Raw genomic sequence first — 72,089 nt, forward strand, 5'->3', positions numbered from 1 at the left:
CCCTGAGCCTCAGATGAGATCACAACCCTGGCCAACACTTTGATTTCAGCCAGCCTAGCGATTCCAGCCAGCCAGCCCTGTACAGAGAGGATCCAACTAACTTGTGCCTCAACTACTGATTCACAGAAGTTATGAGATAATAAATTTGTGTCAGTTTAAGTCACTAAGTTTGTAGCAATTTCTCACACAATAGAAAATTAACACAGCATCTTAAAAATATTGAACATTCCAATGCATGGCCATACTGTATCTCTCTATTTATCTTAACAATGTTTTATACCTTTAGGTGCACAGTTATTGCACTTATTTTATTTAATTGACTCATCATGTTTAATGTTTTTATATGCTTCTGTAAATGACATTTTTAAATTTCAATTTCCAATTGTTTGTTGTTTAGTATATTGAAATACAATTGATTTTTTTATATTTACACTCTATCCTCTCACCTTACTAGTTCAAATAGCTTTTTATATAGATTCTTTAAGATCTTATGCATAGATGATCATGTCATTTGTGAGTAAAGGATTTCATTTCTACCTTTGAAATCAGTATACCTATTATTTCTTTTTCTTCCCATACCTGCCAACTAAGATTTCCAGTACTGTGTCAAATAAAAATTGTGACGTTGGCAATATTGACTGGTTCATGATCCCAGGAGAAAGTACTCATTTTTTTATTTTTGGGCATTATGCATGTTGCAATATTTTTGTAGATATCTTTTACAAAGCTGAGCTGCAGGGAAACTTTTTTTCCTTTGGCTCCTTGACCCCGAGTTGCTGCTGCCTCTTCCCCATGTACCTCCTAGAGACCATCAAGGGCCCAGGCCCAGCCACCCTTTACACCCTCACATATGCTGCTAAATGTTTGCACTGTAATCCTCAATGTTTTTAAACACATCCACAAGACCAGATATTTGGTGACTTGGGTGCCTATATCTTAGTTATAAAAGTTTGAGTCCCTTCTCTCCCCTCAAGTTCCCCAGTATACTTTTTTTTAAAGCACTTGAGATTGGGATACAAGAAGAGAGAGTGATCGGTGGTGTAGAATGAAAAAGAAGTTTCACAACAAAACTTTACGTTTACTTTGTTTTCAAGTGGATACCTGCTCAGGCTCAACAAGTGAACTTCCGATGTTTTGATCCAAAGTTCTATATTCTCATTGCTGACACAGTATCCTTATTGCAGGCCTTTTGACTCAGCAGTCAGCATACATTGTATTTTGGTTGAAGTCCCAGGGCTTGCTGCCCCATTGTCATGATAATATCCCTACAAACTCCCAGAGGAGATTGAGCAATAATCAAAGCATCATTGCAGTGGCTTTTTGTAATTCTTGGTCTCATTAACAGCTAGAACAGTGGAGGAACCCTATTCCCACACTGGCCTTCTCACCACTAGGGAGAAAGGATTCTTTCTCTATTACATCCTGGAGAATCTTCTCATATCCTCTAACACAGCACACAGTCATCCTCATTGCCAAAACTGTCAAGAACCACGAGGGGTTTAGGATTTTACTCTGCTTACAAGCTAATTGAGATTATTACTGTTTACTGTTATTACTGTTACTATTACTATTACTATTAATTACTATTACTATTAATTACTATTACTATTACTGGTTCATGAATGCTGCAAGATAGATGCTTATAGATTCTGTGGATTGCATTATGAGAAAGAAACACTGAGATTAGGGTATTTGCCATTTTTATAGTGAACCACTGCTCTTTGTCTAAGGGACAGACATTACCTCATCCCTCTAGGCTGCTCACTGAAAACACAACACTGAGAAATGACTGAGGTAAAGAGAGCTCAGAGCCTTGTATTCTTGGCATACCCAGCAAGAACTTGCAGGGATACTCAGGTTCCATTGTAGATTGCCTCTCTCAATTGAAAAAAAGTCTCATTCAAGAAGTAATAGATCACTTGAGGAGTCATGGCTTTGGAAGTTATTCCTGTGATCTCTTTATTTGCTGCCAATAAAGTTTCCTTTGTGTGACAACTCCACCTAGTGTAGTCTCTATCTGTAACTCACCAAGGAGCAAACTCAAGTTTTTTTAGTTACAGATTTGGGGCCCAGATGGGACCCTTGTCCTTCTGAGGTTCTGCCCTCCAGTTACCTGAGTTAAGCTACCAGGGCGTGGAGCCAACTCCTTGGAGGACTCTCCTTGGTGCTTGTGATAAGTGCCCCAGTATTCTGATCTCACCTGAAATCCAGTGGCCACTTTGCTTTTGTTTGAAAGGATCTCTGTTGGGATAGGTTATCCTGGATTCTAGCACAACTTTTAGAGGAAAACTAGAGTTGTCTCACAAAGTCTAGGCAAAATGTGTGTCACAAAAACAACTGAATTTCCTTGTCAACTACACTATAGGGAATTCTCATCAAACTTTTAACCATGTCCATTTTTGAGTCTTTTGTCATTAACAGTCATTGTTCTGATGTTTTGCGTTATTCTGATGCAAATATGTTTCACCTTCAAGGAGATTTGTGGAAAGAAATTTTTAACAAATACAGGTTTCTGATACCCTTAGAATTATAAAACTAAACTGAATAAGTATTTCCAGAACTAATGGGAAAATTTCATTCAAACAGATTAAGGGTTAGTAACATGAACTAAATAGAGAAAGATGATTACAGTTTTTATGACTTTTGTATAATGCATTGATGGTTCTTGGGGGCACCTGGGTGGCTCAGTTGGTTGGGTATCCAACTTCAGCTCAAGTCATGATCTCACGGTTTGTGAGTTCAAGCCCCATGCTGAGCTCTGTGCTGACAGCTCAGAGCCTAGAGCCTGCTTCAGATTCTGTGTCTCCCTCTCTCTGCTCTACCCCTGCTTGTGCTCTGTCTCCATCTCTCTCAAAAATAAATAAACATTACAAAATTTAAAAAAACACTGCTGATTCTCCAATGTTTGCTCTTCCAGATTAAAAAAACAAACAATAACCTTTTTCTCTTAAGCTACCTATGGCTTACAGAAATTTGGTAAATATTCCTTTGTGAACAAATTGGAACATTTATCTTTTCTTCCTACCCAAACCCTCCGGAATTCATAAACTCTCAGTAAGCATTCTTTCTTTCATGGCATTTGTAGTTATTTGTATAAGCTCAGTAAGAATATGTTCTCCTTGAGCAGGACACCATTGGAAACATTGGCTATATTACCAAGATTTTGACTGGAATGCCATATTTGAGAGAGACATGCATAGACTCAGATATGACCAGATAGCTTTAGGGAACTAAGGTTGAATTTATGGAGCCAATGAAACCCCTTAGAAATATTAGCCTGATACCTTACTTACTGAGTTCCCAGCAGCCTTACCACATGAGTAAAGAATGTCACTTCCTGGCAGGTGCAGGGACTTCAGGATGGTTTTGGGGACCTTGGGGAAAAAAGAAAGTAACCTAAATCTATAAGTATTGCAGGAGAGTCTGATGGTAAGTATTTGGCTTGGTTTCTTAGCCTTCAGAGGCTGTTGAGAGTTCAATCTACAATTCCTTACAAAAAGCTCCAGAAACCACAAGAGACTCTTAAATACAGAGAATAAACTGAGGGTTGCTGGAGGGGAGGTGGGTAGAGGAATGGGTTAAATGGGTAATGGGCATTAAGGAGGGCACTTGGGATGAGCACTGGGTATTTATTACATGTAAGTGATGAATCACTGGATTCTACTCCTGAAACCAATACTACACTGTGTGTTAACTAACTTGAATTTAAATAAATAAAATTTTTTAAAAAGTTTCAGCAAAGCAGATTTAAAAAAAAGTTTATGGACAATCACTATTCTTTCTACACGTATGTAAATAGGCCAAATCTGTTAAAACTGGATTTGTTTTACAACAAATTAACCTTATTTGGCTATTTTTGACAGAAATGAGGGTGATTTTAGAGAAAAATTGTTTCAATAACACACCTGTGTAGATGTTAGATTCTAGCTCTGATTAATTTATCTTTGACTGTTGGCTGTTTTCTTATAAAACTGGGCTAGATCCTGAATTCTTCCGGCTTCCTTGAATATCTGACTATGACTCTCCAAACTAAAGTTTCCAATTTTCTTTCATTCTCTTGACTTAGAATCACTGAGAACTAAAAGTGCTCCCTTTCCTGAAGCTGTGCAAACTGAAGCTAGACAACTTCAGGTACATTTCAGAGAAATAGCCACAATGGCCCATGTATACTCACTCTTGTATGCCCTTTGGTGTTTAGTCCACTCAGAAAGGTCACTAGTGGCATTTGAACTATAAACAAGAAAAAATCCATCAGATTGCCACCACCTGCTCCCATTCCCTCTGAGACTACTTCAAACCCAACATCTAGAAATCTTTTCACTGGCAACACTCAGGACTCAGACACTGGGTTTATAATTTGCTTCAACCATTAATCTGTGTTTTTCTTTTGTTTCCATATAACTGGCTCTTATTAATTACCTGATTGCTTGCACAATATAGGCCTAATTTTGAGAGCCCACTTGCAGGACTGCCTCCTGAAATGAGACAACTGTTAAACTAATCTATTTTCAAGACTAAGACTGGTTCATAAGATATGGAGCAAACTTCTTACCTTTGGTCCAGAACAGAACAAATTCCAGCTAAGAGAAAACAATGTTGATCTATGATGTTTCCCTAAGAAAAATCTTGTCAAAGGAGAGAATGTTATCTGTAACCATACCACAATAACTTTTGATAGAAATTTATTCCAGATATGAGACGGATTCTTACAGATAACTCCCAGTTATGAGAAATTAAGTCAGAGGGCTCCATTATACTTGGAACAAGCTAATCATACTAAATACCAGACTCTTTTTTCTGGAATCCACAAAGTGTTAGGTCAATGTTACAGAGACTACTAAAATTTGGGTTATATGTATTAATGAAATGTGCTTTCCAAACATTTTGGCCATGCAAAATGTACAAGTTTAGCCAAGTACCAAGGTATATTTCCAACAAAGTGCAGAGTTGTTTCATTCCTCAAACTCCAAAACTGTACTCCATTTCAACAAGAAATATAGTGGTCATTGCCTCAATTCCTTCAAAATTGGGGAATGATCATTATTCTTGGGTGGATTGAAACCATGCCCCATGGGGTTAATGAGGTTAAAGCTGTCACCATAAAGACCTCCATTGACCCCTCGTCCTTTCACAGGAATGTTAACCTTATCTTTTAGAGGCAAACAGGAAGAGCTCCAGCCAGCCTAGACCAGTTTGAGCTCAACTACTCACTCACACCTTTGCAGATGGACCATGGAATGTCCAACAGTTACCTCTACCTCACAATAATGTTAAAATCACCACACAAGGAAGAATATAAACCTCATTAACATAACATACAATACATGTATAGCCATGTTTCCTAAGTATGCATCAGTGATCTTATAGCTACCTCTACATGCGATAACAAAACTCCCTTTTCTGAATATGCATCCTATCCTTAAAAGAAACCCACTCACCCTCCCTTTTGGGGAGTCACAGCTCTGCAAGCTATTCTCCCATGATCTCCTTATTTGCTGCAAATAAAGTTTCTTTTGTATGATGAAAAAAAGAATAGATCAATTGAATATCCTTATGTATATTAAAGAAACAATTTATAATGAAAAGCCCTCCATACATACATATACCAGGCCAATATTGTTTCACTGGTGAATTATGCCATTTTGGAAAGAAATAAGTTTTCTCCACACAAGCTCTTAACAAAAATTGAAGAGAAAGTTATACTTACCAGCCTATTCTATGAAGTTAGTGTTACTCTGATACCAAAGACATTGCAAAAAATTACAAGAAACAACAGACCAATATCTCTTGGGAACATAGATGCAAAACTCAATACAAAATATTAGGAAGTTGAATTCAGTGATATGTAAACACAATCTACAAAAAACATATAAAAATAATAAGTGAGTTTAGCAAGATCAAAGGATATAAGGTCAATAATAAGAAAAAGAGATAATTTTTCTATATACTATTAGTGTACAATTGGAAATGAAAAAATCTAAAAATAATACTATTTATAATAACCCCCCAAAAGTGAAATACTTAAGTGTAAATCCAACAAAACATATATAGGATCTGTAGGCTGAAAACTATAAAATGTCCATGAAAGAATTAAAAGACCTAAATAAGCCTTAAATATGCCAAGTTCATGGATTCAAATAAATATATAAATTCTACTTAAAATTATTTATAAATTTAATGCAATAATTATCAAAATCTCAGCAAGATTTTTCTGTAGACACAGGCAAGCTAATGCTAAAAGGGAAACAAAATAGAATAGCTAAAGCAATTTTGAAAAAGAATAATCAAGTTGGAGCAATCACACTACTTTATTTTAAGAATTACTGTAAAGCTAGGGCACCCAGGTGGCTCAGACTGTTAAGCATCTGACTTTGGCTCAGGTCACGATCTCACAACAGTTCATGAGTTCAAGGCCAACATTAGTCTCCCTTCTGTCAGCCCAGACCCCACTTCAGATTCTCTATCCCCCTCTCTCTGTCCCTCCCCCACTCACACTCTCTGTCTCTCTCTCTCAAAAATAAACATTAAAAAAAGAATTACTTTAAAGCTACAGTCATCAAAACAATATGACATTAACAAAGGGATAGACATATAGATCAATGGAGCAAAATAATGTGCCCAGAAATATGCCTGGAGAGAGGGGAAGATGACAGCAGAGTAGGAGAACCTTAGGTTTGCCTTGCTTGTCCCATGAACACAACTAGGTAATTATCAATCATCCTAAAAATCCCAGAAGTCAACTCGAAGACTGGCAGAACAAAATCCACAACTAAAGGTAGAGAGAGGTCAAATCAAGAAGGTAAGAAGTGGGGAGACACAATTTGGGAGAAAAACAGATCATGGCCACTGTGGTGAGGAGAGACAGCTGGTTGTAGAGAGGGGCAAGAGACAGACTAGCACACAGGGGAATGCACAGGGAAAATTAATCTCCATAACAGTTGTCTTGGCAAGTGAGAGGGCCCAAATTTCATGAGTTCTTGCAACCTGTCTGGAGTATTAAGGATCAGCGGGATTGGCTGGGGTAAAGCCCCAAGGGCATTGGGGTTGCTCTTGGAAAGAAGATAGGCAAGCAGACCAGGAACATACAGCATGGAAACAATGATCTGAAAGGTGCCTGGGGCACACAGTGGGGAGGTTATTTGCTCATTTATCATGTCCCAGAGAGGCAGCATTCATGGAGAGATCCTTTTTCAGAGGAACTGGCCAGTTCCATTTCCCACCCCCACCCCTCAGCATAAGCACAGGGACACCTGTGGGAACCAACACAGACACAGACACTGGTTACTTAACTTGTTTACATCAAGACCCACCCCCCCCCATGCTCCTGTGGAACCACCCCTCCCAGTCACACTTGCCCCAGTCCCAGCACAGTGGGACCCCTCCCCAAGAAGACTGGCCCAAATTCCTGCCAACACTGTGTCTCCCAACCTAGGGTTTTTGTGAAGCCTCGGTTCTGGTGGCAATAGGTCTTATTTCACAAGCAGACCAGAGCACACCTAGGTAAAACTTGCTACATTCAGACCAGGGATCACTGTCCACAACAAGCAAATAGAGCCTATGTAGATAACTGGCCTAAAGTTGCCAGGACCCAATAGCAGAGCACATGCAGCATACATTGGAGACACTCCCAGAAGGGCCAAGCTGTGGGGAATAGGGGACACTACACTGCAAGGCACTACAAAACCTCTTCTTCATAAGGTTATTACCCTAACGAACAGGAGAATCAGCTGACTTTCCTAACACACAGAAAGAAGCACAGAGACTTAGACAAAATGAGAATGCAGAGAAATCTATCCCAAGTGAAAGAACAGAACAAGGCCATGACCAGAGATTAAGTGAAACAGATATAAGCAACATGCCTGATGGAAAATTTAAACAATGATCATAAAGATACCCATTGGACTTGAGAAAACAGTGGTGGACATCAGTGAGATCATTAACACAGAGACATAGCAGAGATAAAGGCTCAATAAATGAAATGAGAAACACACTTGATGGAATGAACAGCATGGAAGAAGCACAGGAACAAATTACTGATCTAGAAGAGAGAGTAATGGAAAATAATCAAGCTGAACAAAAGAGAGAAAAAAAGAATTATGCAAAATGAGATTAGATTTAGGGATCTCAGTGACTCCATCAAATGTAATAACATTTGTATTATAGAAGTCCCAGAAGAATTAAAAGAAAGAAAAGGGACAGAACATTTATTTGAAGAAATAATAGCTGAAAACTTCCTTATCTGGGGAAGGAAACAAATATCCAGATGCAGGAGACACAAAGAAGCCCCAACAAAATCAACAAAAGCCCACAATAAGACCCACAATAAGACATGTAATTAAACTGGCAAAATATAGTGGTAAAGAAAAAAATATTCAAAGCAGCAAAAGAAGACAGATACATATAAAGGAAACTCCACAAGGCTATCAGTGTATTTTTCAGTGGACACTTTGCAAGCCAGAAAAGAGTGGCATGATATATTCAAAATGCTGAATAGAAAAAACCTACAGCCAAGAATACTCTATCCAGCAAGGCTATCAGTCAGAATAGAAGGAGAGATAAAGAGTTTCCCAGACAAGCAAATATTAAAGGAGTTCATGATCACTCAACTAGGACTACAAAAAATACTAAAGGAGACTCTTTGAGTGGAAAGGAGAAACCAAAAGTGACAGTATGAAGTTAGGAAACACAAAAGCGGTAAAAATGAATATTTCTATAAAAATCAATCAAGGAATTCCTATTATACGGATATTGTTCCATTTGATTGCATCACTTAGTTCTCTAATTCTCCCCTCATACTCCTGGATTTTTTTTTTTTGTCTCTCCTTTTCTCAGCTTCCTCTTTTTCCATAAGTTTACCTTTTAATTCACCTATTCTCTCCTCTGCCTCTTCAATCTGAGCTGTGGTCATCTCCATTTTATTTTGCACCTCATTTATAGCATTTTTTAGCTCCTCATGACTGGACAGCATCATGCAGAAGAATGAAACTAGATCACTTTCTTACACCATTCACAAAAATAAACTCAAAATGGATAAAGGACCTGAATGTGAGATAGGAAACCATCAAAACCCTAGAGGAGAAAGCAGGAAAAAACCTCTCTGACCTCAGCCACAGCAATTTTTTACTTGACACATCCCCAAAGGCAAGGGAATTAAAAGCAAAAATGAACTATTGGGACCTCATGAAGATAAAAAGCTTCTGCACTGCCAAGGAAACAATCAACAAAACTAAAAGGCAACCAACGGAATGGGAAAAGATATTTGCTAATGACATATCACACAAAGGGCTAGTATCCAAAATCTATAAAGAATTCACCAAACTCCACACCCGAAAAACAATCCAGTGAAGAAATGGGCAGAAAACATGAATAGACACTTCTCTAAAGAAGACATCTGGATGGCCATCAGGCACATGAAAAGATGCTCAACATCACTCCTCATCAGGGAAATACAAATCAAAACCACACTCAGATACCACCTCATGCCAGTCAGAGTGGCTAAAATGAACAGATCAGGAGACTATAGATGCTGGCAAGGATGTGGAAAAACAGGAACCCTCTTGCACTGTTGGTGGGAATGCAAACTGGTGCAGCCACCCTGGAAAACAGTGTGGAGGGTCCTCAAAAAATTAAAAATAGATCTACCCTATGACCCAGCAATAGCACTGCTAGGAATTTACCCAAGGGATAAAGGAGTGCTGATGCATAGGGACACTTGTACCCCAATGTTTATAGTAGCACTTTCAACAATAGCCAAATTATGGAAAGACCCTAAATGTCCATCAACTGATGAATGGATAAAGAAATTGTGGTTTATATACACAATGGAATACTACGTAGCAATGAGAAAGGATGAAATCTGGCCTTTTGTAGCAATGTGGATGAAACTGGAGAGTGTTATGCTAAGTGAAATAAGTCATACAGAGAAAGACAGATACCATATGTTTTCACACCTATGTGGATCCTGAGAAAATTAACAGAAGACCATGAGGGAGGAGAAGGAAAAAAAAAGTTAGAGAGGGAGGGAGCCAAAACATAAGTGACTGTTAAAAACTGAGAACAAAGTGAGGGTTGATGGGGGGTAAGAGTGAGGGGAGGGTGGGTGATGGGTATTGAGGAGGGTACCTGTTGGGATGAGCACTGGGTGTTGTATGGAACCCAATTTGACAATAAATTTCATATTAAAAAATCAATCAAAGAACTCACAAAGTAAAAGGATGTAAAATATAATACCATATACCTAAAACATGGGGAGGAGAGAAGAAAATGAGTTCAAACTTGAACAACCACCACTTAATATAGACTGCTGTATGCAGATGTTATGTGAAAACCTAATAGTAACCATATATCAAAACCCACTAATAAATATGCAAAGAATAAGGAGAAGTAAATGAAAATATATCAATAAAGAAAATCAGCAAAACATGAAAGGGTGAAAGAGAAGAAAAAATTCGAGAAGATCTTCAGAAACAATCACAAAACAAATAATAAAATGACAATAAATACATACCTATAAATAATTACTTTGAATGTAAATACACTAAACACTACAATCAAAAGACATACGGTTATATAATGGATAAGAAAAAAACAAGGCCTATCTATATGCTGCGTATAAGAGACCCATTTTATACTTAAAGACACCTTCATATTGAAAGTAAGGGGATGGAGAAACATTTATCATGCAAATAGATGTCAAAAGAAAGCCAGAGTAGCAATATTTATATTGTACAAAACAGACTGTAAAGCAAAGACTATAGAATCAGAGGAGGAAGATGGCAGTGGGGTAGAAGGACCCTAGACTCAACTTATCCCATGAACACAAGTAAATAATTATCAAATCATCTTAAATATCCCAGAAATCAACCTGAAGGCTGACAGAACAAACTCTATAACTAAAGGGAGAGAAGAAGCCACATTGAAGAAGATAGGAAGTAGGGGTATGTGGTTTAGGAGAGAAATGGATCATGGCTGATATGGATGGGAGGGAACCATGTTTGTGGAGAAAGGTGAGACAGAGAGGAACACACAGAGGAACACACAAGAGGAACGTTTCCCCAAAGCCATTGGCTTGGAAATCAAGAGGGGCTGAATTTCGTGAGTTCTTGCAACCAGCAGGGCCTAAATCCTGGAGTTTTAAAGGTCAGCGGATTTGGCTGGGAAAGGGCCTAGAGGGCACTGCACTACTCTTGGAGAGAAGGCAGGCAAACAACCTGGGAGGCAGACAGCATGGAAACAGTGATCTGAAGAGCACCCTGGGTGCACAGTGGGGAGATTATCAGCTCTTCTCAGGTGTCCCTGAGAGTCAAGGTTCACAGAGACACCTCTTCAGGAACAAAGGAGCTGGCTGGTGCCTTTTCCCATCCCCACCCCTCAGCATAAACACAGAGCCACCTGCAGGAAGCAGCACAGCACTGACACTGGCTATCTAACTTGCTTACAACAAGCCCTACGCCCCTGTGCTCTGGCTGGACTGCCCTTCTTAGTCAAGCTTCCATCAGTCCTAGCACAGCTGGCCCCTCACCAAGAAGACCAATACAAACCCCTACCCACACTAGTAACTATAAGTAGCAATACTTACATCACACAAAGTAGACTTTAAAACAGTCTATAATAAGTGGCAAATAAGGGCACTATATCATAATAAAGGGGACAATCCAACAAGAAGATATAACAATTGTAAATATTTACGCACCCAATATGAAAGCACCCAAATACATAAAACAATTAATAACAAACATAAAAAACCTCATGGATAATAATACAATAATAGTAGGGGACTTTAATGCCCACTTACATTAATGGACAGATCATCTAAACAGAAAATTAACAAAGAAACAATGGCTTTGAATGACATACTGGAAAGATGGATTTAAAAGATATATTTAGAGCATTCCTTTGTTTTATTTTTCTTTTTCTTTCTTTTTTGATTCTTATTTCATTTATTTTTTTCAAGTTTTTATTTAAATTTTTGTTAGATAACATATATGGTAAAACTGGTTTCATCTGTAGAATTTAGTGATTGATCACTTACATATAACACAGTGCCCATTATAACACTCCATCTTAAAACAACAGAATACACATTCTTTCAGGTGCACACAGAATATTCTCCAGAATAGATTACATATTAGATCACAAAATAGTCCTCAACAAATAAAGAATAAAATCATACCACGCAACTTTTCTCACCATAACGCTATCAAACTAAAAGTCAATCAAAGAAAAAATCTGGAAAGACCACAAACACATGGAGGTTAAACAACATACTACTAAATAATGAATGGGTCAACCAGGTACTCAGAGAAAAAAATTTAAAAATACCTGGAAACAAATGGAAATGTAAACACAATGGTCAAGAACATTTGGGATGCAGCAAAAGTGATCCTAGCAGGGAAGTATATAGCAATACAGGCTTACATCATGAAGCAAGGAAAATCTCAAATAAACAACGTAACATTACACCAAAAGGAGCTAGAAAAAGAACAACAAAGACTAAAACCAGTAGAAGAAAGAACTAATAAAGTTTAGAACAGAAATAAGTGAGATAGAAACTAAAACAAACAAAACAAAAACAATAGAACATATCAATGAAACCAGGAACTGGTTCTTTGAAAAAATTTATAAACCTCTAGCCACACTTATCAAAAAGAAAAGGGAAAAGACCCAAATAAATAAAATCTCAGATGAGAGAGGATAAATAACAACACCACGGAAATACAAACAATTTTAAGAGAATATTATGAAAAACTATATGCCAAAAAATTAGACAGGCTAGAAGAAATGGATAAATTCTTAGAAACATATAACCTCCCAAACTGAATTCAGAAAGAAATAGAAAACTTGAACAGACCAATACACAGCAAAGAAATTGAATCAGTAATCTAAAAAACCCCAATAAACAAAACCTCAAGACCTGATGGCTTCACAGGCATATTCTACCAAACATTTAAAGAAGAGTTAATACCTATTCTTCTCAAACTATTCCAAAAAAATAGAAGAGGAAAGATAGCTTCCAAATTCATTCTATGATGCCACCATTACCCTGATACCAAAACCAGATAAGGATACCACTAAAAAGAGAACTACAAGCCAATAATCTTGATGAACATAGGTGCAAAACTCTCAATAAAATACTAGCAAACTGTATCCCACAATACATTAAAAAATCATTCGCCACGATCACCTGGAGCTTATTCCTGAGCTGCAAGGGTGGGTCAATATTCACAAATCAATCAACATGCTACATGACATCAGTAAAAGAAAAGAACAATATGGTCCTTTTAATTGATGCATAAAAAGCTTTTGACAAAGTACAACATCCATTCTTCTTTTAAAATTTAGATTCAAGTTAATTAACATTCAGTGTAGTATTGATTTCAGGAGAATTTAGTGATTCATCACTTACACATAACACCCAGTGCTCATCCACAAGTACCCTCCTTAATGCCCATCACCCATTTAGCCTATCCTCCCATCCCCTCCCCTCTAACAACCCTCTTTTTGTTTTCTGTATTTAAGAGTCTCTTATGGTTTGCCTCCCTCTCTCTTTTTATCTTATTTTATTTTTCCTTCCCTTCCCCTATTTTTACCTGTTTTGTTTCATAAATTCCACATATGAGTGAAGTCATGATATTTGTCCTTCTCTGACTGACTTATTTCACTTAGCATATTACACTCTAGTTCCATCCACATAGTTGCAAATGGAAAGATTTCATTCTTTTTGATGGTTAAGTAATACTCCATTGTATGGAGTATACATATGTATACACATCTTCTTTATCCATTCATCAGTTGATGGGAATTGGGCTCTTTCCATAATTTGGCTATCATTGATAGTGCTACTATAAATATTGGGGTGAACATGCCCCTTCAAATCAGCACTCCTATATCCTTTGGGTAAACACCTAGTAGTGCAATTGCTGGGTTGTAGGATAATTCTATTTTTAACTTTTTGAGAAACCTCCACACTCTTTTCCAGGGTGGCTGCACCAGTTTGCATTCCCACCAACAGTGCCAGAAGGTTCCCATTTCTGTACATGTTCGCCAAAATCTGTTGCTTCCTGAGTTGTTAATTTTAGCCATTCTGACAGGTGTGAGGTGATATCTGAGTGTGGTTTTGATTTGTATTTCCCTGATGATGAGTGGTGTTGAACATCTTTCCTTATGCCTGATAGTGATCTGGATGTCTTCTTTGGAAAAGTGTTTATTCATGTCTTCTGCCCATTTCTTCACTGGATTATTTATTTTGAGGGGGGAGTTTGATAAGTTCTTTATAGATTTTGGAGACCAACCCTTTATCCAATATGTCATTTGCAAATATCTTCTCTCATTCTGTCGGTTGCCCTTTAGTTTTGTTGATTGTTTCTTTCACTGTGAAGAAGCTTTTTATCTTGATGAGGCCTCAATAGTTCATTTTTGCTTTTGTTTTCCTTGCCTCCAGAGACATGTCTAGTAAGAAGTTGCTGTGGCTGAGGCCAAAGAGGTTGTTGCCTGTTTTATTCTCTAGGATTTTGATGGTTTCCTGTCTCACATTGAGGTCTTTCATCCATTTTGAATTTATTTTTGTGTATGGTATAAGAAATTAGTCCAGGTTCATTCTTCTGCATGGCACTGTCCAGCTTTTCCAACACCATGTACTGAAGAGACTGTCTTTTTTCCATTGGATATTATTTCCTGTTTTGTTGAAGTTTAGTTGGCCATACATTTGTGGGCCCATTTATGGGTTCTCTATTCTGTTCTACTGATTATGTGACTGTTTTTGTGCCAGTACCATACTGTCTTGATGATTACAGCTTTGTAATACAGCTTGAAGTCTGGAAATGTGATGCTTCCAGCTTTGGTTTTCTTTTCCAACATTACTTTGGCTATTTGGTGTCTTTTCTGGTTCCATACAAATTTTAGAACTGTCTGTTCTAGGTCTGTGAAGAATGCTGGTGTTATTTTGATAGGGATTGTATTGAATGGGTAAATTGCTTTGGATAGTGTAGACATTTTAACAATTTTTGTTCTTCCAATCCATAAGCACAGAATGTTTTTCCATTTCTTTGTGTTTTCTTCAATTTCTTTCATAAACATTCTATAGTTTTCAGAGTATGGATCTTTTACATCTTTGGTTAGGTTTATTCATAGGGGTCTTATGGCTTTTTGTGCAATTATAAATGGGATCATTTCCTTCATTTCTCTTCCTGCTGCCTTATTATTGGTGTATAGAAATGCAACATATTTCTGTACATTGATTTTATATCCTGAGACTTTTCTGAATTCATGTATCAGCTCTAGCAGTTATTGGTGGAATTTTTCAGGTTTTCTATGTAGAATATCATGCCGTCTGCGAAGAGGGAAAGTTTGGCTTCCTCCTTGCCAATTTGGATACCTTTTATTTCTTTTTGTTTTCTGATTGCTGAGGCTGGGACTTCCAGTACTATGTTGAACAACAGTGGTGAAAGTGGATATCTCTGTCGTGGTCTTGACCTTAGGGGGAAAGCTTTCAGATTTTCTCCATTGAGGAGGATATTAGCTTTGGGTCTTTCATATAGGGCCTTCATGATACCACATCCATTCTTGATAAAAACCCTCAGAAAAGTAGGTTTAGAGGGAGCATACCTCAATGTAATAAAGGTCATAAATGAAAATCTACAGCTAATATCATCCTCAATGGGGAAAATCTGAGAGCTTTTCCTCTATGGTCAGGAGCAAGATAGGGATGTCCATTCTTACCACTGTTATTTTACATGATATTGGAAGTCCTAGCCTCAGCATTAAGAAAACAAAAAAAAATTTTTTTAAAAACATCCAAATCAGCAAGGAATAAGTCAAACTTTCACTATTTGCAGATGACATGATACCCTATATAGAGAACCCAAAAGATTCCACAAAAAATGATAGAACTGATACACAAATTCATTGAAATCATAAGATACAAAATCAAATGTACAGAAATGTGTGGCATTTCTATACTCCAATAATGAAGCAACAGGAAAAAGAATTCAAGGAATCAATACCATTTACAATTACACCAAAAATAATAAGATACCTAGGAAGGAACCTAACCAAAGAGGTGAAAGACCTGTACTCAGAAACTATAAAGGACTGAGGAAAGAAACTGAAGACATCACAAAGAATTGGAAATGCCTTCCATGCTCATGGATTGGATGAACAAATATTGTTAAAATATCTATATTACTCAAAGCAATCTACATAATTAATGCAATCTGTATCAAAATACCAATAGCATTTTTCACAGAGCTAGAACAAACAACCCTAAAATTGGTATGGAACCACCAAAGACCCTGAATAGCCAAAGCAACCTTAAAAAAAGAAAGGCAAAGCTGGAGGCATTCTAATTCTGGACTTCAAGTTGTACTACAAAGCTGTAGTGATCAAAACGGTATAGTATTAACACAAAAATAGACACATAGATCCATGAAACAGAATAGAAAAATCCAGAAATAAACCCACAATTATATGGTCAATTAATATTTGATAAAACAGGAAAGAATATTCAATGGAAAAAAGACAGTCTGTTCAACCAATGGTGTTGGGAAAACTGGACAGCAACATGCAAAATGACCACTTTCTTACACCATACACAAAAATAATGCATTAAAGACCTAACTGTGAAACTTGAAACCATAAAATCCTAGAAGAGAACAGAGGCTGTAACTTCTGTGATATGACTATAGCAACTTCTTTTTAGATAAGTCTCCTGAGGCAAGGGAAACAAAATAAAAAATAAACTATTGAGACCACATCAAAATAAAAGGTCCTGCAGAAGGAAGGAAACAATCAACAAAACTAAAAGGCAACTTACAGAATGGAAGGAGATATTTGCAAATAACACATCTGATAAAAGACTAGTATCCAAAATATATAAAGAACTTATAGAACTCAACACCCATAAATGAATAATACAATTGAAAATGGACAGAAGACATGAATAGATATATTTCTGACAAAGACATACAGATGACCAACAGACACATGAAAAGATGTCCATCATCACTTATCATCAGGGAAATGCAAATCAAAACTACAATGAAATATCACCTCACACCTGTCAGAATAGCTAACAACAACACAAGCAAAAACAAGTGATTGTGAGGATGTGGAAAAAGGAGAACCCTCATAGGAATGGGGAACCCTCATTCCAATTGTTGGTGGGAATGCAAAATGGTGCAGCCACTGTAGAAAACAATATGGAAATTCCTCAAAAAATTGAAAATAGGACTACCTTATAATCCAGCAATCACACTATTGGGTGTTTACACAAAAATACAAGAACACCAATTCAAAGGGATATGTGCATCCCTACTTTTACAACAGCATTGTTTAATAAGCAAGATAAGGAAGCAGCTCAAGTGTCCATCAATAGATGAATTGATAAAGAAGACATGATATATATGCATATACATACATATACATACACATACACAATGGAAAATTATTCATCCATAAAAAAGAATGAAATCTTGCATTTGCAACAACGCTAATGTATAACGCTAAGTGAAATACATCAGTCAGGGAAAGACAAATACCACATTATTTCATTCATATGTGGAATTTAAGAAACAAACAAAGGATCGAAGGGGAAAAAAACAGAGAGAAAAAGAAGAAACAGATTCTTATTTATAGAGAACAAACTGATGTTTACCACAGGGGATGTGGGTAGGGGGGTGGGTGAAATAGGTGATGGGGATTAAGGAGTGCACTTGTAATGTTGAACACAGAGTGGTGTATGGAACTGTGGAATTACTATTTTATACACCTGAAATTAATATAATACTGTATGTTAACTAATTGGAATCAAAACAAAAAGTTAAATAAAAAATAAAGTGTAAAATTAAAAAAAGAAATATGCCCACACAAATATGGTCGTATGATTTTTCGCCAAGGTACAAAAACAATTCAATTTAGTAAAGATAGTTTTTTCAACAAATGGTGTTTCAAAACTTGTACATCAATACACAAAATAAAACAAAAACACCCTCAATCTTAACCTCCCACCTTATACAGAAATTATCTCATAATGGAACATAGATGTTAATGTACAATATACTTTTACTTACAAACCATATTCTCTTATAATATCATTTGAATTTTAAAAAGCAGCACAAGGATGGTTGTATATGTCCATATATACTTATGAATAAGTCAAATACTTCTGAAGAAATACATTTGAGACCATTAACAGGTTTCTCATGGGTAAGAGGAGAGACATTAGAGAACTTTATTTTATTTTATATTTTTTGCCTTTCTTGTATATTTCCTTAAAAATTAACAATACATCCTTTACTTTTATAACAAAAAAGAAATTTTTAATAAATATTGACAATACCAAGCACTGACAAGTATATGGGCAAATGAGACTCTCATACATTACTAGAAGGAACAATGTGACAGTCACTCTGGAAAATGGTTTGGCAATTTTCTGTAAAGTCAAACATAGACTTACCATATGACCCAACAATCTCATCTCTGAGTTTCTGCCCCAGAGAAATGAAAACTTATGTCTAAGCAGCAATGTTTATATCAGCAGTATTTATAATAGCCCCAAACTGGAAAGAATCCAAATGTCATTCCATGAGTGAATACATGCACAAACTTTAGTATACTCATACAACAGAATACTACTCAGAATAAGGAGAACAAACTATTGATCTACAGAACAATTTGGATGACTCTCAAAGACATGATTCTGCATGAAAGAAGCCAGTCTCAAAGGGCTACATATTGCATTATTTCATTTATATTGCATTATGAAAAAGGCAATACTATAAAGGATGGAGAACAGATTATCAGGGTTTATGGGTGGAGGGAGAGATGACTATAAAGTGGTATAATGAGGTAGTTATTTTTGGCTATTGAAATTGTCCTGTGCCCAGATTGTGATGGTGATTTACATGTACCAATACAAATGTTAAAATTCATAGAACTGTACATCAAAATAGAAAAAAGTACATTTTTGCATGATTATTTACAAATAATATTTAAAATATGTTGACAGGTTAATATGTGTTTTAAATGTTAAATGCCAGGACTTATAAATATAGAGAACAAACAGAGGGTTACTGGAGAGGGTGTGGGAGGGGGGATGGGCTAAATGGGTAAGCGGCACTAAGAAATCTACTCCTGAAATCATTGTTGCACTATATGCTAACTAATTTGGATGTAAATTAAAAAAATAAAATTTTAAGTAACTAAATAAATAAATATAAAAATTAAAAAAAATGTGAATGTTAAATGCTAGGAAGTCTGTCTTTTTTTTTTTCTATATCAGAAATGAAAACTCAAATGTTCCCAGAGACCAAATAGGTAAAATGCATTTATGAAATTGAAGCCATTCAGTTATAAGAAAAACAGGGAATGATGTGGACTATGTTTGAAGTATATAGTGTGTGCCCCAACTGAAGACATTCAAATCCAATTAAAAACAAGACTGCACATGCACACATACACATACGCACATTTTTAAAAATTTTTAATTATTTTTTCGAGAGAGAGACAGAGTGTGAGCCGGGGAGGGGCAGAGAGAGAGGGAGACACAGAATCTGAAGCGGGCTCCAGGCTCTAAACTGTCAGCACAGAGCCTGAAGCAGGGCTTGAACTCACGAACGATGAGATCATGACCTGAGCTGAAGTCTGACGCTTAACCAACTGAGTCACCCAGGTGCCCCACACATACACGCATTTGCACACACACACTTGTCTGGGGCCCCCTGCCCTATATGTTGTTGTTAGATGACTTCATGTAATCTTAGAACTTCAATAACCATCTGAATAAATTTTCTTTTAATATCTGCCACCCAGATCTACTCTGAGTTCCAAATCTATTATCTTCACTGACTTCTGAATATCTTCAACTGTATCAGTTCTGGGAAACTATCAGTTTCCCACTGATAGTTCAAAACTTAACATGTTCAAAAAATGAGGTCATAATTTTGTTTTTCCTCAAAAACTTGTTTTCAAGGTTTTCACCATTTGTGAAATCCTTTTCACTATTTGTCTCTCTGGCATGGTTTGAGATAGCAGTCTGTATTTTCTTTCTTAACACTTATCACGGTTGTGGACTACATTTTTTGTTTTATTTTGTTTATATCCTGTTTCTCCCACTAGATTGTAACATACACGTGGACAAGAACTATATCTGTTTAGTTTACCACCCTATTTTCAGAACCTGGTACATACTAGACATCAATAAATTTTTGTTGAATGAACAAATGGTACCATCATCTATCCAATCACTCAAGCCAAAAACTCGAGTCACCTTTTCTCACTTGTCATGTTTTTGTCATCAATGAGTCATCTACTCATAGATTTTAACTTATCACCGACTCATCTCTGTCTCCAGTGCTTCTGCCTTAATCTGACATAATTTCTTAAAATATACAAGCGTAGTTTTCTTTTGAAGGTCTATTTTCATTATATAAAATTTATTTTTTATTTCTTTTTATTTTTTTAAGTTTTATGTTTTTACTTAACATACACTGTTACATTAGTTTCAGGTGTACCATTTAGTGATTCAACACTTCCATACATCACTCTATGCTCATCACAAGTGCACTCCTTAATCCCCATCACCTATTTCACCCGTCCCCCTGCACCTCCCTTCTAGTGACCATCAGTTTATTCTCTATAGTTAAGAGTATGTTTCTTGGTTTGTCTCTTTCTTTTTTCACCCTTTGCTCATTTTGTTTCTAAAATTCCACCTATGAGTGAAATCATATGGTATTTGTCTTTCTCTGACTTATTTTGCTTAAAGTAATACTTTCCAGCTCCATCCATGTTGTTGCAAATGGCAAGATTTTGTTCCTCTTTATGGCTGAGTAATTTCCCAGTGTGTGTGTGTGTGTGTGTGTGTGTGTGTGTGTGTGTACGTACCACATCTTCTTTATCCATTCATCAATCAATGGACACTTGGGCACTTGGGCCACTTCCATATTTTGGCTATTGTAAATAAAGCTGCTGTAACCATAGGGGTACATGTATCCCTAGATATGCCTTCTGGGGCAAGGGAAACAAAACCAAAATAAACTATTGGGACTTCATTAAAATAAAAAGCTTCTGCACAGTAAAGAAAATAACAAAACTAAAAGGCAACCTACAGAAAAGTAGAAAATATTTGCAAATGACATATCTGATAAAGGGCTAGTATCCAAAACATATAAAGAACTTGCAAAACTCAACACACTGAAAATGAGTAAACCAATATAGAAATGAGCAGAAGACATAAACAGAGATTTTTCCAAAGAAGATATTCAGATGGTCAACAGACACACACAAAAAATGCTCATCACTCACCATCAAGGAAATATAAATCAAAACTACAATGAGACATCACCTCACACTTTTCAGTAAAATTAACAACGTAAGAAACAACAGGTGTTGGTGAGGATGCAGAGAAAGAGGAACCCTCTTGCACTGTTGGTGGGAATACAAACTGGTGCAGCCACTGTAAAAACAGTATGGCTATTCCTCAAAAAGTTAAAAATAGAACTATTTTTTTTTTGATCCAGCAATCACACCACAGGGTATTTACCCAAAGAACACAAAATCATTATATAAAATTTCTGAAAAGGGGTACCCTAAGTTATTTCTGCTATCATGGTAGCTTTGCTCACAGTGTATTTTGACATGGAATTTAAAATTCCCATTGCCTTTACAGCTTACCTTACAGTTTCCTACCTAACTGTATTTATTTTGATGAGTCATAAAGGCTGTCATTAACAAATACCTGCTATGTGACAGGCAACAATATTTTGAGGTAAGTTCTTATTGTTATCATACCCTAATTTTACAAATGGGGAACTGAGGCTTATAGAGGTTAAGTGACTCCCTCAAAGCCACACAGCTAGTAAATGACAAGCACAGGATTCGAACACAAATTTGTCTATCAGAGTTCTGTTTTGTGGGGTTTTTTTACTTCACTATTATTACCTCTAGTCATTAGCAAGTATATTGTCATTGACCACATGTGACTAGCTCTTCATAATTTCTGAAGTACTTCACATATTATCTCATTGAATCCTATTTCAATGGTCTGGGAATCTGAAACTTGGAGAGAAGTCCCTTATCAAAATCACAGATTAAGCTGGTGGAATCCAAGGCTTCTGACTCTCAGTCCATAAGTCTTTCCATTATATCATGCTGTCTTTGTAAGTACTCTCAAGCATGAATCTCCTTTCTTTCTCATGTTCTTCATAGCACTTAGCACAGGGTTGAGCATAAAGTAGCTGCTTGCTGCGTTTCTTGGTATTATAACTTGATTTAACAAAGTGCTCAGGTTTTTATAAATATAGCTTCCTGACAACATGGATGATAATATCTATTCCTTTAGTTTCTCTGAAAACAGAAGTTTTCCTGAATTAATTTCTCAGTAGGTACATGGGCAACCTTTAATTCTCATTTTCAATCTTGAAAACCTTAACACTCTCTACAGTCTTCTAAGCAGGATCAAATTATCTTATTTTATGATCCCTTTTTCTAGTCCTCCACTTAAATACCAGTTCAGAGAAATAGCAAAGAACTTTTCTACATACCTAAGAATTATCACTATTGTCCTCCTTTACAATATTCTTATGTTCAAGTACACAGTAAATTAAAGATGGTTCTTGTCTCAACTATTAAGATTTAATGTAAGGACTTTCTTTTAGTCTGTGGATACCAACACAGTCATTGTTGCTACCAGTCAAGCAACACTATGCAGTTTTTTATGGGGAAGGATTCAGTCTTGGGTGAAAGGATATAGTGACAATGAGTCAGGAGCTTAAAAATGGCCCATTCTGCTGCCAGAGTTGCTACAGAATCTCTTGGTGGAAAGCCCAGATCTCTTCCAGTAAACTGCTCAAAATGTTTGATTCCATTTTTTATTTGGTTGCCAATTTATTAAGTGGTTAACCTTGGAATGCATCTATCTAGCATTTAATTAATTAAAGCCAGTTTGAAATACCTTTAGAAACCTTACTAATTTCAATACACCAAACTGGCACATTTATAAGCATCCATCAATTGCTGAAATACTAAATCATCTTCACTAAGATGCTGTTGTTGCCAGCAGAGCATTAATCAACTGAAGAGCTAATTGTTAAGCCGAGAGAGTAAAAGCAATCCAACACATCTTCTCCCTCTCCTCACAGTTTGGGAGAAGGAGAGAAGTGGTGAGAATTATAGCTTCATGGAATTTCAGAGTTTGAAGTGTCCTCAGAGATTATTTAATTTATCCTTCTTGTTGTAAAATGGGGAAAGTGAAACAGAACGGTGAGTTAGTAGTAAAATCAGGATTAGATCCCATGGCTCTAATGCATAGGTATTCTTCATTTCCAGAATACTTTCTATTATGTAAAATGATTCTTACTTACTAATCACCCACTCTATACTTCCATACTGGGAGAAGAGTGCAATGATACCAAATAGTAATTGTGCATCTCATAGAAAATTTCTGACCCACATTGTTGTTTTATTCTGTATCCTATTGGTGCAGAAACTCAGAACATAAATTTTGAAGGTCTAATTCTAAAGTCATTACTTTCTATTAAAATGAAAATAATCATTTTCCTCATCACCTTTATTCCCCATTACCTATTATAGGTGAATCCCTGACATCTGGGGTATCAGACCACAGTGGTACCTATAGCCACTGAACTACAAACAGTGGTTTAGAGAAAGAAAGAAAGAAAGAAAGAAAGAAAGAAAGAAAGAAGAAAGAAAGAAAAGAAAGAAAGAAAGAAAAAGAAAGAAAATCATTTCTATTTGACATTGAACTTCAGGACATGCATTTGTGGAAGCACTACCTCATTAATATTATGCTAAGCCAAACATAATGACAATTTCCATTCTATGAATCCACACCAGTTGAATGCATGGCTCTGCCTGTGGTAACATAAGCAGAAAAATAAGTCAACTATCTGTGGATGCTGGGAAACCAACTCCCCCACAACATATAAACAATCTATGAGAGAAAAAGAGAGAAAGAGGATTGGATTCAAAGTAACCCTGGACCAAGCACAATAATAAATATATCAGTGGTGCTCAAACTGGAGTGTTTATAAAAACCACCTAAGAAAATTGCTAAAAATAGTGTGAATGTAGAGAGGTAGCAGTGGTTCCCAAACCTGGCTATGTGTGTGGTAGTTACATAACTGTATACAATTATCAAAATTAATCTGATGGTACATTTAAAATGGATGAATTTTATTATATATAAATAATAACTTTATGAAAATTATAAACTATTAGGTCATTTTGTGGAGGGGAAATGGTCTTGTCCTCAAATCTATACAGCCATAAAAGTAAACCCATTGAAATTTTATTACAATAAGAAAATGGTAGAGATGTTAATATTGACCTGAGGAAATACTAGGCACGAATATATTTGAAAGGGAAGAACCAATGAGTTTCTCTCAAAATGAGATCATTTTGTTTTTTAAGAAACCAATTGGAACCACAATTGGTTATTACCTTATTCCTATAGCTATGAGAAATGGGCTGAGACTTAATACATTGGTCAATGACTATACAGACCACATCAGGAAGGATTGGTAACAGAAACCTAGACACACTCGTTAACATAAGGCAAGTACTAAATAGCAGATTCAGTGCACATGACAAGAAATTTCAGTCAAGTAGTTGAACAGAGCGTGATATCGGGAAAGCATTAACAAGCTGTAGAAATCAGCCTAAGCATACGGTCAATTTCTTGGGGGAGTTTGGCAACAGGAGAGTGACAACCATAGGATTGAAGTTAAAGTTATGACTCTATTACTGTAGATGAGAGGTGTGTGAATACCAGAAAGATTTCAGTATAAAAGTACAAGCACAGGTTTGGAACAAGACAGGGACTGTCAAGGGATCTGTAATTCAAGTTGATAGCTTGGCCATGTAAGAAGCTGCCATGGGGAGCTGTTAAGAGGATCTATTGAGATTATATTTTGAAAGGAAATCCTGGGAATATATGAATCCTGACTTATCCCAACTCTCCCTTATTTCTATGAGGTCCCTGACATAGGTATAGCCACAAAGAATACAAAGAAAACAAACAAAAATGCTTTATTGTTAGCTGAGAACTTGGAACCTAATATTAAATAAAAACTCTAGTAGCCTGGCTGAGTCATATAGAAAGATCTCTGTCTCTGTCTTTCTCCCTCCTCTCTCTCCCCACCTCCCCCTCTCTCTTTTAGCCTAAAGACTTAAGTGGCTTCCTTCCAAGCCCAAACCTGAACCTCTGACATAACCTTCCAGTAACATGAAAGGCCACATCTTCCAATGCCAGAGAAATGGATCAAGGAAGAAAAACATTGCTCTAAGCAAACTGAGTGAGCTATAGCTAAGCTAACCTAGACTGCTTTCCCTAGACCCAGATATTATGTTTGAAAAAAGAAAGAGGACAGGCAGTAAAAAGCAAGTGAGGCTTTCTCCTATGAGGTACAGGCTGCCAGTCATCTTATCATTAAAAACACTTATATACCTGTCTCCTACTCTTTAACCATCTGTAATCTAACAGAATCCCCACTAAAGACTTCTTTATAGCTAAATTCAACAAACACTGTTCAGTTCTCATCTCATTTGACCACTCCATGCAGCATTTTATTTAGTGAAACACACTCTTCTTCCACCTTCCATAACACCACACTCTTCTGGCTTTCTTCCTACCTCTCTGAATTCCCCCTTTCATTATTATTTGGAAATTTCTCCCCTTCTACTCATTCTAAATGTTGAAAGCTCCTCAGAGCTTGGGCTTGAATTCTCTTATCTTCCTATGCTACATTTCAACTCCAGCTGATTTTGTTTGGTCCTATATCTTCAATTAGCAAATATGCTGAGGACTTCCAATTTTATATCTTCAGATCAGACTTTTTCTCTGAGCTTCATATTCACACACACAATCTTTGTGAGACATCACTTAGATATGTACTCATAGGCATTTCCTAGTTTGGGCCATCATCATTACTTGCCTTGGAGTTGTTATTGGAGGGAAAGTGAGCAGTGGGTTTCCCTGTTTCCTTTCTTATCCCCTTGTAATCTAACCTTCATATAACAGCTAGCTTTAACATATAAAATATATCATGCCTGTCCCCCACCTAAAATATCCCAGTGGCTTCCCAATTATCCTAGAATAAAATTGAAATTCTTACCATGGTCCATAGAGGCCCTGCATAATCTTGTCCTTCCAGACTTTCCAACTTAACCCCATACAATTCTGCTCCCCTTGTTCATGTGCCTTTAGCTGTGCCAATTTCATTTCCATTATGAATAAAAACACCAGCCTTTTTCTGCCTCAAGGTTTTCACTCATACTATTTCTTTTGTTTGAAATACAACCTATATAAACTCTTCCCCCCAATTATCTGTACCTAGAACAGTGTATGGAAAAAAGTAGCTGCTACACAAAATATTTCCTGAGTGAATATATCCCAGGCCTTTCTTTATATTAATAACAATATTTTAATCCATCTTTTTTATTCTTTTCAGTTTCCTAATTATTAATTCTACAGTAGTATTGCTTTGATCTTTGATTTGATGCCTGAGTTCTATACTCTGCCTTTTCATCTCATTCTGTTGTTTTATCATTTGTCTTTTAGTCTTTGTTTTATCAGATTCATACAGTCTATTAATTAGGGTATATTCTAAACTGCTATAACAAAGAGATTCCAAAATACAGTAGCTCAAACGAGATAGAATTTTATTCTATTTCACATAACAGTCCAGAGGTAAGGTGGTATGGGGTTGGTTGGACAAATTGTGTAGCTTCAATGTCTTTGTCTAAATAGACTCCTCCAGTTACCATTTTCATATCTATAGCCAGTAAGAAGGGAGAAAGGGTAAGGGGAGCATACTCATTCTTTTCAAGAGAAGGTATCTGAAAGTGAAGCATATTACTTTTTCTCATATCCTATTAGCCATAACTTAATTATATGGCCACATCTACCTGCAACAAAGGCTTAACAATGTAACTTTCTAACTGTGCAACTATATGCCCAGGTGAAACATGGGAGTTTTATTATTCAAGGAAGATGAGGAGGTGACTTTCAGTATTTGTTATATATTTTCTTCCAGATTTAGTTCTTTTGACTTCTTTTCCCCTACAGTGCGTTCAACTTTTTGCCATGCTACTTCTTTTCACCTTGCTTATGTGTTAACCTGGGTGATCCTACCTATTCTAGACCTTTTTTGCACTAATAAGATGTTGGGAACTTAAAGTTCTTTCCACCTATGTATTATGATCTAAATTTGCATTTATCAAACTTTAACTTACATAAGAGTCACCTGGAGGGCTTGTTTAAATCCAAATTCCTAGGCCTTATTCCAAAATTCTAATTCAATAGTTCTGAGGAGGGGTCCATGAATTTTCACTTCTAAGTTTGGAGTATGAATACAAATGGGAAGCTCAGTTGAGATTTGTACACAGCCTTGGAGCATCTGGGTTCTTTCTTGTGAGATTTGTTGAATTGTTGGTAAAAGAGTTTACCTGGTTAGGAGTATAACTTATTCCTGAGTAGATATCTCTAAGCTATAAATTGTTTTTACAATTTGACATGAAGTTCTGAAAAAGAGCAAGTCCTGTTTGTTTTTCCTACCTTTGTGTAGTGGTAGATAAGGATCTCTACTATAAAGAGCTTTCCCTTGATTTTACCCCAGGCTTCTTACACACACCTTCAGTTTCTTCTCCAAGGTATTATTGACTCACATTCTTATCCCAGTACTCCCTATCATCATCCTACAGTTTCCTTATATCATTTATGGCTATATAAAATTAACTTGTGATTATTTCTCCACAATAGAATGTAGGCTTCATAAGGGTAGGGGCCATACGTCTTATTCAATTAGAACAGTGTTTGGCACAGAATAGGTACTCAATATTTTTGAATGAATGAACAGATAAATGAACAAAGAAAGAGATATAACTAAGCTTCTTCTAAGAAGAGTATGCCTCAAACCACACTATTTTTTCAAGGTCTTGGGAGGAAGAGTCTACAAAAGAAGTAGCAGGAGAGACAGCCAAAGTTTCTGAGCACATCTAGCTGAAAGTACACCTACTATTACAAACAAAAATAAGGAAAAAATAGGGAAAAAGAAGAAAAATATATTATCCCTGCACACTTTTAGAAGAAAACATTGCTTTTCCAAGTGAACTGCCACTTAAAACCCACCTTCCAGAAAGATGGATATATGAATAAAACTCACTTTCCCTCTACTAACTCCAAATTATCTGCCTGGCATTATCTGGCCTATAGCTTAACAGCACCACTCTGACTTTTCTGAAGAGATAGAATGTAGAGAGTAGTAACAGAAGCAAGAAGACCTGTTAGGCAGCTATTAAGGTAATATGGGTGAGAGATGATGTGAGCTTCAATAGAATAGTAGCAGTGGAGGTCATAAAAGGGGGCTGTATTCCTTATATAATTTGAGTGGCATAGCCTGAAGTACTTCTTGATATATTACATGTGAGGTGTTAGAGAAAGAAAAGACTCAAGGATGGACATAAAAACTAGAATAATGGAGTTGTCACTTACTTAAGTGGAGAACAGTGGTGTAGAAGGTTTGAAAGGAAAGGATAAAGGAATGAAGACTTTTTTTCATTCCTGAAGGTTTTTTTTTTTTTTTTTTTTTTTTTTTTTTTTTTTTTTGCACCAAACACATAGGGAAAATGAAAAAGACTCAGTTTAGCAGCTTTACTTTTTTAAACCTAAACTTTCCTTCCACCATGGTCTTCTGTTAAGTTTCTCAAGTGCCACATATGAGTGAAAACATGATATCTCTCTTTCTTTGACTGACTTATTTCACTTAGCATAACACCCTCCAGTTCCAACCACGTTGTTGCAAATGGCACAATTTCATTCTGTCTCATTGCCAAGTAGTATTCTATTGTATATATAAACCACATCTGCCTTATCCATTCATCAGTTGCTGGACATTTACGCTCTTTCCCTACTTTGGCTATTGTCAATAGTACTGCTATAAACATTGGGGTGCATGTGTCCCTTCAAAACATGTACCCCCATATTTATAGCAGCACTTTCAACAATAGCCAAAGTGGGGAAACAGCGTAAATGTCCATCAACTGATGAATGAATCAAGAAGATGTGGTTTATATATACAATGGAATACTACTTGGCAATGAGAAAGAATGAAATTGTGCCATTTGCAGCAACGTGGATGGAACTGGAGGGTGTTATGCTGAGTGAAATAAGTCAGTCAAAGAAAGACAGATATCATATGTTTTCACTCATATGTGGCACTTGGGGGACCATGGGGGAAGGGAGGGGGAGAAATATTTTCCAACAGAGAGGGAGGCAAACCATGAGACTCTTAAATACAGAGAACAAACTGAGGGTTGATGGAGGGGCAGGGGAGAGGGGAAAATGGGTGATGGGCATTGAGGAGGGCACTTGTTGGGATGAGCACCGGGTGTTGTATGTAAGTGATGAATCACAAGAATTTACCCCCAAAACCAAGAGAACACTGTGTATATTGTATGTTAGCCAACTTGACAATAAATTATATTTTAAAAAATTAATTAATTAATTAAAATAATATAAAATTAAAAAGGAATAAAACCCTCCTTCAGAAGATGGAAATCCACTGAAGGCAGATAAAAATAACTCTGTATCTCAGCTCTTGCTTCCACTGGGGCCTCTTTGACTCTCAAAAACATCCTCAAATGGATCTTTGAAGAAGTCAAATGAAAACAGGTCCCTTCCACCAAAAAATTCCTTGGAGATGTCATATGGGTTATGGAATGGGAGGCAAAACTCAAACAAATTATAAAAATGAACCCCACCTCTACCATTTAATCTCTTTGCCATATTTTTCATACATATCTTATTTCCTGGCATCTGATAACACCTCATACACCTCAGCTATGTGTTTGAATTTTCTCTATGGTTCTTCTTTATTCTCAGGGTTTTTATCTGGATGCCACCTCAGTGCCAGTTTCCAGTAGTCCTGTTTAATATCCTTGGCTGAGGCATGTCTTTGCATGCCCAGAACTTCACAGAAATCCACCATGATTGAACTTCATAGAAATCCACTGTTGGAGTGAATTCAAGGACACAGAGCCAGGGGTGCTAGTGGCAGTGGCAGCTCCTCACGTTTTCTCTCTTCAAGACTTTAGTTTTAAATATGTGAAGCTTCAGATGTCCCTTAAACATTTGAGTGAATATGGCAGTTGACTATATACATCTGGATTTGGGAAGTGAAGTCCAAGCAGGAGAAATAAATTTTGGAAATGTATCAAGATATAAATATTTTTTTTTCAACTTTTTTTTATTTATTTTTGGGACAGAGAGAGACAGAGCATGAACCGGGGAGGGGCAGAGAGAGAGGGAGACACAGAATCGGAAACAGGCTCCAGGCTCCGAGCCATCAGCCCAGAGCCTGACGCGGGGCTCGAACTCACGGACCGCGAGATCGTGACCTGGCTGAAGTCGGACGCTTAACCGACTGCGCCACCCAGCGCCCCAAGATATAAATATTATATAAAGCAATACTATTGGATAAGATAACCTAAGGTATGGGTATAGAAAAAAAAAAATGTCTGAAATTCAAACTCAAACCTTAGCATTTGAAATGATCTTCCCCCCATAAAAAATTTAAAAGGTAGACACAAATATGCAGTGACCATTTCCAGACATTGGAAAACCAGAGCAAAGGATTGTGGCCTCCAAAGCAAGGAAAACAATTGAAGGGGGTCCTGGAATTATTTTGTGCTTGGAGACACCTTCTGGATAGTAGTGCTAGGAGAATACCAAGCATAGCACATCAGTCTAAGTTGAGAAGACAGAAACTGGAGTTTGAGGATGCTTGGGATGCTACAGCTTTGTGGGTGGAGAGCTGAAGAGGGAGAATTACTCAGGAAAAACCTCTCCAGAAATCTGCATATGAGTTGTCTTAGGTCTTTGGTTGAATATTAATCCACACATGTATGGGATGAAACTCCACAAGGCAAATCTAATAAAAATGCCCAGAGTTCACAGAGCTGAGAGTTATTTGAGTTCTGACAAGCCAAAGTAAAAATACCTCTGATAAATGTTGGACATTCAGTGGAAACCACAAAAAGAGTCACACCTTAGAAAAATAGTCATAAAGAAAAGATATCTAGACTTAGAAAATTAGCCATAAGGAAAGGATATCTAGACTTTCCCTGGCAGAGCTTAAAAAAAGAAATATCCAGGGGCGCCTGGGTGGTTCAGTCAGTTAAGTGTCTGACTCTTGACTTAGGCTCAGGTCATGAACCCACTGGCATGATATCAGGCCCCATACTGAGCCCTGAGTCAGGCTCAACATTGGGCATGGGGCTTGCCTAAGATTCTCCCTCTACCCCCCCTCCATGTGCTCTCTCTCTCTCTCTCTCTCTCTCTCTCAAAAAAAAAGAAATTTCCAAGAAATCACCTTGATACAAAAGTTTATCAAACTTTAACACTCTTTTAAAAAAGACAACAAAGTCCATTGTCCAAAAATATTAATTCTCATAGTCTAACAACCAATGAAAAATTCATGCAAATGTTACTCATACCAGGAGGAAAATTCTATATAGAATAGAAACAGACACAGAAATGTTAGAGATAATGCAATCAGAAAACAAATACCTTAAACAAGTATGATATATATTATAGAATGCTCAATAATTTAAAGAAAAACATGCATACAATGAAAACCAGAATGAGACACCACTAACACATCTATTAGAGTGGCTAATAAAAAGTTTTAAGTAACAGTATCAAGTGCTGAGGGGGATTTGGAACAATTGGAACTCTGACACATTCCTGGTGAGCAAGGGTACAGCCACTTTGGAAAACAGTTTTAAATTTTCTTATAAAGTTAAGCATACACTTATTATATGACCCATTAATAGGTATTTGCTTACTAGAAATAAAAACTTATATTTACATAAATACCTACATCATAGGTATTTTCTCACTAGAAATAAAAACTTATATTTACAGGGGTGCCTGGGTGGCTCAGTCGGTTAAGCGTCCGACTTCGGCTCAGGTCATGATCTCGCGGTCTGTGGGTTCGAGCCCCGCGCCGGGCTCTGTGCTGACAGCTCAGAGCCTGGAGCCTGCTTCCGATTCTGTGTCTCCCTCTCTCTCTGACCCTCCCCCATTCATGCTCTGTCTCTCTCTGTCTCAAAAATAAATAAAAATTTTAAAAAAATTTAAAAAAAACCTTATATTTACATAAATACCTGTGTATGAATATGTAGAACAACTTTATTCTTAATTGCCCAAAATTGGAAACAATTCAAATGTCCTTCAAATTGCAAGTGAATACAATAGAAAGAAACAAACTACTGAAACATACAACATAAATGAATCTCAAATATGTCAAGTTTAAGAAGCCAGATTCAAAAGGCTACATACTGTATGATTCAGTTTATATGACATTTATGAAACTCCTAACTATAGAGACAGAAGTCAGATCAGTGGTTGCCAGGGGCTGCAGACAAGAGTTATCTACAAAGAATTTGTATGAAGGAATTTTAAGGGTGATAGAACAGTTCAGTATCCTGATTATGTGGTAGTTATACAGTTTGATGCATTTGTCAAAACTCAAAGAATTGTACACCAAATGATGTAAATTGTACCTTTATAGATTAAAAATAAATGTTACTCATTTAGAAACACAGATAATGTATTTTGGAATTATAGTCTATGACAACAATAACACTAACAATGAGAGGAAGGAAATGCCAATTTAGGGTGGCCATGGAAGGTCTTCTTTAGGAAGTGACATTTGAGTGGACTCCTGATTTAAGTGAGGGAGTGGGTCATGTAGATATCAGGAAAAGAGCAGGTATGTAGAGTCTTATAACCATGATGAAAATTATTAATCTGATTCTAAGGGAATTGAAAGATCATTGGAGGATTTTATACAGGATAATGACAAGATCCAGTCTTCAATTTTAGAACAATCACTCTGGTTTCTCTATTGGGATTGGACTTTGGAGGAGGCATCAAGAGTAGAATCAAGGAGCTGCTGCAGTTATCAAGGGAGGAGATAAGGGTGGATAAGACAAGAGAGTAGTAGTGATAATAGAGAGAAGTGGTCAAATTCTAGATTTATTTTTAGGGCAGAGCTAACAGCATTTGTTGACCTATTGATATGAGAAAAAGGTAGGAGTCAAGGATACCTCAAAATGCTTGGCTTGAGTCATTGGAAGAATGGAGTCATCATTTACTGAGGTGGGGGGAAACTGAGAGAGCAGCAGTTTTCAGGAGTTTTATCTCCTAAATATGTTAAGTTGTATATCATTATTAAACTTTTTTTTTAATTCTTTTTAACGTTTATTTATTGTTGAGACAGAGAGAGACAGAGCATGAATGGGGGAGGGTCAGAGAGAAGGAGACACAGAATCCGAAACAGGCTCCAGGCTCCGAGCTGTCAGCACAGAGCCTGATGCGGGGCTCGAACTCACAGACCGTGAGATCATGACCCGAGCCGAAGTCGGCCGCTTAACCGACTGAGCCACCCAGGCACCCCTCATTATTAAACTTTTAAGTGGAGATTTTAAGAAAGCAGTTTGGAATTCAGGGGAGATTTGGGGATAGAGGTATAAATTTAGGAGTTGTGTGTATATAAAAATGTTACATAAACACAAGAGTAGATGAGATCACCAAAAAAGTGAGTAGAGATAAGATGAGATGAGATGAAGAGAAAAAAAGAGAGAAAGAGAGGAAGAGAAGAGAAGAGAAGGGAAGAGAAGAGAAGACTAAGAACTGAAATTTTTGGCATTCTAATATCAGAGAGTTCAGAGAGATGAAGAAGAACCATTAAAGGACTTAGAAAAGGAGAGATGATTGAGGCAGGAAGAGAACTAGGAGAGTGTGGTGTGCTGGATGACAAGTAAAGAATGTGTTTCAAGAAGGAGGGTGTGTTGAACATCCTTTATGCCACACTTCACATACTCCTGGACCATCTTTTTGTTCAGGACATTACTGTGCAGCTGTATGCAGGAGTAATTTGATGCTTCCTCATTCAGCTGTTTCTTATAGTATTTCTTCCTGCCATGGGGCTTGTCTGCTATCGCCAGGTAGAACACCTGCAAGAGACTGCTTAGTGATTTTAGTTCATGGACAAACCTGCAAGTGCCAGTGAGTTAATACTCTCTCAGATCACCTTTGGTCAACGGGAGATAAAATATGATGGATAAATACACCTCCCTTTTATGTCCGGTGGAAAATTGTGAAGCGCATCTACATAGTTCCAAAGAGAGTCCCTCAGTGGGAATAGTCCACAGTTGCCTACAGTGGTAAACAGATTAATAATATACCCTCGAATTGATGGTCACTCCTTTCCTGATTCATTCTTCTCAGTCCCCTTTCCTGTTTCCCGAGTCATCTTGCCAAGTAAACTAACTGCATGTAAATCCTTGTCTCAGGCTCTGCTAGGCTTTTGAGGGAATGTAAGTTAGGATAGAGGGCCTGATCAGCTAGGACATATTACGACTCTACTGATACAACCATTTTTATACTGAATATAAGTTGATTGTAGTAGTTAAGGGCGAAACATATTTAGAGTCGTGGTTTCTGGGTTCAAAACCAGGCACAGAAAGCCTAAGTAACCTACCAAAGGCAAGTAGCACATGATGGCACAACCTATAATTCTTTGGATGAAATTCATCAAGGCTGGCTTCTACCATCTCATATTGTCCTATGTGTTATTGCATTTATCTTCTGATTCTAAATTCAGTGTTGCTTATGTACTGCAGCTTATGCTGTAGCCTTTTATGGAGTAATTACCCTTTATTCTCCTCAGGCCCAATCTCCATTCTGTTTATTTGAAGTTCTCTTGAAAGAGATTTCAATGTCCCTACTATTAATGCCTATGGCTGATACCACAACCAACATTGATCATTCCTTTAGAACTAGAGACAATCTGATTTCTCATTCTGTCCACATGCTATAATATGCAGCTCATCCTTGTTTTTTGTATTAATTGTTGTCAGGCAAAAGTACAAGCACTTCATTGGCAGTGTAGCTATTAGCAAGTAGCTTTTTGGCTTATATTTTCTAGGGAATCAGAGACCCCTGAAACATGGCTTCTAACAACCCATTTTTTCCTAAGTGCAGGTCATCACCACTTAGTTACCTGAAAGGTAACCCCTGCCTGAGGCAGGTCTGGATTATAAATGCCCATCACTATGCTTTTAGGCCTCTTGACTCCTTCAAATTCCTTGTCTCTCTGCCTCCACCTTAAAAAGCAGGCATTTCAAGATGAAATGACGATATATATACTAAATAGATTTTTAAAACTAGTTTGTAATTTGACATATAGAAATACCTAGTTTAATCATGGCTTGTTTTTAATTTATTAGCATGGCTGAAATAAAAGGATAAAGGAGTGCTTTGTTAAATACATGCATTTTGTATTTAAAAATAACTTTCAAATAAATTCTTAAAAATCATTGGAAAAAATAAATGATGAATGAGGAATGTGCATTATACTTTCAAAATAAGGAAGACACAAGAGTTCCATTTTATAAATGGTACAGAATTCCATTTTTACCAAATAAACAAGTAGCCAGATGTATGACTCCTAGGGGAATAGAAGTGGCCCTTCTGGAAATTCCTAATATCTGGGATGGATAACACAGGAATGGGTCTAGATATTCTGTTCTCGGGCCCTGAAATTCAGGAAATGTGTTCCTTGTGGTTACAGATTATTCTGGAGATACTATAGCCCCAAATAATCTACTTCCTCAGATCAGGCAAATAGGAAAACCTCATCCCTCCTTTCTTGCTTCTATAACAGTAGCTCCTCCTAATGGGCAGCTCTCCCCCTGCTTTTTCATATATCCTGGCTTTCAGAAAAGGCACCCGTTTTTTATTCCTTCTCTCCAGCCCTTAACTGTCCTCAGGAATGGAATCTTCAAGTCTAATAGAAACCCTGGGCTAGTTCAGTCCCAGGGCCATGTTGTAGTTGACTGACTACAAGTAGCCCAGATATTCCACTGCTTTTATAAATTTTTTTAAATCTCTATTCCAGTGAGGAAAAGAGAAAGAAAAGAATGACCTCTGTCATCGACTCCTAATTTCTTGTCACTGACACCAAGTTCAGTTTAAAGATACACAACCCACACAAGTGTTCCATCTTGATATATGTTATTAGGTATACACAATATCCAAATAATTGACTGATTAAAATAGAAAACAACTGGGGCGCTTGGTGGCTCAGTTGGTTGAGCATCAGACTTCAGCTCAGGTCATGATCTCATGTTTCGTTAGTTTGTGAGTTCAAACCCTGCACTGGGCTCTCTGCTGTCCGCACAGAGCCAGCTTCAGATCATCTGTCCCCCTCTCTCTCTGCCTCTCCCCAACTAATGCTCTCTCTCACAAAAATAAAACATTAAAAAATAGAAAACAACTTTCATTATGTTTTTTATGGACTCAGCTTCACATATGTGTTGTATATTAATTCACTCATGTATAACAGTCCTTCATATTTGTGCAGAAACTTAGACATTAAAAAATGTGTCTGTCTTAATGACTCTCACAAAATCTCTAGGATTTGTTATCTTCATTTTACAAACGAGAAAAGCAAAAGTCCACAAAGCACAGGATAGAAAGAGAAGCAGCGAAGTATGAAGAGAAGACCTCTGGCCTAGAAGTCAGCCGACCTGTGTTCTCATACTCCTAACTTTGTTTATAACTCACTGTGTGGTTATGATTAAGTCACTTCCCCCCTCTGAGCTTCAGTATCTGCATTTATAGAGTGAAGTGATTAGGCTTTCTCAACCCTGTTTGCATATTATAATCACCTGGGAGCTTTAAAAAAGTCTATTCCTCAGCCCCAATTCCAAAGATTCTGATTTAATTGGTCTCAGGGTACTATAATTTCCACAACACATTGACTGAGAAGAAGCCAATCCAGGGAAAGCCACGAATCCAGTCTGGTATTTCTTTCTGAAGGAGAGAAACCTTGTCATTTAGCGTAAGATCTAGGTACTAGGGGGCATGTTCTAGAATGGAGTTTGAAAAGCTGAGAGTGTTAATGGGCATACTCTTAACTCTGAACCTCTAAGGGAAAGCTCAAGTGTCCATCCATCCATCTCTCTCTCTCTCTTTCTCTCTCTCTCTTTCTCTCTCTCTCTCTCTCACACACACACAGACACGCACACACACACACTCACAGAATCATTCCAGTGGGTGTGGTACAGGAGCTTGAAAAAGAAAGAAGTGTGCTGACAAAAGTCAAGGACAAAAAGGAGTTCAAGGATACAACTGTGCCAAGAGGCTGGTGAAATGGAGTTTTAGGTGAGAGAAACAAAGTGATTACAGAGCCTTTTTCTTTCATGTGACTTATTTTCTTAACCTTTTAAAAAAATTTTCTCAACCTGCCGTTAGTATTACTCCTCACTACTTTTCCTCTCTTTCCTTTAATATAGCTTATGTATCAATATAGGTGTAGAGACTTCTCCTACTTGAGAGGTCTTCACTCCCATAGGAAAGGGACCCTTTCACAGAGTAAAATTGTTACCCAACTAATCTCTGGCATTATAAAAAGTAGTGTTCTTTTCCTTGGGTTTCCTTTTTAGTTTAGTGTTTGTTTATTTTGTTTTGTTTTTGTCATCTGAGTGGTGGGACTTTGAAGGTTAAGATTACAATGTGGACATAAGAGAAAAGGGCCAATTGAGTCATTCAGTCTCCCTTTAGTTTAAGCCTTAGAACATAGGTTCAAAATGAGCCTTCAGAATGCTTGTATAGTTCACTCATCTTGTCACAGTACAAAAACATACAGGCGAATTGAGGTCAAAGCCCTATATTAATAAAACTAGGGTGTTTGCCTGAGTGATTGTCTCTGCTTTCTTTCCTTAGTAATCTGCATCAACAGTGTTTGTTAGTTCTTAGATGACTTGGGGATTTCCAGATCCTTGTCATCTGTGGCTTTTACCATCAGACACATGCCCATTATATGGTATAGTCAAAAGCATTGCCTGAGTAGTTGGAGAATCACAGCTTGTGGGTCAAGATTACCCTCTACTTTTCCAGGAGATTGGCCAGCAAATACATTTGGGAGCAACATATATAACATTGATTGTAATAACAGCAAGATTAAACAATGAGCAGTGTCATTCTCAAGATGTCTTTCCTTGAGGGCTATGTGTCTTGTCATTCTGGCCTTTTATTTTTTTATTTTTTTTTCAACGTTTTTTATTTATTTTTGGGACAGAGAGAGAGAGCATGAACAGGGGAGGGGCAGAGAGAGAGGGAGACACAGAATCGGAAACAGGCTCCAGGCTCCGAGCCATCAGCCCAGAGCCTGACGCGGGGCTCGAACTCACGGACCGCGAGATCGTGACCTGGCTGAAGTCGGACGCTTAACCGACTGCGCCACCCAGGCGCCCCCATTCTGGCCTTTTAAAGCAGCAATACCGGTAGTGTGCTAATCAATTTAATGGTCAAGATAAGGATGTGGGCCTAGATTAGGATAAAGGGACCAAGGATTTCAATCTTATCAAACTTTAGGCCAGAGGTTCAAAAGGGGCACTAATGACCACATGATAAATCATCAGAATAAAAGACTAATTGAGGATTTGGAGGTTGAGAATTTTAGCTACATTTATAACTAATAAAACGCCTAGTGGGTAAGTATAAAATTTTTTGACCTGAGCAACTAGAAGTTTGGAATTGGCATTAAAAGAGATAAGAAATGCTGCCAAGTTCAGGTTTGAGGAGAGAAAAAATAAGTTTGAACATGTTATGTTTGAAATTCCTACTAGCTATCAGAGTAGAGATGTGAAATAGGCAGTTGGATATAAGAGTGAGAAGTTCAAGGGAGCAGTCCAGGCTGGAGATACAATTTTGAAAGTCATCATGTAAATGGTACCCAAAGAGCATATTTCAAAGACCAATTGCTGAGATACTTGAATATGAAGAGGTGAGGAAAATGAGGGTATCCAGTAAAGAATAGAGAGGAGCAGACAGTGAAGTAGGAGGAAAACCAGAAGAATATGGTGTCCTGGAAGCCAAGTGGTAAAAGTGTTTTTATGAGGACAGAATGAACAGCTATGTCAAATAGTGCTAGTAAGCCAGGTACATGAGAACAGAGAAGTAACCACTGGACTCAGTAAAGTAGATGTCACTGAAGGAGAGTTTTCTGTATTGTTTGGAGTGATGACATGGTTTCATTATTCACCATGAAAAACTTTCAGAATTCTCCTATGCTCATCTTTTCTTACATAAAAAAAGCAAGAATTAAATGAGTGGAATGCATTCCAATGCTTTAATGACACTGTCCATAGATATAAAACTATATCAATGGGATGTTTTTATTAACTAGATGCTTTGACTTCATCTGAGCATAGTCTATTGGGCACGGGGAATTATTGAGTATGAGAATAAGAGATAGTATAGCTCTTAGAATGTGTCTATATATCATAATTAGTGGCTGAAATAGAGAAAATTCAGTTGACCAACAGAATGTTTTATTTTTATGTTGCAAAATAACTTGTTTAGCCATTTTTTCCTGAATTTAATAACTTGACCAGTTTTCCTGCTATTATGCTGATGAAGCTTATGTGAACATAAGTGCATGTACATGCATTGGTTTAGACATACTTTTTGAAGAGTTCACTAGGATAAAGTTTCTTTTTATGTTAAGAAGAAGGATATTTTGAGACTTTGTTTCTCCACTAGTTGAACCAGGGACTTCATTTCCATATAGAAGGAAGCCCTTCAAAGCAAGTCAAGAATACATAGGTTCTCAAGTTCATTTGTCTCCCTATAGTACACACATAGCCACACACTTGCTACCCCTTGCTCCTGACGTATGAGATGCCAAGGTACCTGCTTGGGCATCCACACATGCACTACACAGAAGTGTAGGGGAGTTAATATCTTACAGGGAAGGTATTTGACTATTGAGATAGGAGGCAGGAGATAAATTCTTCTCCTTTAGTCCCCCAGATGGGCTGTATGGAGATGTAATATGGCCAGTCATAACAAATTGAGAAATTAGCTTGTCATCAAACTGATTATGGACAACACAATGATACACTCCTTTTTGTTTGCTCTCCTTCCTTCCTTCCTCACTACTCTTTTTCCTTACTCCTACTTCCCTGGAATTGCACATAAGTTTTTGCTTCAAGTTCTATTTTCTAAGAAACTTAGATTTCTGAAAATAAATAAATCATAGTTCCACCCAAATTCAGAATTGTGTAACTTTGGACAGGTTTTATTCCCTCTCTATGCATTTTTTCCTCCAACTATACAATGTTGACATTGGGGTAGATGTTCTTTAAGAGTCTTTATGGCTCTGAAATAATACCAGGGTAAAGGATTGTCAGTATGAAGGCAGTGATGGGAAAAGTAAGGTATTACACTGAACAGTGGTCATCAGTGGATTGCTTACATTTGAATCAGAAAAATGCTCTCAGTATAATCAATGAACTTAAATGTTAACAATTCCAACTAATCTCAAGTTCCAAAAATAGTTTTAGTTCTACTTTCTGCAGAAAGAAATCAAATTAGTTTTCTCTGGGCCTATAAAGAAAAGGTCAAAGTCTTAAAAACTCATAAACTTCTCTGGCACAAGTCACAATATTTCCCTACTAGTTCTACACTGTAAACTGCCCGAAAAATGGCAACTGTCTGCAAACATGTTTTCAAAGGGAATAGTGGAGAAGTTTATAATGCCATCATCTTGGGAAGCAAGAGACATATATGATGTCTGTAATTATTGCTTCACTCCTAACATAGGAGCACATTTGTTTCAAGTTTTAGGCTGCAGATGAACTGCAGTTAGGTAAAGGACTGTTCACTGTTTGGGGCTTGTTATACCAGAAGAGTTTGCATTATCCTCCAGACTTCTACACCCAACTCTGGAGCAGGGACTTGGGACTCAGACAGCCTAGGGTCAAATATTAGCTCCATAATTTATAAGCATTGTTACCTTTAGCAGTTCAAATAACCTCTCTGTGCTTTAGTTTTCACATCTGTAAAATGGCAATTGTAATTGTACCTACATCTTACAGTTAATGTGGGAATTAAATGAGCCAATATAGGTAATGTGCTTAAAATAGTGCTTAGCAATACAGTAAGCACTATATACGTGTTCACTATACTTATTATAGCTATTGTGATGAGGAAGATGGGCTGGAATTAGAGGAGAACTCTTGACTAAAGCCATATGAGATGTATCAGGGAACCAATATGTGGAAAGCAGTAGAATAAGGCGGTAATGGATGACTGCAAAAAAAAAAAATGCTAAGCAGGAAACACCCTCTAATATTCCTGTTTATACAGTACATGCCACAAGGTAGAAAATAATGAAAACAGAGGCTTTCTGCAGGATTTAGAGTTCTTTCATATATATTTTAAATATACATGTGCAATACATTAAAATATATAGAATGTGTGAATATATATATTTACACACACACGCACACACACATATATATATACATATACATATACTATACATATACATATACATATATATAACTTCACAGAAGGGACGCAAATGCACACTCACACATCTGTACGCATACCCCAACAGGACCCATCTATACGTAAACCAGATGCAGCCCGTATCAGGCCAACTTGGACACAAGTGAAAGCCCTGACTCAGCAGCAGATTGCAGATTGCAATTGCATTTGAGTAACCCTTCAGTTTCTTCTACCAAGTGTAAGGCCATTTAGAAACACACTGAGAAGAGCTCTTCTGGGTGTATGGCAGAGCCCAGGGCCCCTCTGGCAGTGCACAATTTGCCTGAGTAAGGACTGCAGGATTGGGATATCAAGGAGCTATCAAAGAGGAGGAACTTGTGTTAGTTTGGGCCCTGATACTAGTAAGCAAACATCCATAGAATAACTTTAGCTCCAGGAACAATGCACTAGTGTCATAGAATCCTTATATATCTCAGCTCTAAGCAAATTTCAGGCAGAAGCGGGGAGAAGTGTGTGTTGCTACTCATCACCATCCAGCTGGACTCAGAGAACTGGGCACAGCTTTAGGGGTAGGTAGATAAGTCAAAGTTCAATCAGGCAGACTTGTAAGATTTTTAAAAGTTACTTAAAATTGAAAGATCCGAAAGCAACATAAGAGGTTACAGGTATTGGTTTGGGTTTATAATGTTCCAAGAAGCCAAACCTTATATATGGCACCATTTGCAGCAATATCATTAACATTATTAATAATAATCATAACATATTTATATATACAAAAATAGAGCAAAGCAATTCTAGAAGAGGAGGTGAAAGTGAAAGTATGAGGCTGTGTACAGCCCAAATGTCAGTATACTTCAGGAAGATTCAGAACCAACAAAAACTGAGTGGCACATATTTCTATAGTATATATCCAACAAAGAGATATGGATGTTCTCTTCTTCTTCCCCCTGTGTATGACTATACATTTCTCTCCACCTCTCCACTCTGCAATACACATCCATGCACACTTTAAAAGAGATGATATATAAAGTCAGAGTCTGGAAGTCTTAAACTAAGTTGGAGCACCTTGATTTCAAGCAAGTGCCCTCAATCTCTGAATTCCTTAGTGAATTTTGGATTCACTTACAGAGGGAAACTGGATCTAATTCTTGTGTCTTTAACAACAGCTGTCTTTAGGAGCCTGCCATCCCCACTGCAGCCTTTTCCCATTGAAGTGGATTCACAACACAGGCTCTTGGTATTTTTTAAAAGAGAAGTCAGTTCTCTGCATTATACGTCTCTCATCTCAGTTCTCCACTGTTGCTGAAATTTAGGTTTTCAGGCAATTGCCATTGCAGACAAAGCCAGGAGTGAGCACAATGTGTGCAGCAAAGAGTAGGCGAAGGTACAGCTTGGTTAGGGATTGTTTGTTTGTTTGTTTGTTTTTTCCACACTTGAGCTTCTACAGGTGACAGAGCCAAAGATGATGTCCACTGGGGGCAGCCTCAACACCTGATAGTTAATTAGCTACCCACCATGCACTGCATAAAGACCAGTACACTAAGTTGGCATGGTTCCAGAAAATTGAATGGCAACGGCCTTCTGTTACTGTTAATAGAGTCCTACGAGAGAAGTCCCAGGACTCAATGTGGTGTAGGGTAGAGAATATTTAACTAGGAGTCAGAAGGCCTGTATTCCAGTCCCAACTCTGCTATGAACTCAGTGTGTGGCCTTGGGAAAATCCCTTCCTATCCCCAGGCCTCAGTTTTCCCATCTGTAAAATAAGGGCATTGAACTAGATTAACAGTTAAGATTCCTTCCAGCTCTAAAGTTTTATGACTTTTTATGTCCATAATTAAGGCCTGAGCCATGCAGTCTCAGGGCAGTTAGCTTCTAAGAGAGAACAGACCTCTGTAATATCCTTTGCTTTGTTCATTTAGCTATAAAGCACGTCTGCCTTTGGCACTTGGGTCAGACATACAAAGTTATGAGCATCCTGATTTACTATCCTACTCCGCATGCTAGTGGAATCTGTCAGTACTAGAAGTCGATTATTGGGAAAGGGAGTAAAACTCCAACTAGTTAAACCTGGAAATGTAAGATAATTTTGCCTCATATGCTCACAAACAGGTGAGTGTGGTTATGAGCACACACACACGTGTCAGGATATAGACTATTGCTAGTGATCAGTTCATTACAGTAATCCATTTCCCTTAATAAAATTTAGTAAATAGTATAGCATAGCAAAGTTTGGCGTCAAAGGAAACACCTATGGAAAAACAGCACTTTCGGACATAGTAGAGAAAGAAAGTCAGGTAGAGAGAGACAAAGATAGATCAAACAAGATAGAAATACAGGTAGAGAATGGATTAGTCTGAAAGAGAGGGAGCAAAGGAGTAGAAGGAAGGAGACAGAAAGAAAAGAGAGGAAAAGTAGAAGGAGAGAGACTGGGAACGAAGGGGGAAGGAGCACAGAACAAGAGGAGACAGGGAGAAAAAGAGACTAAAGAAGAGAAGGGCAGTAAACAAGGGAGAAGGGATCAGATTCCCTGGAATATTGAATGCTGTTCCACATGGACCTGTGAAAACCATCTTAGAAGAAAGTTTCCAAAGGCACTGTGGAAAGTAGAGTGACGCTCAGAGCCTGCATCGAGAGGCACTATATTGGGGAGCCCCTAAACCTCCACGTTGCGGGCTCTGTCAGCCCTCGGTGTCCAAATGTCATGCCTATATATCACCTGAATTTGCCATGACAGCCACAGGGCTAAAACGGCAAGGTGTAAAAAGGTTGAAGAGGAGTGGGATAGATACTGTGAGCAAGAACAAGGCATCCTGCACCAGGATGTACTTGGCCATTCCCCTGACACTGCAGGAGCAAAACTGGTGAGGCCCTAACTTTGGCTACTTTACTCCTCCTCCCCCTCTTCAAAGATGAGGCCTGCACTTTACTGATGGGGGCTAAGAAAGAGAAAGCTCTGGATCCATTTTGTGGGAAGGTCATACAGACTTCTCCTGGGCCTTGGGGAATGGTGCACTACCAGAAGAGATTTTTCTGCACACAGTGTTGGTGTGCCTCTTACAGCGGCAGCCTGGTCGCCTGAGGCTATCATAGCCCTGCTGGCACAGATGGAGGCATCCACGGGTAGGCAGGTAGCAGCACAGGCAAGGTAGGAAGAGGGAGATGAGGCTCATGGCTGCCCAGCGGACAAAGCAAGAGCTCGGCCCACAGGAGCAGGGCTCATCAGCGCAGTTGTCTTCGTCATCAGTGGAGCAGTGGTAGAAGAGGCCCTTAACACAGCAGAGACAAGTGCCATAATCGAGGAGGCTCTCGGCAGAGCAAAGGCAACGCTGGTTGCACAGCCAGCAGGAGGGGAGAGGACGAGCTGCCGTGCAAAGGACACATTTGCAGCGCCCACACTCCTCGCAGATGAAGAGGTGCTCACTGGGGTGCACTGCAGATGGCTCAGCTTCTCCCTTCAGAGCACCATCAACCTTTGGGTGGACCCCTGCTCCAGGCTGGGTTCGGATGATGGACTGGCCTGAAGGTGAGGGGGTAATGCTGGCCAAGAGCCTTTGATCAGAGGCAGTGGTGCTATGGGACATTGAGCTGGCAATGCTAGATTGGCTCAGATGCTGAGGCAAGGGCTGCAATTGATGGCACTGGCTGAGACTGCGGGGAAGAGCAGTAGGCATGGTAGCCAGGGACCAATCAGATTTGTGGGTTTGCACTATAAGGGAAGGGCTGGAGAGGGCCTGTTTACAGGGGACTGGAGGCCGTTCCACATAATCATTGCTAGCATGAGTAGAGCGCAGCTGTTCAATAGGAAGAATTTGTTGGAAATCATCTGTCACTGCAGCATCCATTTTGCCTTGATTCTTGAGTTCTGAGTGGTTTTGGGTCAGGGTGGCACTTGTGGTGATAAAGAGCCCTTGTTGTTACATGGACGTTAGGGCACATCAGAAAATCCTAGGAGAGAAGAAACACAAACAACACATGAGAACACATCGGCCTGAATACTTTGCAGGGAGCTAAACAAAGCTTGAGCCCTGTCTCCTCTACCACTACCTTCAATTACTTTAGGGTAGTCCTCATGTTACACCTTTATTCTGTAACTTACCTTGCCTACTTCTTTACAGGCAAATCTGGTCAACTTATCCAGGCTATAAAGCATTCTGGGAGCAAAGCTCAGATCATTGATTCCTTTTGTATTGCATCATATGACTAGGGTCACAGGAGCAGCTATCTCATTCAGATGTTTGCTAACACAGAAATCTAGGCCTCGAGCCTCACAATTATAATAAAAATGGAACCTAATTTCAAATGCAAAGGCTTCATCCTGAAGCAATGCCAGTGTAAAAGAAAAAGCCTCACAAGTCTTCCAGGAGAAGTTGTGTGAGTGTGTATGTATGAGACATACATACAGGTGAACATATAGGTATCATCAATCAAAATTCTCCCTTCAGTGAAATTTCTGATAAGCATAAATAAACAGATGAGAAAGGAATTGCTTGATTCAATGAATATAGGCAGGCAAGATGTGATAATGGCACTGATATGGCAGAGACACAGAAGGCAAAAATCAGGCTATCTGTAGAACAATAGGAAAAAAAAAAACCTTTTATACATGTGGGAGTAACACTTGGGATGAGGGAGCCATAAAAGATGAACCCTGAATTATTTGAATTATCACCTGTATTTGTACCTATTACTACCCTAAGTCAAATCTACATTGATGGGATTTACTAGGCAGAATCTACTTCAACTGCTTTTCCCTATGTTTACCTTACACAGTAAATTGGCTTTCTTAAAGAGCAACAATGTTCTTATATCAGATCTAAACCAAGCTGAATATCTGGAAAGCATATGTGCTTGTGTCTCCATTGTACCACAATCAGGAACTGGTGGCTGGTCATTTTCTGAAGGATCTGATTGAGCCTAGTACTGATAATGGTTACTATGAGGAAAATGTTGTACAAACAGTAGATTGCTGTATTGCAACACCTGGAAGACTGAACAACCAAAAAGGTGTACACAAGAGAACCTAAACACAAATCCCAGAGTCATCCTGGAGGCATTAGGACCTAGGAAACACTAGCATGAATAAAGCATACATTTGAAATCCATCATATTTCAGGCCTCCTCAAAATAGATCAATTACTCACACTACTGTATAGAATGCAAAGCTTGAATGAGTAATAGAAATGAACAAGTGAAAGAGGATAGTGCTTGATTAGATTTCCATAAGCAAGCAAACACGGCACTGAAATGTGTCCAAAGCTCAATAACAGGAGAAATATGGATGCCAAAGGCCTCAGTGGCTAATAATATGACCAGACTCATTGCCTTTTGAGGCTATATCCCCATGCAAACCTGTTTAGTTGAATTTACATCTGTTCATTTTTTGAAAAGAAGATTTAATTTGGTTAAAAATAACTTTCTGGCACATCACATAGAAGAACCAGTCTGACTATAATTTCGTTTTTTAGTTAGTTGTTTTTGTGTTATTTAATGCAGCACAAGAGAATGCAGATAAACACTGTGGACATTCTAAGGCTCAAATATCTATAAAACTTTTGTCAAATCACTTGCTTTTTTGGGCAATTTCAGTGTCTATATAATTATAGGGGTAAACTAGGTGATTTTGAAGGACTGAACCCTATTATGGTCTATCATTCTGTAACTACACAGTTTGTCAAAAAAAAAAAAAAAACTATCTTCGTCTATACCTTCGCCTATTATTCTGTAACTACAAAGTTTGGCCAAAAAAAAAAAAAAAATCTTCGTCTATACCTTCCACATCTTCAATCCTTGAGGGTAAACTAAGCAACATGCCCTTGTTCATTTGGGCACTCAAAAGCAAAATTTATGTCTCTTTTATTTACTTGGACTCACAGCCCCCTGAAGTGTCCAACGTCTACCTTTGCTGTACTTTGTGAAGACTAATAATCTTAGTTTTGGAAAGGAAAAAGTAGTTTTCATTGGAACACCTAAATAAACAAAGAAACATTGTTCAGCTGACTTGAAGGATCTGTGGATTTAGAAGCTTTGAATCAAGAGAATTATTTTTGGCAAATTTATAAGAAATAGATTTATTCCCCATTGATCAGATAAAGAATGCGTGGGGCTCTTTGTGTCTGCTATAAGAACAGTAACAAATACAGTGGATGCATTTTAGACTCATTGATTTCCCAAAGGAAACTAGATTCAAATCATATTGGAAATTTAAAAATCAACAACTTGAAAGAAGATATACAAGGCCTCAAAGTTACAAGAGATAATCATACGGGATTCCAAGGGTATCAGTAAGTATCTCAGGGACATGCCCAGAAGGTTCAAAAGCTAAGCTTGGAGGAATCTAGGTCATAATTGAAATGACTCAGAACCATGTTCAAAGGGGATCCTGTCTTCGCAGCAGAAGAGTATATATGGTGCTTAAGTTGAGAAGGTGTATCTAGATATTGATTAGATTTCTGTAAGACTGAGAAGTTGAGATGCTTGATTGGATGATTAAAGGAAGCTCTGGGCATTGGTCTGGGATGATGAGGTACTAGTGTCTTGTTTACAAGGGAACTAACAGGATGAACTCGGATGGTTTCTTCCTGCCCTGAAAAATCTTTTATTAGAATGGACTGTGGAAAATCTGCAATACACAGGACAGGAGCACCTGGGTAGAATTAGTGTGTTGAGAAGGATAAAACAAGATTGAATAATAGTAAATTGTTTGCAAATCTGACTAACAGGATGAACTGAAATAGATACTGTAGGGGAAGGTAAAAGGGGAAAAAAGTTAAGAAACAAATAAGCAAGAGACTGCTACAGCAGATAGATTAGATGAAAAACTACTACTGCTTGCATGTTTATGATTCAGAAATCTACCCATTAAAGGGCCATTCATTGTGAGCAAAAACAGTTAAGAAACTGTGCTGTTGGTCAGTTCTATATTCTATTAAATGAGGGAATATGCATATCAAATATTATTAAATAGGAGCCAAGGTGATTATACAAGTCTTGGCTGCACATTGGTGGGATCTAGTGATTTCTGTCACGTAGTGCCTCTGCAGTAATGAATGATGCATTGTAAACCCACTCCCATCTCAGTCACTCTGGCCAGGTGCTCATAGCTTTCTCAACAGTTTTTCTGTAGCCCTGAAATTTTCTATGTTCAACCTAAACAGAAATTTCTTTTCTTATGCCAACTTAGGGACTAGAGAGCTAAATCTATTCAAGAAATGCTGTTTGTTAATGAAAGAAAAATATATTTACTTCCTGGAGCCTAAAATCTGCCATGTTGAGACCAAAGTTGAAAACTTCCCTATCTAAAGCCCTACTGTGCTAATACCTTAAGACAGCCCTGATTTCTCTGGTAAATCCTTCCTGATACAATATGACTCAACCTCAATTTCAAAGAAGAGGAGGGGAAAGAAGGAGAGCCTGGCTCCTGTTTTCTCCCACTCCCATGGGTTCAATGCTGTTTTGTACCTTACTGTGTAACAGCTCTGGGGTGTGTTACTTTTTTCTGTGCTCTGCTGTTATATACACTCGTTCTCAGAATAACTGAAAGCAAACATAGGGGGAATTTCTGCTATGGCTTTATATGTTTTCTTAGTTCTACTGTTCCAAAGTCTGCTCTCCAAAAATCCCTCTCTGTGCAAAGGCATTTGCATCTCTATCAAAGCACTCCCCCCTTACAAATACCAAGTTGTATATAGTTTACATTACTAACCTCTCAGCCACTGACTGGGCCTCCCTCCTACCACATACATCTTGCTGGAGCTGCCAGGTTCTCACCACATTTAACTCTTAACTTGTCATTTTGCTACCCTGGTCCTATTCATTACTTTAATAGTTTCATTAAGACTCATGGCAGTTTATTTCAAACTGGAGAGTCTTGTAGTTTTAAGACCTTGCATTTTTAAAGATATACATGTTTTAGTGATGAGCAGTAAAGGGAAAAACTGTAATAACAAATGAATTCACCTAATTCTAATCCTGGGGAAAATGCTAGTTGTTCACTTAAGAAGTAGGAATCTTTCTTTAAACCTCAAATCCTTGTATAAGATACAAGAAATTTAAGTTGTAGTCCTAACTCTAGCTCTACTTTGTTTTGTGACTGTGGGCAACTGACTTCCATCCCAAGCCTCAGTTTTTCTATCTGCAAAATGAGGGGCACAAAAGGAGGGCTTTTAAAGCCCCTGCTTATTTTGATACTCTACATTTTTTATGCCGAGTTTGTTGTTTGCATTTCTCTGTCTCAAAATGTCTTTCATGAAGAATTAGTCTCCTTCCTTTATGTTTTTTAATTCCTCACTACCCAACTCCTCAACTCTGAATAAAAACCCTCCAAATCCAAGTCACTCAGACCACCATCTAGATTGTTTCACAGCTAGAGAGACTTAACAGAACACAAAGAAAGCAAAATGCATAGAATAAAGTCTCAGTAAATGTTTATTTAGAGGTACAGGGAGCAAGACTAATACTTCCTTGTGGATAAAATGCTAGCCTGTGCCTTATTGGTATGTATGTATGCAGCTGACTTGTTGGGAACATGATTTAACACCTGGTATATCCAAATTCATGTAATAGCACATTATGTTACAATGAGGTTTTTTTTGTTTTGTTTTGTTTTTATTTATTTATTTATTTTTGGGACAGAGAGAGACAGAGCATGAACGGGGAAGGGGCAGAGAGAGAGGGAGACACAGAATCGGAAACAGGCTCCAGGCTCCGAGCCATCAGCCCAGAGCCCGACGCGGGGCTCGAACTCACGGACCGCGAGATCGTGACCTGGCTGAAGTCGGACGCTTAACCGACTGCGCCACCCAGGCGCCCCACAATGAGGTTTTAATGTACCCAGAAAAGCAACAATAGTTTGCATTTCAAAATAGATTTTCTGTTTAAGAGTTCAAGGTCTGTTTTCTGTTCATCTAACTTGGTTTGCAGCATGCAGAGGTGAATGATAATTATAATTAGCTACAGGAATGGAAGGGAGTATAAACCACTTGTACTAGGTCCTATCAAATGCCTATTGGCTAACTGGACATGCTCACAGGTTCTCACTTTTGACAAAATTTCCGTGTGCCACACAGAGACATGTGCACACACACGCAGGAATGGATCCAGAGATTTCTAAATCATTGCTCTGACTCAATGTAAGTAGGGGGTTATGCCGTGTCAGCTTGCGCCATTTCTACCCAGGGCAAGGTGATGTGATGAAATCTGAACGATGCACAGCCCAGACTTGTGAGCCAATAGCAGACTAGCCCCACGCTGACAGGATGCCCGCTGGGCAGCCAGACTGGCCTCAGCACGGGCTCTCCCTACGTCCTCAGCTTGGGTGGTTAGGCTGCGCTATAAGGGGCTTAGGCAAGCACCAAAATGCATTTAAAGGTCAACAGGCTAGAAATTAAATTGACATTTGGATACAAAAGGGTTATTTTGAAGTTCCATTTTGATTTATAAATTTCCAATACGGATAGTTTTGTGCAAAAGCTGATTCATTTAAATCTCATTTAAATGGTTTTCATTTTATTTTACCCACGCGTTTGCTCTTGTACGCGTGCACACGCGCGCGCGCGCACACACGCACACTCACACACACACACACACACACACACACACAGGATGGCTGGAATGAATGGCAATCTGTGCATTGCATAGAAAGAATTCTAGGGTCTTTAAGAGCTAATCTCTACGGCTTACCTTGAGGAAAAGGTTTATCCATGCTGAGAAAAGCAGAAGAACTAATGCCCCATTTGGCTCAAAAGACCTCTTCTTCTCCTGAGTCTTTAGGTTTCTCCACCTCTCTTCGGAAAGTCTGAATGAAAACTCCACTGGCAGTGGAGCCAGAAACAGAGATAGTTCTGTGTCGGTCTTTCTGACACAGCAGAGAAAACGGAAAGAAGGAAAAAAAAAAAAAAAAAAACGATGGTGCGGGGGGTGGGGGTGGGGGTGGGGAGGAGAGTCAGACCTGTAGTGGCAGATACTTTGTATAGATTTTACATGCAGATCTAAATCTTGATGCACGTATTCCCCAAAGAAAGCTCAGCAGGGTAAGTTGTTCATCTCCTCCTCCTCTTTCTCCTCCTCCTTCTTCTATTCCTCCTCCCCCTCCTCCTCCGCCTCTTTCTCCTCCCCTTCTCCTCCTCCTCCTCTTTCTTTTCCCCCTCCTCCTTCAGCGTTTTCCTTCCACTCCTCTTCCCTCCCCCTTCCCTCCTCCCCTTCTTCCTTCTTTACCTCCTCCCCCTCTTTCTCTTCTGCCTCCGCCTCCGCCTCCGCCTCTGTCTCCTCCAATCTGACGGATGAACCAAAGCAGCAGAAACTGCAGTTGTAGACGCAGGGTATCTCAACAGAGCAATAGATACCGCTAGTGTGTGATTATTTATATAGCTCAGGGTGTGTTGGTATATAATCTGCAGAGACGGGGGTGGGGGAGGGGGATGAGATTGCAGTGTGTTCGGCTCAGCTAGCTGGCTGTTTTGTGAATGTAGATGATTTCTGAAGGTCTTGTGAATGGATTATAGGGGAGGATGGGAGGGAAGGGATTTATTGCTCCTTGGTATAATTTCTTTCTCTCCCTCTCTCTGTGTCGTTTGCTTTCCCGGAGCTGTAGCTCTTAATGCTTAGCTAAGTGGCGTCATCCAGTTGAAATTGAATCGACCCATTAGAACTCCCCATAGGAATCTCTGTATCCGGTCCCTGGGTAATGACTGAAACAAAATTTAAAGGGGAATGGGGGTGGGGTGGAAAGTAGCAATTTTAAGGAGACCTAATTTAAATGTCTCTGCCGATCACAGTCCTACCAAAACCACTCAGCCCTTGCTGAGTGATTGCCGCTTCAGTCAGAAAGACAGAGCTTCTCCTTTGTTTCAGGGTTTCTCCCACCTCTTACCCGCATTCATTTCTACTTTTTCAGTACTAATAATAATTATCCATCCATCATTTATTGGGAAACCATTACCCAACTTACTTTCCCTTTCTGCCTTTAGTATGCCATATAATCAACAAATATTTTTTGAGTGCCTTCTTTTGTGCTAGGTATTGTGGATTCAGTAAGGAAGACAGAATCCCTGCCTTCATGCAGCCTTCTTGGGACAGTCCTTCTTCTGAAAATAAAGCAGCTTTGGACATTTTCTCTTAAAGTGAAGATCAAAGTTTTCTGTAAATTATCCTCAGTTCAGTATTTAATGCAACAGGAATAAGTCTTCCTTTTGGGCATCCAGACAGAAGCACTTGGATGAAAACAAGCTGGAGTTTAAAATAAAAAAGATCTGATTTCAAGTCCTGCTTCAATGGACAAGTAGCAGGAGCTTGATCATCAACATTCTTAGCATGCTTTGGTTACCCCATCTGTAAAATTGAGATGGTAAATGGTGACAGTTCACAGTAAAACAAACCTTTGAGTCAGGAAACTCAGTTTCTTAATCTTACTCTAACTCCTTGTGTGACCTTTGCAATTTACTTTCCTTCTAGTGCCTCAATTTCTACATTTACATGAGGGGATCTGATTAGGTAATTACTAAGGTCTCTTCTAGCTCTGACATTCTATTATGTACACCCTCGCAGGACGGTTAAGGAAATAAAAGAAAGCATGGGATTAAAAACATACATGGTTGTGTGGGTCTGCATGCACATATGTGTATGTGTGTGTCAAAGGTGTTCCAACTCTCTTGTTGATATGTGTGTGTATATATATACATATATATATATATATATATATATATATATATATATATAGTGTATACACACACATATGTGTAATTTCTAAGCAAATCCAGATCTCTTCCTAATCAGAATTTCTAGAGTCAAGAGATTTGCCTATGTAAATTCTTCTCTTTTGTGGCTCAAAGTTATTTAACTTTTTTTTAACATTTATTTATTTTTTGAGAGAGAGAGGGAGACAGAGTGCAAGCAAGGGAGGGGCAGAGAGACGGAGACACAGAATATGAAGCAATCTCCAGATTCCACAAACCCTACAGGGAGCTTGAACTCATGGGCCTCGAGATCATGACCTGAGCTGAAGTTGGGCGCTCAACCGACTGAGCCACCCAGGCGCCCTGCTTCTTTACTCTTTTTTTTTTTTAATGTTTATTTTTGACACAGAGAGAGACAGAGCATGAGTGGGGGAGGGGTAGAGAGAGAGGGAGACACAGAATCTGAAACAGGCTCCAGGCTCCTAGCTGTCAGCACAGAGCCGAGGCGGGGCTTGAACTCACAGACAGCGAGTTCATGACCTGAGCTGAAGTCAGATGCTCAACCAACTGAGCCACCCAGGCGCCCCTCTGCTTCTTTACTCTTAATATGGACTTGAACTTATCTATATCATGAAAACCATTAAAGCTAATCTGTACTTTCATGTGCAGAAGAGGACAGATTTACTAATATATTCATTCACCCATTTTTTTTCGGGAGATATTTATTGCACATCAACTATGTGCCAACTATTATACTAAATAGATTCAGGTCAAACAAATCAGGGTTCAAATTTTTGCTCCTAAATTTATGAGCTATCTGACTTTGTGCATCTCAATTCACCTCTCTGAACCTGTGTCTTCATCTATAAAATGGAGGTAACTGTAGTCCCTACATCAAAGGAAAGTGCTATTTCCTATAGATTGAATAAGGTCTTGCATATGAAAGGTTTATTATGTGTCTGGCATATAATAAGTGCTCAATGAACAGTAAATATGAATATTAAGAAAATTAAGAAGTTGTCCTCACCTTAATGTAGCCCATAGGAGGGGCAGGAGATAATTTCAGTTTGAAATCCTTTTATTTTTTAAGGTCCAGCTTTAAATTTGAATGGTTGTATGCCAAATATATCTTTCTTAAATGTGGCTAATTCTCATACTTTATTCCTGTGTTCAAAAACTTATTTCTAATTCCTAGAGCATTAAGTTTAAATTACTCTGCCTGTCAATCAAGTTATTCTCCAACTCTATACATTCCACTTCTCAACAGATCTTTTAACATAAGACAAGTTGAATGTTTCACTCTTCTAAGGAACCAATGCATCTTTTCATATTACCCTTCACATGAGTTATATATATTTATTAATTTTCTGCCTTCAAGTCCCAATTCCTCTGTGAATCCTTCCCTGACTATTAAGGCTCATTTCTGCTCTAAAGCTCTATGGTAGTTTTTACTAATACCCTAATTTATTTCTACATTTGAAACTCCTACGACACTTTTATCTATGCCCTGTCCTCGTTATTCAGCAGACTTTGTTAGATGTTTTAGTTTCTTTCAAAATATTTTTGACTTAATTGTCATATCAGAAATGATTTGAACAACCAGTTGCTATAAGTATGGAAAGGTGTGTTTAATTCATGATAAAACCACAACTTAGAGATTTTTAAATCATAGTAGTAACGAAGATGTTTGGAAGGCAGAGTGATTTTTCTGTTGTCCTTCAAGGTTACTTATTTATTTTTTGAAATTACTGGCTTTTAGAAGTAGGTGGATTGATCAGTGGTAAGACAGTATTTCCAACTTCCAGTGGAATTGAATTAATGTCAACAAGGTATCCATAAAGACAAAAGAGCCATTGGACTGAGAGGCAGGAGACCTATGTTTGCTTCTAGGCCAACACTGTCTCTAACTAGCTGCATGATCTTAGATAACTCAATGAATTTGTCTAAATGTTTCCTGAAAAGCACACCATTAGCTAAAGAGCTAAGAAAACATGTTTCCTGAAATACACTGAATATAACAAGTTTGTAAAATAAGTTGTTAGATATCACATAAGGAATTTTGTAATGTCTCAGTATCAATTTCTGTATATAATGGTACTATCCCAATATCTTACCAAAAATCATGAAATTGCAGGGATACCTGGGAGGCTCAGTTAAGCATCCAACTCTTTTTTTAAAGCATTTATTTATTTATGTATTTATTTATTTAGTTGAGAGAGAGAGAGAGAGAGAGAGAGAAAATGAGTGCGGGAGTGGCAGAGAGAAAGGGAGACAGAGGATCCAAAGCAAGCTCTGTGCTAACAGCAGACAGCTGGAGGATGCAGGGCTGTGAGATCATGACCTGAGCCAAAGTCAGACACTTAACTGACTGAGCCACCCAGGTGCCCCAGCATCTAGCTCTTGATCTCTTGATTTCAGCTCAGGTCATGCTCTCATGGTTCATGAAATCAAGCCCTGTGCTTGGGATTCTCTCTCTCTCTCTCTCTCTCTCAAAATAAATAAACTTTTTGAAAAATCATGAAACTACAAATAATCTTTCAGAAACATAACATTTTAAAACACAGATAAAAAATATTTATGTAGATTGCCAAGAGTCAAATATTTGTTTAATAGGCATTAATTGAGTGACTAGTGTGCTAGGCCCTGGGGATACAGCAGTGAAGACAAATAAGATAAATGTTATATCTACCCTCGAAGAGATCACTGTCTAGAATTGGAGACAGATAATTATAATAAAAGGTGATAAAGAAAAGGACACCTAAACTGGTCTTTTGGTGGACAAGGGAGTATACAATGACATGGACTATTCAGGGCTATCAAGTATTTTGGAATAGTTAGAGCAAAAATCCTTGAAGGCATTTGCAGATGAAAGGGTTCTGTGGTGTTGTGATTAAGAGTGTAAACTCTGGAATGAGTCAACCTGAGTCAAATTCCAGATCAGCCACTTGCCAGCTATGTATCTTTGGCCAAGTTACTTAATCTCTTTGGGCCTTGGTTTCTCATTTGTAAAATCAGTGCAATTTACAAATATACCTCATAGGGTTGTTGTGAGAATTAAATGGGTTAAAACATTTTAAATACTTAGAACAGTATCTGGCACAGAACGAACCTCTCTCCCCACCCACTTGAATGTCAACTCCATGAGAGAAGGAAATTTAGTTGTTGAATCATCAGCACTTAGTGAGTGGCCCATAGAAGGCACTGTTGAATGAATGATCATTAACATAATTATTGTTTTTATGGGTATCATCCTAAGGGGTGAGAAGGTTGACTAATCTCAGTTGTTTTCATTGTTGCCTTAATATAGACCCACAGTATAAAGATATAGTGATAAATGGACATATAAATAAATTAATTAATTTTATATTAACATACATATTATATTATGTGTACTATTAATTAATATATAATTAATCAATGAATCCCTGGTATCAAGGGGCTCGTAATTTAGTAGGAAAGATAGCAAACAGGCAAATGTAATGAAGGATAAATGCTATGGAAGGGAGCAAAGAAGAAATACACCTAATCCAATACTGAAGGAGTTATAGAATTCTTCCTAGAAAAGGTGATATTTAAATATAAATTTGAAGGATAAGAAGGACATTAGAGCCAAAGAGAACAGCATGTGCAGAAGCCAAGAGGTAAGAGAGGGGATGACAGAATGAACTGCAAAAAGAACCACCACTGAATCTCCCAAACTCAACAAAATGCCTGGCACAGAGTAGGTGCACAGAAAATATTTGATAAATAAAAGAATGAATAAAAACAATTACAAGCAGAGATAACAGAACTAATCGAGATACAAAGATGTGAAAACAATGTTTTGTAAACCATTCTAAGAGGGTCCCCTATATTCATGGCTTGAACAAGGTAGGAGCAGAAATTTTCTCAAGAAGGCATCACCCACATGTTTTATTCATATTCCTAGAATGTACTGAGCTTATTTAGATTTCTCATTTAGGTTTTACTAAACTGTAGAAAGTGGAAATAGATTATACATTAAAAAACCAATTTTGTATGATAGTCCAATATACTGTCTAAAATAATCATTATCAGGGGAGCTTAGGTGTCTCAGTTGGTTGAATGTCTGACTCTTGATTTTGGCTCAGGTCATGATACCAGGATCATGGGATCAAGCCCTGTGTCAGGCTCTGCACTGAGTATGGTGCCTGCTTGGGATTCTCTCTCTCTCTCTCTCTCTCTCTCTCTCTCTCTCTCTCTCCCTCTGCCCCTCTCCCCCACTCTCACACTCTCTTTATAAAAATAATAATAATAAAATAATAGTTATCATAATCTTCATCCATAAATCCAATAAAATAGCACTTGTAATTATAACCCATACTTTCTTATTTTGTCTATATAAAACATGTATTCTACACAAATTCTGAAAGTTTTTCCTCATTCTGCTTTTCCCAGAATGCAACTAAATCCATTTGAGAGCCTGCAAGTTTCTATATTGGCCAGTTTTATCCATACTTTCCTGAAGTCAAGAAGAACTCTTTAGAAATGCCAGATGAAAAGCTGACTTATGATCATCCTGATTCAGCAGTGATGATGCCAGAAGAAGTAAACAATGCCAAGGAAATACAGATTCTTAACCAAAAAACCTATAGGGATGGTGATACTTATTTTTACCCACAGAAACTGACAAACAAGTATAAGAGAAATATCACCAACAATGAGAGAATGGTGTAGAAAAGTCAGAGAGAGAGAAAAATAATGTGGGAAGGTAAGGAGGGGTAGGAGGTAGAGACAAAGTGGCTCTGTGGAAAGAAAGTAAGACTGAGTAAGGAAATGTGAAATTTAGTATCTTAATCTTCTGTGTAGCTTTGGCAGATCATTTTTCATCTTTGGGCTCTATTTTTCTCATCTGTAACATAGTAAGTTTCAATGTAATTCAATAAGACAAACATATACTGAGCACATCCTTAATGTCAAGGAATATACTTGATGTGAAAGATACAGAGATAAATGTGTCATAATATGCCATGTGGTAGGCCCTTAATATATACTAGTTGAATGAATAAGTGGTCTTAGCCTCTCATTACTCACAGTCTGGTAGAATAAATGGACATGTAAACATATAAACTACAATAAAATCTGTCACTAAATCAGATGAGAGATAATTGTGGCCTGAATCAAAGTAGGGGCACTGTAGATGAAGAAAAGTGGATGATATACAAAATGTAGAATAAACAAGAATTAGTCATTTATTAGATGTGAGATGTAAATCATGCCATATTCTGAGATATGGAAGGAACATAAAAAAATAAGCTTTGAGTATGTTGGACTTGAGGTGCCCATGTAATATCTAAATGATAATCTAGGCAAAATTACACATGGGGCTTTAAGTTTATAAGAAGGTATGGATCAGTTCCATACAAATTTTAGGATTCTTTGTTCTAACTCTGTGAAAAATGGTGGTGATGTTTTGATAGGGATTGCATTTTGTGTAGATTGCTCTGAGTAGTACGGATATTTTAATGTTTGTTCTTCCAATTCATGAGCATAGAATGTCTTTCCATTTTCTTGTGATGTCTTCAATTTCTTTCATCAGTGTTTTATAGTTTTCAGTGTAGAGGTCTTTCACCTTTTTGGGTAGGTTTATTCCTAGGTTCCTGTGGGTTTTGGTGCATTTGTAAATGGGATTGATTCCTTACTTTCTCCTTCTGCTGCCTCATTATTAGTGTATAGAAATATAACAGATTTATATATGTTGATTTTGTATCCTGCAACTTTACTGAAGTTGTGTTCTACCAACTTTTTGGTGGAGTTTTTTAGGTTTTCTATATAGAATATCATAGCATCTGTAAATATTGAAAGTTTGACTTCTTCCTTGCTGATTTGGATGCCTTTTCTTTCTTTTTGTTGTCTGATTGCTGTGGCTAGGACTTCTAGTACTATGCTAAATAACAATGGTGAGAGGAGACGTCCCTCTCTTGTTCCTGACCATAGAGGAAAAGCTCTCAGTTTTTCCCCATTGGGGATGATATTTGCTGTGGGTTTTTCATATATGGCCTTTATGATGTTCAGGTATGTTCCCTCTAAACTTACTTTGTTGAGGGTTTTTATCAAGAATGGATATTGTACTTGTCAAATGCTTTTTCTGCATCTATTGAGAGGATAAGAGAGATTTTATCCTTTTATTAGTGTGGTGTATCACATTGATTGATTTGTGAATATTCAACCGAACTTGCAATCCAGGAATAATTTCCACTTGATCATGGTGAGTGATTTTTTTAATGTACTGTTGGATTCGATTTGCTACTAGTTTGTTGAGAACTTTTGCATCCATGTTCATCAAGGAAATTTGTCTGTTTCTCTCTCTTTTTTTTTAGTGCAGTATTTGTCTGGTTTTGGAATCAGGGTAATGCTGGCCTCATAGAATGAGTTTGGAAGTTTTCCTTCTATTTCTATTTTGTGGAATAGTTTGAGAAGAATAAGTATTAACTCTTCTTATTTAAATGTTTGGTAGAATTTCCCTGTGAGGCGTTCTGACCCTGGACTTTTGTTTGTTGGGAGATTTTTTTTTTTTTTTTGGAGATTTTGATTACTGATTCAATTTATTTGCTGGTTATCAGTCTGTAAAAGTTTTCTATTTCTTCCTGTTTCAGTTTTGGTAGTTTATCCATTTCTTCCAGGTTGCCCAATTTGTTGTAATATAATTTTTTATAATATTCTCTTATAATTTTATTTCTGTGGTGTTAGTTGTGATTTCTCCTCTCTCATTCGTGATTTTATTTATTTGGGTCCTTTTTCTTTCCTTTTTGATAAGTCTGGCTAGGGTTTATCAATTTTATTGATTTTTTAAAAGAATCAGATCTTGGTTTCATTGATCTCCAAACAGCCAAAGCAATCTTGAAAAAGAAAAGCAAAGCTGGAGGCATCACAATTCCAGACTTCAAGTTATATTACAAAGCTGTAGTGATCAAGACAGTATAGTACTGGCATAAAAATGGACACATAGATCAAAAGAACAAAATAGAAAACCCAAAAATGGACCCACAAATATATGAACAACTAATCTTTGGCAAAGCAGGAAATAATGGAATAAAGACAGTCTCTTCAACAAATAGTGTTGGGAAAATTGAACAGCAAAATGCAAAAGAATGAATCTATACCACTTTCTTTAACCATACACAAAAATAAACTCAAAATTGGAGCATCTGGGAGGCTCAGTTGGTTAAGCATCTGACTTCAGCTCAGGTCATGACTGCACAGTTCATGGGTTCAAGCCCTGCATCGGGCTCTGTGCTGACAGCTCAGAGCCTGGAGCCTCTTCAGATTCTGTATCTCCCTCTCTCTCTGCCCTTCCCCCACTAGTGCTTTGTCTCTCTGTCTCAAAAATAAATAGACATTTAAAAAATAATAAAAAATAAATAAAAAATAAACTCAAAATGGATGACATACCTAAATGTGAGACAGGAAACCATCAAAATCTTAGAGGAGAATACAGGTAGTAACCTCTTTGACATCGGTCATAGCAGCTTCTTACTAGACATGTCTCCTGAGGCAAGGAAAACAAAAGCAAAAATAAACTATTGGGACTTTATCAAGTTAAAAAGCTTCTTCCCAGTGAAGGAAGCAATCAACAAAACTAAAAGGCAACCTACAAAGTAGGAGAAGATATTTGCAAATGACATATCTGATAAAGAGTTAGCATCCAAAATATAGAAAGAACTTATACTATTCAACACCCTAAAAAAACAAATAATCCCAGTAAGAAATGGGCAGAAAATGTGAATAGACCCTTTTCTAAAGAAGACATTCAGGTGGTAACAGACACATGAAAAGATGCTCAACATCACTCATTATCAGGGAAATACAAACCAAAACTACAATGGGATATCACCACACACCTGTCAGAATGGCTAAAATTAACAACACAGGAAACAACAGATGTTGGCAAGGATGTGGAGAAAAGGGAACCCTCTTACACTCTTGGTGGAAATGCAAACTGGTGCAGCCACTCTGGAAAACAGTATGGAGGTTCTTCAAAAGGTTAAAACTAGAACTATCCTACTATCCAGAAATTGCACTATTAGGTATTTACACAGAGGATAGAAAAATAATAATTTGAAGGGCTATATGCACCCTGATATTTATAGAAGAATTATCTAAAATAGCCAAAATATGGAAAGAGCCCAAGTGACCAGTAACTGATGAATGGATAAATAAGATGTGGTATACACACACACACACACACACACACACACACACACAATGGAATATTATTCAGCCATAAAAAATGAAATGTTGCCATTTGCCACAATGTGGATGGAGCTACAGTGTGCTATGCTAAGCAAAATAAGTCAGTTAGAGAAAGAAAATTACTATATGATTTCACTCACAAATGGAATTTATGAAATGTAACAGATGAACATGGGGAGGGGGAGAGAGAGGCAGACCATAAAACAGACTTTGTTTGGAAAACAAATTGAGTGTTGCTGGAGGGGAGATGGTTGGGGAAATGAGTTAAATGGGTGATGTGGATTAAAGACAGCATTTGTAAAAAAGTTACAGAGAGAGAGGGAGACAAACCATAAGAGACTCTTAAGGACTGAGAACAAACTAAGGGTAGATGGGGGGGGTGGGAGAGAGGGGAAAGTTGGTGACGGGCAGGGAGGAGGGCACTTGTTGGGATGATCACTGGGTGTTGTATGGAAACCAATTTGACAATAAATTATATTTAAATTAATTAATTAATTAAAGAGGGCATTTGTTGTGATGAGCACTGGGTGTTGTATGAAAGTGATGGATCACTAAATTGTACACAGGAAACAAATATCACACTGTATGTTAACTAACTAGAATTTAAATAAAAATATAAGAAACAAGAAAAAAAGAAGATATGGATCATGAATGGAAATATGGGCACCAATAGTACACAGATATAAGTCATGTGAATGGATGAGCCTAGTAGGAGAGCGTGTAGAATGTTAGAGTGCCAGAAAGGTATAAGTCAAAACCATGGAGAGCACAGATATTTAAGGGATTGGCAGGAAAGGAGTCTATAAAATAGACTGAGAAGATATGGTCAGAAATGTGTCTGGAGAATCATGAGAGTATGGTGCCTAGAAGCCAAGGAAGTATAATGTTTGAAGTTGAGCGATAGTTGATCCAACTAGTGGTCAATTCCAACAGAGTGGTCAAGTGAGATATATAAAGTATCTACCGGTTTGGCAGTGTGAAGATTACTAGTAAATTTGGTGTAGGTGCGTGTATCTTTCAAACAGTGGTTCTCAACCATGGCTGCACATCAGTGTAATATGTGGAACTTTATTAAACTACATATTCCTAAGTCTTACTTCCAGAGATTCTTATTCAAGAGACCTTGGGTGAAACCAAAAACTCTGTGTTTTCGAAAAGTCCCAAAATGTCCTTAAATGTAACATTTTCTCTTACCTCTAGACCATTGCAAATGCTATTATCCTCGCCTGGAATGATGGAAATTCCCAAATCTGCTCCAGACCTCCTAGGTGAACTCTAGAGTCACATATCCAACAGCTTATCAGACATCTCCACCCATCATCTTCCTTTATCCAACAAATGTGATATAGGATAAGGGGGTTGCTATTTGATGTATGCTGGTTATGGAAAGTCTCTCTCATTAGGTGACATTTGAGCTGAGTCTCAAAGAAAGTGAGAGAAAAGAACCTTCAGCTATATGGGCACAGGATCTCCCACGGGGAGGGAAGAGTAAATGCAAATCCCTGAGGCCAGAATGTGCTTGGAATGTTCTAGGAAGAGAACCAGAGAGGTAGCAGAGAGCTGGATCCAGAGGAGTATCATAATCTGACTTGTAATTTTATTTAAAAAAAATTTTTAATGTTTATTTATTTTTGAGAGAGAGAGAGAGAGAGAATGAACGGGGGAGGGACAGAGAGAGAGGGAGACGGAATCTGAAGCAGGCTCCAGGCTCCCAGCTGTCAGCACAGAGCCCAATGCGGGGCTCGAACTCACGAACCATGAGATCATGACCTGAGCCGAAGCCGGACACTTAACTGACAGAGCAACCCAGGTGCCCCCCCTTTAAAAAAATTTTTTTTTAGTCTGATTTGTAATTTTAAAAGGATCTCTCTCAGGGCACCTGGGTAGCTCAGTTGGTTTAGCGTCCGAGTCTTTGTTCCGGCTCAGGTCATGATCTCATGTTTCATGAGTTCAAGCCCCACGTTGGGCTTTGAACTGCAGTATGGCCCTGCTTGGGATTTTTCTCACTCCCTCACTCTCTGCCCCTCCCCTGGTCATGGTCTCTCTCTGTCAAAATACATAAATAAACAGTAAAAAAATAAAAGGATCTCTCTGGCTGCCCCATGGAGTACATATTTAGGAGCGGGGCTTAGGGTGCAGGTAAGGAGAATAATTAGGAGGCTATTGCAACAGTCCAGATGAGAGAGGAGTAACGGTGGCAGTAATGTAAAGAAAGAATTGGAAATTAGAATTCTGGAACTCTGGCTTCATTTTCTTCCATAGGGGCACCTGGCTGACTCAGTCTGTAGAGTATGCAACTCTTGTTTGGCCTTGGGGTCATGAATTGAGCCCCATGTTAGGGGTAGAGTTTACTTTTAAAAAATATATTTTCTTCCATCAAAATACCTGTTTTATCCTAGTTCTTTTCCCATTTCAGTGAAAAGCATCACCTATATTTTCCCAACACAGTGTGTGTGTGTATAAATGTACTTTAAGTCTCTGTCTTTTCGTACTGTAGCCTGACCTTGCCTGTCTGTATGACCTATGTGAGCTCCCTAAGTGGTATATACATGGTATCTCCACAGGACTTAACCTCTATGCCACGTATTGTGTACTTTAAGTATATCCTTTTATATGGCCTTTCATACTTCCTGCTGGGCCCCTGTGTTCATATTCAGGTATCAGAAGTGTACCATGGAGGTGGCGAATATTGTATTAAGCATCTGGCCACATGGTGTTTAGATTCTGGTGTTTATTTAGCAAGACACTTCCCTGCCCCACATATATACTAACATATATTTCACTTTCTCCTGCTATGTAACTTTTTTCCACATTAATCAGGAGTTTTAAAACTTGATAATGGAGCAAGGAGACAGAGCAAAGCAAGTCCTTGTCAATGTTGGAGCTCTGAGGTAGCTGATGTGTCCATGTTCCTCATTCTCCTAGAAGGGAGGCCAGCCTGCTGCAGGTGACAACAGCACAGAGGATTACATTTGGTTCTGGGAGCAGTTTATTTTCAGAACTGACATCCTACCCAGTACTAAATATAGCCAGTCTCTTCCTTTCAAACAAGGTTTCTTTTCTGTTAAACTTCAATAAAGCTCTTAGCTCTCTATTACAAGGTCGGCCTCCCTCCCACCCTCTGTCTCTGTCTCTATGTCTTTCTGTCTCTCTGTCTCTCTCTCTCTCCCCTACTTTTATGAACCTTATTCTTATATACTCCCTCTCCCCAACCACCTTCTTTCCTCTCTCTGGTTTCCTTGGTTTCTTCTCCTTCTAACTTTCTTCTTTTTCCTATTCCTTTTCTCTGCTTTCTTGATGTCCTTCACTATCTCCTTTGTCACTTTCTTATTCATGTCTTCAGGTTTTGTTTTAAAGTATCTTTTAGAAACCCCCTCCCTCAGTAGGTCAAGAGAACACAAATGACCTAATGCTAAAAACGGGATATTTAGTTTTTGCTCATGTTTAAATATTACCAGCCTGGAGATCGCTATATCTGTTTTCTTATGTGCAAACTGACTGGCATGTAATATTAATGACAGGCTAGCATCTATTGAGCATTAACAGTATATTGTTACTATTGTTCTAAATACTTTATACATATAATCCTCATAAAAATCTTCCAAAGTGAAGTCACCAGCATTATCTCCATTTTAGGATGGGGCAATTCTGGCCAAGAAAAAATAAAGGTAAGTTACCTAGGTCAAATAGCAAATACATAGCATGTGTGAGATTTGAGTCTAGGCAGTCTGACTTCAGAGCTCATACACTTAATTCCCATGCTATACTGTTTCTCTAGAGTAGGACTGATATGTATTGTATGCCATGTAAATAAAGAGGGAGCAGTTTCATGGGAAGAAGAATGGGAAGGGTAACTGCATCTAAAGTAGCTTTCAGCTGACTGAGAAGATTGTACTTTTCTTAACTTTTGCTTTTACTGAAGCAAAATGTGAAGGAATTCATAAAAACTAGAGTAAAACAGGAAAGAATTGGAAAAGAGTTTTGCTTTCACTTTTTACTAATTCTGAATCTTAGGCATTAATAATCTCTTTACTCCCAGTTAGATTATATGAGTTCATCAAGACCCAAACAACTTTTACAGATATATTGCAAATTCTGCACCAATTATAGGGGATGAGTGGTAGAGTAGTTACATTCCTACAATGAATTATACGCAACAATACAAATGGCTTGCTTTACTCCATTACTATTATCCAACAACCCATGATTATTATTTGTAACTGACTTCCTGAGCAACTTCTTTATCTAAAACATGCACACACACACACACACACACACACACACACACTCACACATATTCTTACACATGCATTCAGCTAGATGACAAGATACAAGACCAATATACAAACATAAATTATATTTCTATACACTAGTGATGAAGAATCTGAAAATGAAATTAAGAAAACAGTTTCATCTACAATAGCATCATAAAGGATAAAATGCTTAGGATTAAATTTAACAAAAGAATGAAAGACTTACACTGAAAAATACAAAATATTATTGAAAAAATTTGAAAAAGACCTAAATGAAAGGCATTTCATGTTCATGGATCAGAAGACTTAATAAATCCTCTTATTACCCTTGTCAGTCTTTTTAAGATGGCAATACTCCCCAACAGATTCAACACAATCCCTCTCAAAATTCCACCTGGATTTTTTGAAGAAGTTGATGAATCCAAAAAATTTATATGGAAATTCAAGAGGGCACACAATAGCAAAAATAGTCTTGAAAAGAAAGGACAAAATAGGAGTACTCAATCTTTCTGATTTCAAAACTTACCACAAAACTATAGTAATGAAGGCAGTGTGGTACTGGCATAAGAATGGACATATAGATCAATACAGTAGAGTTGGGAGTCCAAAAATAACCCCTTACATTTATGGTCAATTGACTTTTTATAAGAGTGTCAGGACAATTTAATTGGGAAAAGAATAGTCTTTTCAACAAATGGTGCTAGGGCAACCAAATAGCTAAATGGAAAAGAATGAAGTTGGACTTCTACTTCAAATCATATACACAAATTAACTCAAAATGGATTATCGACAAAATGTATGAGCTAAATCTACATATAACATTCTTCTTAGAAGAATGCATAGGAATAAATTTTTGTGACCTCGGATTATGTAAAACTTTCTTAGATAAAATAAGAAAAGCACAAATGACAAAAAAATAGACAAACTGCACTTATCCAAAATCAAATTTTTGGGGGGTGCCTGGGTGGCTCAGTTGGTTAAGTGTCTGACTCTTGATTTCAGTTCATGTCATAATCCCCCAGTTCATGGGTTCAAGCCTCACATCAGGCTCCACACTGATAGTGTGGAGCCTGTGTGGGATGCTCTCTCTCTCCCTCTCTGCCCCTCCCGTGCTCTCTTTTGCTCTCTCAAAATAAATAAAATAAAATAAAATTTTTTTGCTACTAAACATATCATCAAGAAAGTGAAAATACAACACACTGAATGGGATAAAATGTTCTCAAATAATGTATCTCATAAGGAACTTGTATCCACAATAGATAAAGAAATCTTTTAAGTCAACAACAAAACAAATAACTAAATGGAAAATTGGGCAAAGGATTTCAATAGACATTTCTCCAAAGAAGACATACAAATAGCCAATGTGTGCATGAAAAGATGCTCAAACATCATTGGTTATTAGGAAAATACAAAGAAAAATACAATTAGTTACCCCTTCATACCCACTAGGGTGACTAAAGTCAAAACAACAGATAATAAATATTGACAGGGATATGGAGAAATTGGAAGCCTCATATACTGATGGCAAGATCGTAAAATGGTGCACTTTGGAAAACAGTTTGAAACTCAAAATGCTAAACATGAACTTATATAACAATTCCATTTATTTTAAAAAGTTTTTTTATTTATTTTGAGGGAGATAAGGAAGGGCATGAGCAGGGAAAGGGCAGAGACAGACAGAGAGAGGATTGCAAGCAGACTCTGCACTAACAGTGCAGAGCCTGACATGGGGCTTGAACTCACAAAACATGAGATCATGACCTGAGCTGAAATCAAGAGTCAGACACTTAACCAACTTAGCCACCCGGGCACACTTATTTTTAATTTTTTGAGGAAGCTCCATACTGTTTCCGACAGTGGCTGCACCAGTTTGCATTACCACTAACAGTGCACAAGAATTCCTTTTTCACTACATCCTTGCCAACACTTGTTTCTTGTCTTTGATTTTCTCCATTCTGACAGGCGTGAGGTGATATCTCATGGTGATTTTGATTTTTGTTTCCCTGATAATGAATAATGTTGAGCATTGTTTCATGTGTCTGTTGGCCATCTGTATGTTTTCTTTAGATAAATGTCTCTTCATGTCTACTGCCCATTTTTAAATTGGATTATTTGGGGTTTTTTGAGTGTTAAGTTGTATAAGTTGTTTACACATATTGGATACTGTTTATTAGATATATCATTTGCAGATATCTTTTCCCATTCCATAGGTTGCCTTTCAGTTTTGTTGACTGTTTCCTTCACTGTGCAGAAGTTTTTTATTTTTATGTAGTCCTAATACTTTATTTTGCTTTTTTGCTTTTGTTTCCCTTGCCTCAGGAGAGATATCAGAAGCATTACTGCCTGTGATCTTGTCTAGGATTCTTATGATTTCACATCTCACAATTGGGTTCTTAATCCATTCTGAGTTTATTTTTGGGTACGGTGTAAGAAAGTGGTTTAATTTCATTGTTTTGCATGCAGCTATCCAGTTTTCCCAACACCACTGGTTGAAAAGACTCTGTTTTTTATAGCATTCTTTCTTAATAAAAACCCTCAAGAAAGTAGGGATGGAAGGATCATACTTAAACATCATAAAAAACATTTATGAAAAGCCCACAGCTAATATTATCCTCAATGGGGAAAAACTGAGAGCTTTCCCCTTGAGATCAGGAACACGATAGGGATGTCCACTCTCACCACTGTTGTTTAATATAGTGTTGGAAGTCCTAGCATCAGCAGTCAGACAACAAAATGAAATAAAAGGCATCAAAATTGGCAAAGAAGAAGTCAAGCATTCACTTTTCGCAGACAGCATGATACTCTACATGGAAAACCTGACACACTCCACCAAAAGTCTGCTAGAACTGATACGTGAATTAAGCAAAGTCACAGGGTACAAAATGAATGTACAGAAATAGGTTTCCTTTTTATACACCAATAATGAAGCAATAGAAAGAGTAATTAAGAAACTTATCCCATTTACAATTGCACCAAGAACGATAAAATACCTAATAAACCTAACAAAAGATGTAAAAGATCTATATGCTGAAAACTATAAAAAACTTATGAAGGAAATTGAAGAAGACACAAAGAAATGGAAAAACATTCCATGCTCATGGATTGGAAGAAAAAATATTGTTAAACTGTCAATACTACGCAAAGCAATCTACACATTCAATGCAATCCCAATCAAAATTGCACTGGCATCCTTCTCAAAGCTAGAACAAACAATCCTAAAATTTGAATGGAACCACAAAAGATCCTGAGAAGGCAAAGTAATGTTGAAGAAGAAAACCAAAGCAGGAAGCATCACAATCCCAGATGTTAGCCTCTACTACAAAGCTGTAATCATCAAGACAGTATGGTATTGGCACAAAAACAGACACATAGACCAATGGAATAGAATATAGAACCCAGAACTGGACCCACAAATGTATGGCCAACAAATCTTTGACAAAGCAGGAAAGAGTATCCAATGGAAAAAAAGACAGTCTCTTTCACAAATGGTGCTGGGAGAACTGGACAGCAACATGCAGAAGAATAAAACTAGACCACTTTCTTACACCATATACAAAAATAAACTCAAAATGGATGAAAGACCTGAATGTGAGACAGAAAACCACCAAAACCCTAGAGGAGAAAGCAGGCAACAACCTTTTTGACCTCAGCCGCAGCAATCAATTTCTTGCTCAACACATCTCCAAAGGCAAGGGAATTAAAAGGAAAAATGAACTATTGGGACCTCATCAAGATAAAAAGGTTCCGTACTGTAAAGGAAACAATCAAAAAAACTAAAAGGCAACTGACTGAATGGGAAAAGATATTTGCAAATGACATATCAGATAAAGGGCTAGTATCCAAAATCTATAAAGAACTCACCAAACTCCACACCTGAAAAGAAAATAATCGAGTGAAGAACTGGACAGAAGATATGAATACACACTTTTCCAAAGAAGACATCCAGATGGAACAGACACATGAAAAGATGCTTAATGTCACTCATCATCAGGGAAATAAAAATCAAAGCCACACTGAGATAGCACCTCACACTGGTCAGAGTGGCTAAAATGAACAAATCAGAAGACTATAGATGCTGGAGAGGATGTGGAGAAATGGGAACCTCTTGCACTGTTGGTGGGAATGCAAACTGGTGCAGTAGCTCTGGAAGACAGTGTGGTGGTCCCTCAAAAAATTAAAAATAGAACTACCCTGTGACCCAGCAATAGTACTGCTAGGAATTTACCCAAGGGATACAGGAGTGCTGACGCATAGGGGCACATGTATCCCAATGTTTTAGCAGCACTCTCAACAATAGCCAAATTATGGAAAGAGCCTAAATGTCCATCAACTGGTGAATGGATAAAGAAGATGTAGCTTATATATACAATGGGATACTACTTGGCAATGAGAAATAATGAAATGCTTCCATTTCAACATGGATGGAACTGGAGGGTAGTATACTAAGTGAAATAAGTCAGTCAGAGATAGGTATCCTATGTTTTCACTAATATGTGGATCTTGATAAACTTAACAGATAAACTTAACATGGGGGAAGGGAAGGGAGAAAAAAGTTATAAACAGAGAGGGAGGGAGGAAAATCATAAGAGACTCTTAAATACAGAGAACAAACTGAGGGTTGATGGGGAGTGGGGGGGAAAAGGGAAAGTGGGTGATGGGCATTGAGGAGGGCACCTGTTGGGATGAGCACTGGGTGTTGTATGGAAGCCAATTCGACAATAAATTATATTTTAAATAAATAAATAGTATAACTAACTAACTAAATAAATTTAATTAAAGAAAGAAGGAAAAAGAAAGGAAGAAAGAAAGAAAGAACAAAAGAAAGAAAGAGAAAGAGAAAGAAAGAAAGAAAGAAAGGAAGGAAGGAAGGAAGAAAGGAAGAAAGGAAGAAGAAAGAAAAAGAGAGAGAGCCAAACCAAGAAACAGACTCTTAATTGTAGAGCACAAACAGATGGTTACCAGAGGGGAGGTGGGTGGGGGGATGGGTGAAATATGTGATAGGGATTAAGGAGGGCACTTGTTGTGATGAGCACTGGGTGTTGTATGGAAGTGTTGAATCACTACACCTAAAGCTACACCTAAAGCTAGTATTACACTGTATGTTAACTAACCGGAATTTAAATAAAAACTTTAAAAAAAAAAAGAAAAAAAAGACTCTCTTCCTTTCCATTGCTTATTGTTGCCTCCTTCATTGGAGATTAATTAACCATAAAACTCTAGGTTTATTTTTGGGTTTTCTATTCTGTTCCATTCATCTATGTGTCTATTTTTGTGCCAATGTCATACTGTTTTGATTACTACAGTTTTGTAGTATATCTTGAAATCTGGGATTGTGTTACCTCCAGCTTTGTTCTTCTTTTCCAAGGTTGCTTCAGAGTCTTTTGTGCTTCCATACAAATTTTAGGATTGTTTTTTCTAGTTCTGAGGAAAATGCTGTTATTATTTTGATAGAAATTACATTGGAGAGTCCAAATGTCCATTGACTGATGAATGGATAAAGAAAATGTGGTATATACATACAATGGAATATTACTCAGCCATAAAAAATGACATCTCGCCATTTGCAATGATGTGGATGGAGCTAGAATGTATTATGCTAAGGGAAATAAGTAAGTCAGAGAAAGACAAATATTACATTATTTTACTCATATGTGGAATTTAAGAAACAAAACAGATGAACATATGGGAAGGGGCAAGAAAAGAGAAGAAAGGGAAATAAACCATAATAGATTCTTAATGATAGAGAATAAACTGAGGTTGATGGAGGGAGGTGGGTGGTAGATGGGTGATTGGTATTAAGAAGGGCACTTATGATGAGCACTGGGTGTTTTATGTAAGTGATGAATCACTGAATTTTACTTCTGAAACCAATATTGCACTGTATATTAACTAACTAAAATATAAATAATAAAAAGAGAAAATAATTTTAAAAAGTAAAACAAAACACATTACTACAACTTCAGAAATAGAAATTGCATTAAATCTGTAGATTGCTTTGGGTAGTATGGACATTTTAACATTTGTTCTTCAACTCAATTGGCATGGAATATCTTTTCATTTATGTCATCTTCAGTTTCTTTCAACAAAGTTTTATAGCTTTCAGAGTACAGGCCTTTTACCTCCTTGGTTATGTTTATTCCTAGGTATTTTATTATTTTGGTGCTATTGTAAGTGGGATTTTTTCCTTAATTTCTCTTTTTGCTACTTCATTATTAGTGTATAGAAGTACAATGGATTTCTGAATATTGATTTTGTATCTCATGATCTTACTGAATTCATTTATCAGTTCTAGTATTTTTTTGGTGGAATCTTTAGGGTTTTCTATGTAGGAAATCATGTCATCTGCACTGAAAGTTTTACATCATCCTTACCAATTTGGATGCCTTTTATTTCTTTTTGTTGTCTGATTGCTGTGTCTAGGATTTCCAGTGCTATGTTGATTAAAAGTGGTGAACGGGAACATCTTTATCTTGTTCCTGACCTTAGGGGGAAAGCTCTCAGGTTTTCACCATTGAGTATGATGTTAGCTATGGGTTAATATATGGCCTTTATCATGTTGAAGTATGCTTCCTCTAA

At 37.7% G+C, this 72,089-nt stretch overlaps 1 protein-coding gene across 1 annotated transcript; it reads right to left on the reverse strand.

Annotated features, from left to right (window-relative positions):
* Window positions 1–41,297: 41,297 nt before the first annotated feature.
* On the reverse strand, window positions 41,298–51,621 carry SPRY3 (sprouty RTK signaling antagonist 3). The gene is made up of 2 exons (XM_081792362.1): window positions 51,059–51,621; window positions 41,298–45,325 (listed from the first exon to the last, which is right to left on the reverse strand). The coding sequence occupies exon 2, from the start codon at window positions 45,220–45,222 to the stop codon at window positions 44,356–44,358; it is 867 nt and encodes a 288-aa protein (XP_081648488.1). The 5' UTR covers window positions 45,223–45,325; window positions 51,059–51,621; the 3' UTR covers window positions 41,298–44,355.
* Between the last annotated feature and the right edge of the window lie 20,468 nt (window positions 51,622–72,089).

Source organism: Panthera onca, chromosome X (assembly GCF_046562875.1).
Source record: "Panthera onca isolate mPanOnc1 chromosome X, mPanOnc1 haplotype 2, whole genome shotgun sequence".
Lineage (NCBI taxonomy): Eukaryota > Metazoa > Chordata > Mammalia > Carnivora > Felidae > Panthera > Panthera onca.

Bases quoted from the DNA above. Each gene is read 5' to 3' on its own strand.
- SPRY3 (XM_081792362.1), bottom strand. From the start codon at position 45,222: ATGGATGCTGCAGTGACAGATGATTTCCAACAAATTCTTCCTATTGAA.